The sequence below is a fragment of the Helianthus annuus genome, chromosome 8 (assembly GCF_002127325.2).
Source record: "Helianthus annuus cultivar XRQ/B chromosome 8, HanXRQr2.0-SUNRISE, whole genome shotgun sequence".
Taxonomy (NCBI): domain Eukaryota; kingdom Viridiplantae; phylum Streptophyta; class Magnoliopsida; order Asterales; family Asteraceae; genus Helianthus; species Helianthus annuus.
This window is the reverse complement of record NC_035440.2, coordinates 1,714,450-1,786,538: the sequence shown is the minus strand read 5'-3', so window position 1 is coordinate 1,786,538 and position 72,089 is coordinate 1,714,450. Positions and strand designations below refer to the sequence as shown.

Genomic DNA, 72,089 nt, shown 5'->3' with positions numbered 1-72,089 from the left:
TGAATTATTTTAAACATGTTACAGGTTGATGAGGAAGATGCTAAGAAAAGAAGTAGCGTTGATGCCTAGATACACATATAGACGTTAGGGTTTAATATTTTGTATCAATTTTGTTATGTTATCATGTTATTTTTGTTAAACTTGTTGTATTTGAATTTCTTGTATTGTTGACTATTTGAAGTTATGAAATGAAATTGGGATTTTCTAAATATTGTCACAAATAGCGTTATGATGTCTCTAGCAATCTTCACACTTCGTCTCATCCCGATGTTTCCGCCATTGGTTGGGGTGTGACAGATTGGTATCAGAGCCATAACTATAGGGAATTAGGAAAAGTAGGAATGCTTTAACCTAGTCTATAGTTCTAGAGCTTTATTCATATGTTTTACTTGAAATTACTAGCATGCTATCTTATTTGCTTTTATTTATTCTCTTTTGATCTTGTAAACATTTGTGTCACTTGTGTGTTAACACTTAACATGCTATACTTGTTTTTATTATGTGTTAATACTTGTTCCTTCATTTTATCCTTTATGTGTGTTCTTGACATACTTTTTATGCGTTAATATTCGTTTCATCATTTCACTTTTATTGTGATATTCTTGACATGTTATACTTGTTTGTTTAATCTTTAATATACACTTTTCCTCAAGCGTTTTACTCGATTATTCTAAATCCGACAACACACATATTACATAAACGAGACGAGTTCACCAAAATAGGCGTGAAACCCATAATTTGGTGAACAACTCTCAATCCATCCACTTTCCTTTTCTTTTTACACGAAATTCACCATCAAGTTAGGAGTGAAATCCTCACCTTGATGGAGAAATTCAATTTTCAAATTCTAGTGGACCCTCGTCATAGTGTTGAAATTAAATTTTGACCCGACGAGTACCAACCACACTTAGGATACGAAATCGTCAAGTTAGGGGTGAAACCCGCACCTTGTCGACTAGATCCACTCCTCGATTTTTTTTTTAAAAATAAATCCCGCCAAGTCTCGAGATTTCGATCGATTTGTGACATGTAGTAACCGTAAGGGGTAAATACCGTTAACCGACTTATCGGCGAGAGTATTTCACCTATTAGGCCAAAGCATGCTCCTCAAACTCGAAAGACTTTTCGACCACTTTGGTTAGTCAAAGTTCCGTTTTGGAACCATCCTAAATTTTAATCAAACATGTGTTTTACTATTTGTTTTATACGATGCAATCTTTCAAATTTGAGTTTACTTTCGATATTCTCTTTTTACACACACAACATATTGAATCTTTTCCATACATTTATATATATGCATGATTTCATATAATTTAAATTCATAATCCTTGTAACGACAAGTGGAGAAATAACATCGAGATAGGAGTGATTTCCTTACCTTGACGATTAACTCCACTCCCTTTTCCTTAAAACGACCTCACCAACGAGTTAGGGTGATTCCCTTACCTAGGTGATCGTTACCAAAACGTCTCTTCAAAATATCTTATTATGCAAACTCGATCATATTTTATACCCAAATTGTTTATCATTATTCAAAATACCCACTCATACCGATTTCAAAAATGCATTACTTTATTAAACGTACTTCTTATTCTACAATCTATTTTCACTCAACTCATATACGCGAAATTCATAATCATGTCTTAAAACGTTTTATTGCTCGAACTTCAAAACCTTACGAAATGCTACCTATCAATTTAATTGGCTTAATGAAACTCTTGCCCATGAACTTCATATTCGACTTAATCACTAAAACATGCTCACCTTCTACTTTTAATCAAAATCCAACCAACCTTTCTCAAATACTTATAAGATCTTATAAAAGTTATATGATTGTTTTACCAAATACCCTTTTCAACATCAACAAATCATTTGTTAATTTTTTTAATCACCAAGTCCTTTTGCTAAATTTCTCTTCTAAGGATCCTAGTTTTCACAAGAACCTCCTAAATTCACAATTTCTTATTTGATGAAACGAACTTACTTTTTAACGAAAACCTTTTTCCTACACCAATTTACAAAACACGTGGGCAAGAAGACTTCATAGGGACCGACCATTTTTCAGATTACGTAAACCCTTTTAAACAAAATTAGCATTTCTATTTGTTACAAAATACGTTATGCATAACCAACGGGTACTTTATGTTCGCTAAAATAGCTTTCTGTTGACTTTTTAACCGCACGTTTGACTCGACATTTGACATAGTTAGAGTGGTGATCAGGGGGAACCATTTTAGAGGTTTAATACCCACATAAATACCAACTCATAACCATTTTTGATTCGTCATAAGACTGAACCATTTGCAAGATATTGCAATGACAACCGTTAGTTACGACGGTTGCGTTTATAAGCTAAAACTATGGAAATGCAAGGCCAAATTGGTTATGAACGACTTACAGAAGTTAACTCTTGATTAGAGAACAGAAGAGAATACTTGGAAGCACTTATAATGATCAGAAAGGTGAGTTTGAGTTGTTGTGAATGTTATGCACACAAAGGTGCTATTTATAGCCAAAAACAAGCTCCTATGATCATTACAACTACCACAACAGGTCAGGGGTGATGGGTAGATGTCCCCTAAGTGTTATGGGTTAAATGTAGGGTGCCCATGCTCCATTAAGTGGTGTTTGATCGTTCAAAGGTTCCAAAAGCCAAGTAGTTACTACATTTCTGCATCTGGGCGTCGTACGCGACCCGCATGGACATTCCATGCAACTCGTACGCGGGTCGCCTGGGATCAGAAGATCAGACGCGAAATAGAGGAGGCTCGCGGCCCGCCTCGACTTATGTCTAAACCTTACGCGGGTCGCCTAAGGTTAAGATTTCAGGATTTTTAAATCTTTTTGTAATGATTACAGAATCTGGCCATTAATAACGAAATCTTTCGTAATGATTTACCTGACCTTTCGGTTTTGAAGGGGTAACTTTGCGGTTTGGCCCTCGGTTATTTACCGATAGGGGCCTCGTGTTAATTACCCGCATTATTAAGTCCCCGGTTTATTTATTAATTATTTTGGAAAGCCTTAACTTTCACTGTTGACGCTTTTAACCCTTCTTCTACGAATTCGATCGTAACTTTCTCGTTTCATACCGAAACTTCGCGAAGTGCATATATATTATTTTAGTGAGGGTATAATACCGTTACAAAGTCTTTGGGACGTTAAAGGGTCACTCAGAGGTATTATTAAACATGTTGACACAGTTAACCCCTGTAGTTTGTAATCTCTCACTTTCTTCCGCGTTTTATTTTTGTACGATCTATAATTTATTCGTTGGAAGGTTTAAGCATTATTTAGGGATACTATACAGTATATTTACCCTTGTTGACATTTATAACCCTCGAATTTATATACTTTCAAGGTTTGTCAAAATTAGTCCTTTATTTATTATAGATGCCACGTGTAAACAAATGACACGTGTTAACACATCATTGGACACAAAAATTCGAGGTGTTACATCCTCACCCCCTTAAAATAAATCTCGACCCGAGATTTACTCAAATAAATAGGGGTATTTTTCTTTCATTGTAGCTTCGACTTCCCACGTATATTCAGGACCTCTACGAGCATCCCATTTGACTTTTACAATCGGTACGTGCTTTCTGCGAAGCTTCTTCACCTGTCGATCTTCAATCGACAAAGGTTTTTCTATGAACTTTAAGCTCTCATCTATATGCACATCTGTGTGTGGAATCACCAACGATTCGTCGGCGAAGCACTTTTTGAGATTGCAGATGTGGAACACATTGTGAATTCCATTGAGCTCTTCAGGCAAGTTCAGTTTATAGGCAACTGATCCGACTCGTTCAATGACCTCAAAAGGCCCTATGTATCTTGGACTCAGCTTGCCCTTCTTGCCGAAACGCATCACCCCCTTCCAGGGTGACACCTTAAGTAATACCTTTTCACCCACTTCGAAGTGAAAATCCTTACGCTTTGGATCAGCGTAGCTCTTCTGCCTATCGCGGGCAGCCTTGAGACGTTCCCGGATCTGGACAATCTTGTCCGTAGTCTGGAAAACAATCTCTGGTCCCGATAATTGGACCTCTCCTACTTCCGCCCAACAAACAGGCGATCTACATTTCCTACCATATAATGCCTCAAAAGGCGCAGCCTTTATGCTGGTGTGGTAGCTATTATTGTAGGAGAATTCGATCAGGGGTAGATTTTTATCCCAGTTACCACCTAAATCGATCGCACATGCACGAAGCATGTCTTCTAGCGTTTGGATAGTACGTTCACTTTGTCCGTCCGTCTGTGGATGGTAAGCCGTACTAAAGTTTAAACGCGTGCCCAAAGATTGCTGGAAACTCTTCCAGAAGTGAGATGTGTATCTAGTATCCCTGTCGGAGATAATAGACACAGGTATGCCGTGTAAGGCTACAATCTTGTCAACATAAAGTTGGGCTAACATATCGGAGCTATACGTCTCCTTGATGGGTAGAAAATGAGCTGATTTAGTCAGCCTATCAACTATGACCCATATTGTATCGTTTCCTTTCCTGGTTTTGGGTAACTTGGTTATGAAATCCATAGTTACGCATTCCCACTTCCACTCGGGAAGTTCAGGCTGTTGTAGCAAGCCAGACGGCTTTTGGTGCTCGGCTTTGACTTGAGCACAAGTCAAGCACTTTGCTACATGGGCGGCAACAGTCTTTTTCAAGCCTATCCACCAATAATTTGCCTTTAAGTCTTGGTACATTTTATCAGCACCAGGATGGACTGAGTATTTGGAACTATGGGCTTCCTGGAGAACAACATTTCGTAGTCCCCCATAAATCGGAACCCATATACGTCCATTCAGCCTAAGAATTCCATCCTTGCTAAGAGTCAACTGCTCCTCAGTTACTCCCAGCTTTTCATTTGGATAATTAGCTTCCAACACAGCCTCACGCTGCGCAGCTAATATTCTTTCCATCAAATTATTTTTAACTTCAATGCTCTTGGCATTGATTCGAATGGGTTTTACCCTTTCTTTCCTGCTCAATGCATCGGCGACTACATTCGCCTTGCCGGGATGGTACCTGATTTCGCAGTCATAATCATTCAGGGTTTCCATCCAACGGCGTTGTCTCATGTTCAACTCCTTCTGGTTGAACAGGTGCTGGAGGCTTTTGTGATCAGAATAAATCACAAATTTAATGCCATAAAGGTAGTGCCTCCACAACTTAAGTGCAAATACAACGGCACCCAACTCCAAATCATGGGTGGTGTAATTCTTTTCATGCACCTTTAATTGCCTTGAAGCATAGGCAATCACCTTGCCCTTCTGCATAAGAACACACCCCATGCCTGTGTGTGATGCATCGCAGTAAACTACGAATTCATCTGTACCCTCAGGTAAGGTCAACACAGGTGCGTTGCTTAGCTTCTGCTTCAGTATTTCAAAGGACTCTTGCTGCTTCGGGCCCCAAATGTACTTTTCTTTCTTCTTGGTCAAGGAAGTCAAGGGCGCAGCAATCCTCGAAAAATTTTCGATAAATCTCCGGTAGTATCCTGCTAACCCCAGGAAACTACGAATCTCGGTAGGCGTCTTTGGCTCTTGCCAGTTCATGACTGCCTCTACCTTAGCGGGATCCACTTGGATACCACGCTCACTCACAACGTGTCCTAAAAACTGAACTTCTCGTAGCCAGAATTCACATTTCGTGAATTTGGCGTAGAGTTTCTCACGTTGTAGTAATTCGAGAATGCAACGGAGATGCTTCTCGTGGTCAGTTTGATTCTTGGAATAGATTAGGATATCGTCGATGAAAACTATGACGAATTTGTCCAAGTATGGCTTGCAAACGCGATTCATGAGATCTATGAATGCAGCCGGTGCATTTGTGAGCCCAAAAGGCATCACTAGGAACTCGTAATGACCATAGCGAGTCCTAAATGCAGTCTTGTGTACATCTTCATCTCTGACCCTTAGTTGATGATAACCCGACCTTAAGTCGATCTTTGAGAAGTAGCTTGCTCCTTGCAGCTGATCGAATAGATCATCGATCCTTGGTAAAGGATATCTGTTCTTTATGGTAACTTTATTCAGCTCTCTATAGTCGATGCACAACCGCATTGATCCGTCCTTCTTCTTTACAAATAGGACAGGAGCTCCCCAGGGAGATGAACTAGGTCTGATAAAACCTTTCGCCAGCAGTTCATCCAACTGGGTCCTCAGTTCTTTCATTTCCGTTGGCGCTAATCTGTAAGGTGCTCTGGCTATCGGAGCTGCTCCAGGAATGATGTCAATTCTGAACTCCACTTGTCTATCTGGTGGCAAACCAGGTAGTTCTTCAGGAAAAACCTCGGGGTATTCAGAAATGACTGGAAGATCCTCGATCTTCGGCTTTGGTTCTTCAATTATCACTTGAGCCATGTAAATTACACAGCCTCTGTTCAAACACCTTGAAGCTTTCAGCATAGATACGTCTTCGGGCAATCCGTAATGTGTATCACCTCGAATGGTAAGAGATTCACCACTCGGAGTCTTTAAAACTATTTGCCTTTTGCCGCAAATGATTTGGGCCTGATTACGGGATAACCAGTCCATGCCTAGCACGATGTCAAAACCCGCAAGTTTGAAAGGAAGTAGAGATAAAGGAAAAGAATGGTTCCTAATGGATATTTCACATCCCTCTAGAACAGTAGAGACGGTTTCTATCGTGCCGTCTGCTAACTCTACTTCGTATTTCACGTCAAGGGTTTTGATTGGCATATCTAGTAGTTGGCAAAATTTCTGGTCTACAAAGGACTTGTCAGCGCCATAATCGAATAGTACTCTTGCAAATATATTGTTTACGAGAAAAGTACCTGTAAGCACATTGTCGTCCTTGACCGCTTCCTTTGCATCCAAGCGAAAAACTCTCGCATTCGTCTTCTTAGTCTCTTCCGCCTTCTTGGCATACTTCGGGCAATTACTCTTTATGTGCCCCTTTTCATTGCAATTAAAGCAGGTTGCGTCCTTTATCTTTTTGCACTCCACTGTCTTATGCTCCTTGGACTTGCATAGCCCACAGGGTGGAGTCCTTTGTTGCGACTGTGAACCAGACGCAAACCTACACTTCCCGGAGTGAGGTTTCTTGCAGACCTTGCAGTGAGGTCTTCCATCTGCTTGCCCCTCCTTCTTTGCCTCCGACCCTCTTTTGCCCTCACCGTTTCCACGGTGCTTTTTACCGGACTTTCGTGAGGTATCATCCTCACGCTTTCGCTTTTCAGCCTCCTTGCTCCTTTGTGCCCTCAGACGGACAACATCAAGTGTAAGAGACAAGGAGAGGTCAGTAACTGACCTGAAGGTCGTTGGCCTAGAGGCCTTTACACTGGCCTTAATCGCCGGTTCTAAGCCCCAATGAATCGGGCAATTCTTCGTGGTTCTGGTGTCACAAGATATGGCACCAGGCGTGACATAGTGTTAAAGCTTGTCAGATAAGCTTGACAATCCAGGTTTGTCATCACTAGTGAGACAAAATCAGCCTCAATCTTCTCAACCTCGTGCTGAGGGCAGTAGTTTTCTTTTATGAGGGTAATAAACTCCCCCCATGACATTTTGTACAAGGCAGACTTACCTGAAGCCTGCACCAGAGCTCTCCACCACGCCAGGGCCTCGCCCTTGAATGACTGGGACACAAACTTAACCACGTCCCTCTCAGCGCACCCGCTGATGTCCACAATCGTGTCCATCTCGTCCAGCCAGGTGATACAATCAACCGCACCTTTCTCCCCTGTAAATTCACGGGGCTTACATGATACAAAGTATTTGTAGGTGCAACCCTTAGCACTAGACGCATCAGTATATTCTCTATCGCGGTGAACGCTGTGCTCAGTAGACGAATGCTTGTAGTCATCTTTCTTGGGTTCAGAGGGTGGTTTGGAGTGTGTCTTTGGTTTAGAGGGTGGTTTTGACACAGATCTGCCTTGAGACTCAGTATTTTGACGATCAATAGCTGCCTGGACAGCATTGTTGATCAGAGCCTTTAGCTGTGCGCCTGTCAAATGTACTGACGCATTGTCGTAGTCATCTTCATTTGTGTGGCTGTTCTCTCCATTGGGATCCGCCATTGTAACTTGAATCTGTTACAGAAGATAACAAAATTTTAATTTAGGAGATTATTATAGGATTGTCTTTTATGACAATTTGTCAACCATGGTACAGAGACCATATTTGGTTAACTTATTATTTCATTAAATATTAGGATTCGAATATATCCTATTTCAACTATATAACTAGTATTGGCGGCATAAAGCCTAATCATGAGGATGTTTTATAATATTAGCCGAGATTTCATAGAATCAAAGGCATAGAGATCTGAACCGTAGTTCTTTTTATCTCTTTCTGACAGAGAGTCATAGACTACCACTGCCTTTTGTCTTTATAAGACAATTATTATGGCCCATAGGCACTACACCTCTAATGGATGTCTTAATATGGTCGGCCCGTAGGCACTACATCTCAAATGGATGTTTTTAATATGGTTGGCCCGTAGGCACTACATCTCTAATGGATGTTTTTAATAATATTGGCCCGTAGGCAACGCATCACTAATGGATGTCTTTAATAATTCTGGCCCGTAGGCACTGCATCACTAATGGATGTTTTAATATGTTGGCCCGTAGGCAATGCATCACTAATGGATGTCCTTATAATACTGGCCCGTAGGCACTACATCACTAATGGATGTTTTAATAGTTCTGGCCCGTAGGCACTGCATCACTAATGGATGTTTTAATAGTTCTGGCCCGTAGGCACTGCATCACTCATGGATGTTTTAGTATTGATCACCTTCATTGGTGATTTAACCCACGATTTATAAATCATTTAGTTGGGTTTGAAATCCTTTAAAGGATTATTGTATAAGAATGACGTGCGTGATTTTAACGAATCACATCTGCCATGAATGTTAACATGCGTACAGAGGTTAACAGGGAATCAGAATCTTTTCAGCTAGGTTGTACCATCTTGACTGATCTTAAAAGACCCCAAGCTAGGTTTCACCCCCTTAAGATTCTTTATTTAGGCAGATCAATGTAAAAGGAATGGTTTTGATTTATTAAAACAAAACTCATAACATACATTCCAAAATCTCAAATACAATTACATATTGCCCTAAACGGGTCTTTCAAATAGTACATACCTCCAGAGAGGTTTTAAAATAAGTGGCAAGTCCACGTAGGGACTAATACAAGATAGGTGTCCATGCAAGGACGAAAGATAAGTCCACGTAGGGACTGTAATATGATAAGTTGTCCACACAGGGACTTATTTTAAAGTAGAAATTACAGTAGTACAACTATTAAGGGCTAGTGGTCACGTTTCTTCTTTTTGCCCTTTAGTAGGTTCGCCAAGCCCTTGAGAAATCCTCGGTGGCTTTTCTTCTCTTCCTCGAACTCTCTCTCCACACGATCTAGTCGATGGAGTATTTCTTCCTGTTCAGGAGGAGAAAAACGTGGTTGCGGCGCTTGATGCGGAACTGGAGGTCTGGGAGGTATTGGATACCCATGAGCTGAGTAGTCCGGTGGTCCCATGTTTCCATGTGCTCCGTCAGGGTAGCGCGCATTATATCTAGCCGACACCACATATGGGTCGCGCTCATAGCCGTAGTTGTATTGTGCTTGTGACGGTTCGAACGGGTTGTAAGCCGTCGGACCCGTATAAGCAGGTATGGGTTGGTCATACCCGAATGGTGGCGAATTTCGTGCAGTAGGTGCGGAGTTCGCCTCCTGTATAGGACTTGAAGGTCCTTCTTCATGTAGTGGCGGATAGTGGCTACTACTAGAATGTCGAGGAGTGCTGAAGTGGTTACCCCCTCCTCCTCGTGTAGACATACGAGCATTGGTCCTCCTACGCCTCGGCGGATCAGGTATTACTGGTTGTGCCGGTGGCGGAGGTGGTGGCGTAACTGCCTCAAAGCGTGAATCCCCAGAGGGATCCTGTGGATGTCTCGGTTGCGATGTCTGATGAGATGGTGTGTTGTACCACTCATGTCGGTCAAACAAGGCCATAAAGCTGTCTGGGCCTTGATACTGCGGACCATGGTATGAAGATCCATCAGATACTTCTATCGGATGCGTGGGCGTACCACGAGCTGGTTCAGTTGGATCCTCATCTTCCTCCATGGGATCTTCAGAAAAATGGTCTTGTGGCCCTAGTGGAACAAAACCTGAAGGTTCCTGTATGTAGTCAGCCGGATTAAACTGAGCTACGTAGTATGGAGTAGGGTCGTCATAATTCCGGTGCGAAGCCGAACGTTGTAGAGGTATGAAGGAAGGTTGTGGGTTGTTGGGATTATTTTCTGAATCTGGCCCAAAGGAGTGCCGGTAGGATGGCGTTGAGCTGTGCGAAGTGGAATGCCTCGCGGGTTCGTAAAGATCTCTTCGTCTCTGTGGCTCTTCGCTTCTTGTCATCGAAGGATGTCTTGTACCAGATGGTCCAGCTTCTTGATCGTGATGTGTCACGATTTCTCCTCGGCCTCTTCTTCCCCTTCCTCTTCCTCGGAATATAACAGGTGGCATTTTCCTGCTCCAAAACTTATTAAAAATCAAATCGAAAATAAAGACAAAAAGGAGTATCAATCCGAATTTGTCCTAAGTTCTTGTCTAGACTCAAGTATGTGCAATTGTGTCATTGAGATTAAACACAATAGGGTAGTGTTTAATTCACTCAACGTTGGCTCTGATACCAACCTGTCACACCCCGATTTCCACGTGTCTCACCGGTGGGCCCGGTGGGGGATTACCGTGACGATGTTGGCAACAATATAGTCAAACCACACAATTATATAATGCACAGCGGAAGCATAATTTAAATATATAATTTCAACCTCTGATTGTAATATCAAAATGTATTACAGAAGTTGAATATCCACAGTGGATCGTAAATACAGATAAAGTATTGTTCCATTAGATACTGCAATCAAGCTTGCGAGGCTTATCCCGACGCTAGGGAGCTAATACCAACCAATTACGTTTAGGTACCTGCACTTAATCTTTTTGGGGAAAATACGTCAGTTTACACTGGTAAATACATTCAACTGACACATTTGAAAATGTTTATTAAAATTGATTTGAATGCACAAGGCACAAACTCTTTTATAACTTGGGAAAATTCATAATGATCTTGTGAACGTTTTACATGTTCTTTTATGCGTTCAGTAGCCCGGGTCGTGCCGGGTTAAAGATTTATAGACACACCACGTTTGCGTAAAACCGTAGTATGAAAACCAACGGCTACGTCTTTTAGTTTTATTGTCGACACTTTATACCGGGTGTACGCCTACACCGGGATGTCGATGGTCGTGGCCATTTCGTAAAATGATGCCGAGGATATCCGGGACAACGGTCATTAAACCCCCCAAAGGCTTTTAAGCAACAAAACTGTTTAAATGAGCCGATCATATTATTTAATTATCCACCTAAGCGATGGATGAATATAATGCTCAATCAAGCGGTATTAATATACCGTAACCCAAGCCCATATAGGGGAAATAAGTCAAAAGTATTTACCTTTGCAAGTATTAATCCTTAATTTAGATCAAGTCACCGATAGCTTTTACTGGGGCTCCTAATCTGGAACGAAGGTTTTAATTAACCTCTTAGAATCCTAACGGTCCTTATAGTAGCCGTAGCTTAAACCGATTGATTCCGATATATAGATATGGTTAATTCGCACGAAAAGGCGAAAACCGAGAATGGAGTATGATTTGGACCCAACAAGTTCAGTGACTTGTTTTATATGGGTTTATAGTTCATACTCTGGATTTTGGGGGTTCAAATAACATAATTTGACCCGTATCGGCTAATGTATGAAAACTAGTTTCATAGGCCGAACCGTGCGCGCAATAGGCGAAACGGTTAACCATGAGAGTCGTACGCTTATTTCCTAAGTCAATATGCCTTAAATGGGTTGTGGTATCAGTAGGATACCTTCCGTGACGCCCGTAACGAGTTTAAGTTAGTATTATGCCCCGTAGGGGCTTTTCGGTCATTTTAAAGACTTTAAAAGGGATTTTCGAGTTCTACAGGGAATCTGAGTTTCCCGAACAGCTTATAAAGCTTAAAATACTTTATTTATTATTTAAAACCAGTGGCAATTGGAATCGGGTCAAAAGACCTTGTAGAACTCCCGTTTTGGCCAAAAAGGGCATATTCGGTATTTACCGAACCGTAGCCATAACCGCAGGTTATGAGCAAGGTAAAAATTATTAAAAATCTTTAAAATTCCCAAAATATTATTTTACCACAGTGGGTAAAAGTTTTGGTGACGAAAACTTGGGTTAGATGGGCGTTATGCTAATTGCGCCGTTAATTACAAAACTTTCTTAAAAGTGCGCCTTTTAGCATAACTCTCATTCTAGACCTTGGTTTGACGTGAAACTTTAGGGACATGCTTATAATTTAATAAGCAAGGTTTTGGTCCGTTCACGTGTCCGAAATACTCGTTTTTATTTTAAAAGGCCGTTACGGTCAACTTTTAGGCGAATGACGGAAATGCGCTAAAGACTCGGATAACTCATGAACCGACCACAGAGGCTTATACCAACATGTGACCTGGTCCTAAGAGAGTCCTAAGGTATATTTATACCTCACTAAAACGGGTCAGAACTGAAGTCAAAGCAAAAGTCAAACTTTTGCGACATTCGGCTCCGAACCGGTTCAATATAGCAAATGATCGATTCAAACGAGCGCAAACATGTTTATATACTTATTATCATGTTTTATGATTATCAAAACAGGTTCCATAACATATACATTACAGATTATGCATAATTCGCTAAAATAGCTTTCTGTTGACTTTTTAACCGCACGTTTGACTCGACATTTGACATAGTTAGAGTGGTGATCAGGGGGAACCATTTTAGAGGTTTAATACCCACATAAATACCAACTCATAACCATTTTTGATTCGTCATAAGACTGAACCATTTGCAAGATATTGCAATGACAACCGTTAGTTACGACGGTTGCGTTTATAAGCTAAAACTATGGAAATGCAAGGCCAAATTGGTTATGAACGACTTACAGAAGTTAACTCTTGATTAGAGAACAGAAGAGAATACTTGGAAGCACTTATAATGATCAGAAAGGTGAGTTTGAGTTGTTGTGAATGTTATGCACACAAAGGTGCTATTTATAGCAAAAAACAAGCTCCTATGATCATTACAACTACCACAACAGGTCAGGGGTGATGGGTAGATGTCCCCTAAGTGTTATGGGTTAAATGTAGGGTGCCCATGCTCCATTAAGTGGTGTTTGATCGTTCAAAGGTTCCAAAAGCCAAGTAGTTACTACATTTCTGCATCTGGGCGTCGTACGCGACCCGCATGGACATTCCATGCAACTCGTACGCGGGTCGCCTGGGATCAGAAGATCAGACGCGAAATAGAGGAGGCTCGCGGCCCGCCTCGACTTATGTCTAAACCTTACGCGGGTCGCCTAAGGTTAAGATTTCAGGATTTTTAAATCTTTTTGTAATGATTACAGAATCTGGCCATTAATAACGAAATCTTTCGTAATGATTTACCTGACCTTTCGGTTTTGAAGGGGTAACTTTGCGGTTTGGCCCTCGGTTATTTACCGATAGGGGCCTCGTGTTAATTACCCGCATTATTAAGTCCCCGGTTTATTTATTAATTATTTTGGAAAGCCTTAACTTTCACTGTTGACGCTTTTAACCCTTCTTCTACGAATTCGATCGTAACTTTCTCGTTTCATACCGAAACTTCGCGAAGTGCATATATATTATTTTAGTGAGGGTATAATACCGTTACAAAGTCTTTGGGACGTTAAAGGGTCACTCAGAGGTATTATTAAACATGTTGACACAGTTAACCCCTGTAGTTTGTAATCTCTCACTTTCTTCCGCGTTTTATTTTTGTACGATCTATAATTTATTCGTTGGAAGGTTTAAGCATTATTTAGGGATACTATACAGTATATTTACCCTTGTTGACATTTATAACCCTCGAATTTATATACTTTCAAGGTTTGTCAAAATTAGTCCTTTATTTATTATAGACGCCACGTGTAAACAAATGACACGTGTTAACACATCATTGGACACAAAAATTCGAGGTGTTACATCGCGTAGGACGTAGTCTCCTGGATTGAAAGTACAAACGCGGACACGCGTGTTGTAATACTTTTCAAGTTTGGATTTATATTTGGCCTCGTTGATGGCAGCGTTTTCGCGCCTTTCTTACAAGAGGTCCAAATCGATCCTGCGTTCCGTGCTGTTGTCTAGTTTTTCAATAGCCAACATTCTAGGAGAGGGGAGACCTACTTCTGCGGGGATCACCGCTTCTGAACCGTAGACTAGGCTGAAGGGTGTTTCCCCATTGCTTGTTTTTGGGCTTGTACGGTGAGCCCATAAGATACTTGGGAGTTCATCGACCCAGCCACGCCTGGCCGTTCCCAACCGTGCCTTGATCCCTTCGACTAGACTTTTATTGATACTCTCAACTTGGCTGTTCCCTTGCGAGTGTGTGACTGATGAGAATATGTGCTCAATACGTAGTTCTTCTAGCCATTTTTGGAATTCGTCGGCCGCAAAGTTGGTGCCGTTATCGGTGACAATGCACATTGGTAAACCGAAACGGCATATGATGTGCTCCCAAATGAACTTTCTTGTTATCATAGCAGTGGTTGAGGCGAGCGGTTTTGCTTCTACCCATTTTGTGAAGTAATAAACCGCTACTATGATGAATTTGACTGCACCCGGAGCGTCAGGGAAAGGTCCCACAACGTCAATTGCCCATTTCTGAAAGGGCCATGCGGTTGTGACGGGGACTAAGTTGTTCTTTGGCCACAAAGTTTTTGGAGCATGACGTTGACAGTCAATGCATTTGCGCAACTCTTTGACGGCGTCCAGGTGCATGCCGGGCAAGTAATACCCAGCATTCATGATTTTGGCCACTACCATGCGCGGTCCGGCATGTATGCCACATATGCCCTCGTGTATCTCTCGGATGAGGTATGTGGCATCCTGGGGGTTGACGCATCGCAGGAGTGGCCCCAGGTATGATTTTCGGTATAAGATCCCGTCTCCCATTTGATAGTAGCACGCTTTATGTTGTAACTTGCGTGCCTCGGACTTGCTTTCGGGAGTCACACCTGATTGCAGATATGCGATAATAGGTGTCATCCATGATGTTGTACCGTATTGAATGACGTTGACTTGGCGTAGGGGTACCGAAGGATTTTGCAGAACTTCGATGCGTATCTCCTTTGACAAGTGTTGGAAGCTGGTAGATGCAAGTTTTGATAGTGCATCTGCGGACTTGTTTTCACTTCGATTAATATGTCGGATATTAAACGAAGCGAATTTGGATGTTAGTTGCAGGGCTTGTTCAAGGTAGAGGATCATGATGTCCCCTTTTGCGGCATAGTCACTGCGTATTTGTCCCGCAACCAACAAAGAATCGACGTGCGCTTCCAGGTGTTGCACGCCGAGTTTGACTGCTAAACGTAGTCCCGCTAACAGGGCCTCATATTCTGCCTCGTTGTTTGTGCTTTTGAAATCGAGGCGGATTGCATATGTAAGCTCTTGGCCGTCAGGGCTGACGAGTCGCAGACCTGCGTCCGCACCTTTCTCGTTGGAGGCACCGTCGGTAAATAGTGCCCATGTTTCTGAGGAGGATGGCGTTGGTGCAGGAGTTTGTGCTTCTTCGCATTCTTGGATGCGATTCACCGGTACTTCGGCGGCGAAATCAGCTAAGATCTAGCCTTTAATCGCGGGGCGCGGTTTGTAGTGTATCGTGTGCGCGCCCAGCTCGATTGCCCATTTTGCTAATCTCTCAGAGATGTCAGGTTTGGATAGGATCGGGCCGATCCTGTAATTGGTTAGCACTGTGATGACGTGGTTTACGAAGTAGCGTCGCAACCGTCTTGAAGCGTGCACTAATGCTAGCACCAACTTCTCCATTATTGAGTATCTCGTCTCTGGGTCGTTGAGCATCTTGCTGATGTAATAGATGGGTGTTTGAACCCCCTCTCGCTCCACTATCAATACCGCACCCACCGCGTTGTCCGCGGCGGATAGGTATAATATGAGTGGCTCATCCTTGCGTGGTGCGGTTAGAGTTGGGAGTTGTATCAAACACTCCTTTATTTCCCGGAAGGCTTTTTCAGCCTCTGCGGTCCACTGTAATTGTTCTTTCTTTGAACAGCTCCGCAGGGTCTTGATGAAAGGATAAGACTTAGCTGCATGGTTGGCTAAGAATCTGTTGAGTGCCGCTAGCCTGCCGGCTAGCCGTTGCATATCTTTCATCGATGAAGGCGATGGCATGCGCTCGATCGCCTGAACTTTCTTCGGGTTTACCTTGAATCCATCTTTAGTCACGATGAACCCAAGCAATTTGCCTTCTTCCATTCCAAATGAGCATTTCCCTGGATTGAGCTTTATGTTAACGCTTCGCAGAGTTTGGAATGTTCTTTCAATATCTGTGAGCATGGTATCCTCTTCCATGCTCATAACGACCATGTCATCCATGTAGATTTCGACACTTTTGCTTATTTGCCCGCGGAAAGTGTCGTTCATCAACTTTTGATAGGTTGAGCCCGCGTTGCCGTTTTGTCTTTATCCTCGATTGCCATTTGTACTTGATGGTACCCTTTGTAGCAATCGAGGAAACACTTCCACCTGAATGGTGCGAGATTATCGACTTTTTCGTCGATTTATGGAAGCGCGTAACAATCCTTGTGGCAGGCTTTGTTAAGGTCTTTGTAATCGACGCACATGCGCCAGCCCTCGGACGGTTTTTCTACCATGACTGGGTTGGATAACCAAGTCTGGTATTTAACTTCCCGCAGGATGCCTGCGGAGAGCAGTTCTTCGATCTGCTCTTGCATCGCCTGATTTTTAGCGGACCCAAGGTGGCGTTGGCCTTGGATCACTGGCTTAATACCTGGCAAGGTATTCAAGTGATGTTGCGCGATATCACGTGGGACCCCGGTCATGTCCGTGGGTGTCCACGCGAAGATGTCTTGGTTCCTGAAGAGAAGCTGCTTCAGGTGCGCTTTGGTGGTCGGGGACAAGGCGTGACCCAATGTGACCTTTTGTTCTAGGTATCTCGCGTTGAGAACCCATTTTTCTGGTTGGTCGTTGAGAGTGGGCCTTGCGACCTTGGTCGGACGTACTTCGTCCGACATCATGACGTCCCTGCGGGCATAGATTATCGCGACCCGCGATTCAGTTGGGAAACCGACCGCAGAGTGGGGGACGGATGTGATCATATTGAAATCTCCTTGGGATTCTCTCCCGAGGAGTACGTCATATCTGGAGGTGTGAGGTAAAACCATGAAGTTTACCTCTTCTGTACTTGTGTGTCTTCCGTTGGAAAGACGCACGGGAAAAGTAATCTGGCCCAGGGGAAAGACAGTTTCCCCTGCGAACCCGGCCAACGGGTAATCTACTGCTTGCAACCGATCTTTATCCTCCTGGTCGAACTGGTTGAAGCATTGTTCGTAGATTATATCAGAAGTACTGCCCGGGTCGATGAATAGACGCTCGGTGCAGTAGTGTGCCAGTTGGCCTGAAATAACGACGGCGCGCCTATCGCGCGGTCCGCCTCAGACTTTTGGAAAGACGACTTGCTCGTCTTTCCAGTCATTGTCCGGCCTTTTCGCCGCTTTGCGCAGCCTACCTTTGCCTCCGTGGATCATGTGGGTGGAAGCCACGTACATGGTTCTCTTCACGGAGGAGGTACCTTCGCCATGAGGGGTGATGCGATTGGTGGGTTTTTGCCCACCTGGCAAAAGTTGTTGCAGTTTCCCCTCCTTTAAGGCCCGCTCAATCTCCAGCCGGAGACTGATGCAGTTGTTGGTGGTGTGGCCCGAGTCCTTGTGGTACTCACAGTAGAGTGTGAGGTCCTGATTTTTATTGAACTTCATTGGTTGGGCCGGTCGCAAGAACTGTGGGTCCGCAAGAAGGACCTCACTTGGCGACATGGTGATCTCGGTCCAGTTGCGATCCCGAGAATCTTTTTTTGACGCCCGATTGTCTCGGGCGGGGTTGTGGTTCCTTGGGTCGAACGTGTTGGTTCGCGGGAAATATGGTTTGGAAATGTTGTCACGATTTCCCGCGTCCCTGTTGCGTTTATTATTACGCTTGGACACTTGGTGGGAGGTTTCGGCTTGGGCTGTGCCTTCGCCAGATGCGGTTCAAGAGACCGCTGCGTCTGGGCGTATGTCTTGACCGCGGTCATGACATCTTCCCATTTTTTAGGCAAGCCTTCCTTGCCTGAGATGGTCATGACCATCTGCTTGTCCCTGACGGCCTTGATGAAGTGGTTCCGTGCCATTTGGTCTGCCACGTCACCTATCTCCAGGCACTCTTTGTTGTAACGGACGACGAATGCTTCGATAGATTCGTCGTCCCTTCGCCAGATATTCATGACGTCCATCGAATCGCGTTCGTGGCGTCGTTGTTGGCTGAAATGGGCGAGGAACTTGGTACGCAAGTCCTCGAATAATTCCAGTGATCCCACTGGCAAAGAATCGAACCATGCCCTGGCCAGGCCCGTGAAGGTCTGGGGGAAAAAATTACACCACGTGGGTTCATCCCACTGGCCGTTGCACCCTGCGCCCATGAAGACGTTCATGTGGTCGTCCGGGTCGGTCGAACCACTGTATTTCCCGATGCCGAATGGGAATTTTGTAGTTGTGACCCGGGCGTGGGCAATCCGCGGGGCGAACTTTGAATTTTCGGCCGCTGCCTTTGGCCTGTATGGTTCATTAGCAGGGCGCTTGGCCGCCCTGAGGTATGTGTTGCGGGGGTGACTGGGAGGAACATAGTTGCGCCCTCCCGGTCTGCTGCTGGTGTCGTGCGAATCCCCGCGGTAGGTATAGTCGTCAGGGTTGGTATGACCGTACCCTTCGGTGTATGGTAGTGGGCCCAATCGGCTCTGAATACCTGGGCCGTGTCGGGAGGTAGACCGCCGCCTGTTCTCGCCATAAGGACCAAGGCGGGTATGCACTGGTCCTCTGGTGTGGGACCCATACGAGGAATCGTCCTCGTGGAGTGTGCGGTCCGAACAATAAGACGATCCGCGGTCTTCACGTCGGCTTCTTGAAGCCGGACGTGAATGTACCCTGCCGTCGTATTGTAAAATACGGTCAGCAGGGGTGTGCGGTGCTGGGGTAGGCCCAGCTTGTATATGCGCTTCCGCACAAGCGCGGTTGTATGTTGCTGTCAGCAGGGCTGCCTGCTGATCATACCAGGTATGAACGTCCATGCCTGGTGGGATCACAGATGTGAACTGTGATAAGTCATGTTCAAACGTAAAGGAGGGACCCCTTTGTTTGGACGTGCCAATGTGTCCGGGTTGGGAGGTTGAGGGATTGACCCCTACCGGAGGTGGGATTGGGGGATTTTGGTTATCCGCAGTGTTGTTTTGGTGATCAGTCATGATCTTGAGAGAGGGAAAAGGATAGATGAAAAAATGCTAAGAGTAGCGGTGGGCGCCAATGATGAAACAATGGTTAACCGGGCAGGGTTAACACACTGGTCTCGTCAAGAAGGGTTAATCCCTTCCTCTCGAGGATCGCTGGCTGGATCACCGGTGGTTGATCTCCTGCACAAGGAAACAAGCCGTGACTCGTAACAAGGAGGATGGGGTGGGGGTGCTCCTTGTTACCACTCTCCGGCGTGAGAATCAGTAGTTTGCTTTGGAAGCAAAGTAAGATAGTAGTAGTAGTAGTAGTAGTGAGAGAGTTGTGAAGAGATACCTCAAACCTGGTTTGGGGTTGGTATTTATAGCCGAGGAGTGAAGGAGGAGGATGATGGATGGACTGACGACGTGCTGCACCTTTGCAGGTGTGTCAGGCTTGTCGGTTGTGGAGGTTACGCCACGTCAGTCCATTGCTTACGTAGCTCTGACAGGTAACTGCCATTGGTGCCACTTGCACTGTGGTGTCAGTCCCACTTGTTAGGATGCGGTGCAAGCCGCATCGCTGCATGCGGTAACGTCTGAGGTTACCGCGTCTCCTGCTTGTGATCAAGAAATACGCGAGATGCGGTGCTAGCCGCATCGTCGTCCGCGGAGACTGTTTGCCTGCATCCCTTGTCGTGACGAAAATGCCCATATGATGCGGTGCCAGCCGCATCGTTATGTTCATCTTCTTCTACGCCTAAGGTAAGGCTTCTCATCCTCTGACCGATTGGATTCGAAGGATGTGACCGCATGGGTACGGTTCATTACTGGCGGGGGTTTGTTTGATACGGGTGATGGTCGATTTGGGACCATACCCCTTCAAATACATATACAAAAAAGCTAAGGAAATTCTTGAGACTAATACATATCCAAAATACCAAAACCATTCTTAGTTTAAAATACCAAAACCTTAGTTTAATCCTAAACCAATATATATTCAAGAACATGTCTATCCTTATTCCTCCAATTTATTCTTTTGCTTTCACGAAAAAAAAAAAAAACATGTCCAACCAAAAGACTGAGCATATAATAAATTATACAACAAATATAAATAAAAAACAAATTTATATCGGGTAAACGAGCACGTTAATTGGGTAATTGGAGCAGGTAAACGGGTATATATAATTGGATAATCAGGGCAGGTAAACGGGTGCAACATCAAATCCCATACCCGTCCCATAGGTTTTAGGTATCGGGTTCGGGTTTCGTTGCCATCTCTAAATGTGACACCTTATTCCCTCTAATTCCATCACACCATCACTAAAACACTTGTAACACCTATTACTAAATCACATACAAAAAACCAACCAATCATCACGTACCACCTCACCCCCCTACCCCAATCAAATAACCAACAAACCAAACCTCTCCACCACGCTCGTGAACATAACCACGCCCGCCATGGAAATTACTATGATTACACGGCTTGCGCCGGTGTGATCACACCATCACGACGATCTCTGTTAAGTTCAATACAAACTAAGCTCGAGCTCTATTAAAATAAGCGAGTCAAACAAACTTTAGCTTATACAAGCTCGAACGCAGTCTCGTTTTAACACGCCTGGTCCTTCTAACACACTAAAACGGCAACGTTCCAAAGGAGTTCTCACTTAGCGGGTAACTATCACGTGTAACGCACACTACGCAAAAACGTTACAAAAAAGTACAAACCAAATTCGACCGTCTTCTTCTACGCCAGATCAACACGAAACCCCCAAATCTCCACCATTTTTGAGATCGTATATGCTTCAAATCCATTTCCACTATACTCGCATCCTTTCTCCAATCTAACGTAACCTCTAAACCTAATTGTTTCTTAAATCAAATCAAAATTTCAATGCGTTAGTTTCAAATTTTGCAGATCTGACCGTTTTATCATTTGATCTACAGATATGGAAGATGATAATGATTTGGAGCAGGTTACGGGGAGTCCTTCGTCCGGAGAGAACGAATTTGTTCATGTTGAGTCAGTTGATTCTGCTCAAATGGATGTTAATTCGATTGATCAGGTGATGATTTCAGATTCTGTTGTGAAAACCTAGATCACACAATTTAGGTTTAGTTGTAGTGATTGTGTATATGTTTATGAATTATGAGTTATGAGTTATGATTACTGTTATCTGTTTTCAAGTAGTTATATATGTTGCACCTTTTGTTTGCTTATTGAATTTGGAATGCACTTTTGTTGTATGTGTTGCTCAGTTCAAATTAGGTTTATTTGTAGTGATTGTGTATAACGTTTATGAATTATGAGTTATGACTTCTGTTATCTGTTTTCGAGTAGCTATTTGTGTTGAATTTGGAATACACTTTGATTGTTTGTGTTGAGAAGTTCAAATTAGGTTTATTTGTAGTGGTTTTATCTAATGTTTTTGAATTATGACTACTGTTATCTGTTTTTAAGTAGTTATTTATGTTGCACCTTTTGTTCACTTATTAAATCTGTAATACACTTTGATTGTTTGTGTTCATAAGCTTAAATTAGCTCTCTAGATAACACTTTTTAGGTTTATATGTGGTGATTGCATAGTTGTTAAAAGCCATCGCCTCTTGCGCCTAGGCCCAATTTCCTAGCGAGGCGAGGCAATTGCGCCTTAAGTCAAGGCAATTGCGCTTTAATTCTCCAAGTGATGGTTCATGCACAGGTTCCGGCAAGATTCCTAGATTCCTGAGAGTTTTCGGCCAAATTCTCTAAATCCTTGCAAGATTCAAGCTAGATTTCTACTTTTATCTAACGAAACTACTTTTCTACACTAATAAACTAGCATTTTATAAATTTTGGTACTAAATAGACGATATTAAATGTTATATAATAGCTTTAATTTATTTTATTTGAAGAATAGTATTAATTTTTCTATTATATAAAAATATTTTATGTTTTTTTTTTGTTGGACGCTTTTTTTTTTCTCAGGCCCGCGCTTTTTTTGCGCCTTGCGCCTAGGCCCTAGGCGAGGCCTATGCGCCTTGAGTGCGCTTAACGCTTTTAATAACTATGGGTGATTGTATGTAATGTTTATGAATTATGGCTACTGTAAACTGTTTTCATGTAATTATTTGTGTTGCACCTATTCTTCACTTATTGAATCTGAAATACACATTTATTGTTTGTGTTGATAAGTTCAAGTTAGGTTAATTTGTAGTCATTGTATATAATGTTTATGAATCATGACGACTGTTATCTGTTTCCAAGTAGTTTTTGTGTTCCACTGTTTGTTCACTTGTTAAATTTGGAGTACACTTTTGTTGTTTGTGTTGATAAGTTAAAATTAATAAAAGCTATTTTTAGGTTGAACACCTTGAGCAGGATGATGGTGTAGTGGTAACAGGAGTTGATGCTGTACAAGATGAGCTGCATGCGGTAAGAACACATGAAGATGGGGGACATGATGAGTTTGTAGATTGTCCAGATGATTTACTTTCTAGTGGAGGAAGGTCCCCTGCTTCTGAAAGTAGGCCCCGCCAACTGCCGTTTCGGGATGATACAGAACATAGTCGGAATCAGGCATCTGAAATTGAAAAACAAATCATTCCACAGGACTATGAGGTTATCTGTCACCTTTTACTTTCCATCTTTGTGTCATATGTATGTTGCAGCTATACTAACTATACTTCTTTTGCAGGAAGAAAGAAGGATGCTGATAAAAGAAGTTACTAATCTTCATCGCCAACTCAAGGCTCTAAGCAAGCAACAACCATTGATTGATGCAAGTTATGCTGGCGAGTCTAGCGATCTTACATCAGGAACAGAAGAGGGTGATGAAAAGTCCGTTATACCCTTGCGTGAGATGGTAAACGAGTGCTCCGGGTTTATAGAGCTTTCTTTAAACGAGCGGTTACAGTCTGAAGGCACAATTAAAGAGCTCTATGCCACCTTGCATGCGAAGGATAAAGAGATTGAAGATCTTATGACGAGGGTCAATGAACAGTCAATATCACACGATGTTCAGTCTTTCGAGGCTGTTGCGGATAGGGTTTTATCTTCTCTTGCAGTTGCTTTTGGTGACGCAGAATTGTCCGATACATCTGTTAGTGGGAAACTTTCTCATATTGAAAAAAGCACAATGTTTTTACTTGAGAATTACCATAACGTCCTTTCGGAAATGCAAATGCTTGCCCATTGTTTGGCAGAGGTTAATTCAGATTTCCAAATGGAAAACGGTATGGTAAATGTTTTTCCTTCTGTACGGGATGAGTTGGTTAGGCTAAAAAGGAAAGAATTTGAGTTAAATGAAAAAAATACCCTCTTAGAATATCAGCACGGACAACTGATGGAACAACTTGACAAAAACAGAGAAACAATCGAGGTGCTTAATGCAGAAATTGGGAAACTTAAAGCGGAAGTCGAACAGGAGAAAACGAGATATACTAATACAAAAGAAAAGCTTAGTATGGCTGTAACGAAAGGTAAGGCACTGGTCCAACAACGTGACTCATTAAAACAGTCAGTTGCTGAGAAAACTAGTGAACTAGAAAGATGTTTGTCCGAATTGCAAGAAAAGTCAACTTCCTTAGAAGCTGCCGAGTTGAGAAATAGTGAGTTGACTCAGACTGAAACTTTTGCTAACTCGCTGCAAGAAGCTCTTATGCAACGGGACATGGTCCTTGCAAAGTGTGCAGAAATTCTTTCTTTAAGTTTACCAGAAGTTGCACAGTTTCCTAACTTGGAATCGCAAGTTAGTTGGTTGTTAGAATCGTTTAGTCTTGTGAAAGATCAATTAATTAAGCTACAAGATGAATTTAACGCAACGAAAGAGGCCGCCAGTGCACAAATTGATCATTTAACTGCAACATTGCTAACCGAATCACAGGAGAAACACCGTCTTAAAGAGGAGTTTGAAGAAATGACAAGCAAGTATGAAGAAGTTGTTGAGGAAAAGAATCAGATGATTGCTACCACTAAATCATCACTCAAGGACATTGAAGTACTTGAAAAGATTCAAACTTTGTTGTATGTAAATGATTTGGATTCTAACATCCATGAGCAAATTCTTAAGTTAGAACTAGTGAAGGTTTCTGAAGAACTTCGTGCTTCAAAAGATGAGGTGAACTCTTTGCAGGTAAATCTTCAACGATCTGAGGAGAAAGCGTCTTTATTGAGGGAGAAATTGTCTATGGCAGTTAAGAAAGGAAAGGGTCTTGTTCAAGAACGTGAGAACATGAAACAACAAATGGCTGAAAAGAACACTCAGATTGAGGCGCTGATGGTTGACTTTCAGAAACAAGAGTCAACATTTAGTGACTACAGGGATCAAATCGCAAAACTGGAATCTGAAAGGGATCAAACTGGGCAGTTGTTAGCTCAAAGCAATATGATGCTACAGGAAATAGTTGAGATAATTGATGGTATTAATATTCTTTTTTCGGTAGATTTGAAAGAACCAGTTGAGAAGGTGAAGTGGTTTACAACGTGTTTAAGTGAATGGCAAATTGCCAAGGCTCAAGCAGAACTGGAGCTAGGATATGTTAAAGGTGAAGCCAATGAACTTGCAAGCAAGTTGACTGAAGCTTTGACCAACATGAAATCTCTTGAAGATGCATTATTAGTTTCAGAGAAAAACGTGTCTCAATTATCTGAAGAAAAGAGGGAACTAGAAGTTTCAAAGATTCAGGCAGAACAAGAAATGGAAATCTTAAAAGATGAAAGTGGTAGATTGAATATTAAATTGATGGAAACCCTAAAAACCTTGAAATTACTGGAAGATAAAGTCGCAGATTCAGAGAAAACCATCAGTTTACTAACCGAAGAGAAGAGTGAATTAGAGGTGGCCAAGTGTCGCGTGGAAGAGGAATTACATAAAGCAAGGGAGGAAGTTACTTCTCAAACAAGCAAGTTTCAGGAGGCATTGGCACTTGCAGAGAACAACATGTCTATGATCATGAGTGAAAAAGAAGAGGCTCAGATGGAGGTACACAAAGTTAAAGAGGAAGTTTCTTCTCATGCTAGTAATCTTGATGAAGCTAAAAAGACTATAAAGTCCCTTGAAGATGCAATTTTACAGTTAAATACAAATGTTTCTCGGTTTTCTCAAGAAAACGAGAAGGCAGAAGACAGTAGAACTGTATTAGTGAGTGAGATAAAGAAGCTTAAAGAAGAAGCTGAACAGGAGATTTCAACCCTGAAAACTGAGCTCGCTACATGTAGGCAAGAGTTGGCATCTAAGAATGGTAAAATGGCCCCACAGCTCGAGGGTTTCTTTGGCAATCTTCAAGTGTTCTTGAAAGATGAATCTTTGTTGTTTTCGTTCAAGCAAAGTTTTGAGAGAAAAGTCGAAAGTTTGAGAGAAATAGACCGTCTTCTAAAAGATATGAAGGATAATATTGATTCAGAACAGCTGCAAGACCATCATGATATTGAGGTAACATAAACAATATTCTTTTTTTTCTTTGTTAGAATGTTAGTTTGTTATGGCTAGAGGGGGCAGTTTTGACCCATTTACCTAGTAATGGATTGAGTTGGGTTATGTTGCACACCTAACAGGTCACATGAGATAAGCTAGAAGATTTTATTTGAAAAGGAAACGGGTCAAACAGTTATTCAAAGCGTATTCAAATGCATAAAAACCTCCTATATGCTTTATTAAAAAAGTGATATCATTTTTGTAGTGTCATAGTTTCTATAATCATATTTTTGCAAGACCAATAAATTTATTTTTTTAATGGAGAAAAGGAGTTTGCGGGTTGCCTAAAAGTTTCTAGAGTCCACCTGACCCGCCTATTTCCACTTCTAGTTATATAAATTCTGTACTATAAATCCCAACGGTTGTTAATTCCCTCTGTTTTCTTATCATCTACGGTCGATGTTTTTTCTCTTGTGTTTGTGTTTAACATATTAATTTAATTGCCCACATGCATTAACGTGATTACAGAACCAACCAGATCTGATTACCAGCAAAATTATTTCAAATTCGTATAATAAGAATGTATTAGTTATGTTTTCACTCTTTATCTCAATTATGATTTACAGGAACTTCAATCGCCACCTTTCCTCCCTGCTGGTTTTGAAAACGATTGGAACACTGGATTAATTTATGATGAGTTCAATGCAGAAGATACTGAGGGTATTGGTTTATATGTTGGGAGAACTTTGGATAACCTAAATACAAAAAACCAAATTCTCGCTAATCAGTTTGGCAATTTCTCGACCCTCATTGATGACATAATTGGATCTTTGCTGAAACAGTTAGAAGCAATAAGGAATAATATCCCATTTATGGTTCAACAAACAATATCCTTGCAACAAAATATGAAAAGCATGCAGATGGACAAACAAATGCAGGATAATAAAATGGTAATGCTGGAAAACAGCATTAAAGTTCTTGTATCTGTGTGTGCTGATGTCACCAAAGATTTGAAATTTCATCTTGAAAATCATATGCTGCAAACGGACCCCACCATTGGGGTTGATGATGTGGCAGTAACAGATGTCAAGGCTGCTGCTGATGAGCTGTTATCTGCTGCTAGAAACATTCAAAGTGTAATTAAACAACATGTTAGCGATAAAGAGAACATGTCCACCACACTTGAGCGTTTAAAAGTTGAATTAGAGAAAAACAGTTCAATGTATGACAACTCAAAAGAAGTAATTAAAGAATTAGAGAGTGAATTGGAGAAAAGTAGATCAATGTATGACAAATCAAAGGAAGTAATTGAAGAATTACATGGTGAATTAGAGAAAACGAGGTCAGTGTACGAAGAAGTCAAAGAAGAAAATGATGCACTCCAAAGAAAAGTTATGAAATTCGAGACTGAACTGGAAGCTTCTCGAAATACGTGCAAGGAAATGAGCCCCAAATTAGAAGATTATCGGGCCAAAGAGGAAAAGTGGAATGCAAGAGAAAAGGAGTTGTCTGCTCAAAGTATTCCGCTTGTTAAAGATCATGGTAAACTTTTGCTTTTATTGATGATTATATTCGATTATAATGTGTAGTGATTGAGGCTATGCAGCTAATGTATCGGTCCCTGGTGAGATATCGGTACCTATATTATCGGCGATATTTGACCGATATATTGCCGATTTTCTCGATATCAGTACCTTTTTCTTAGTTCTTCAATCCGTCTTTGTTCTTATTGCTGCTATTAGTGTTTTAAGTCTTAATTGTTAATTGTTAGTGTTAAATGTTAGTGTTTTAAGTCTTAATCAATTCCTACTTGCTATAATTGTTAGTGTTTTGCAAGTTGCAACATATACAAATTTAGCATGATATTAATATTACCAATATCCCACCGCGATAACTGATATCCGATTTTTTACCGCATTAACTGCATAGGATTGAGGTCATACATTCATGCCATTGATTAGAGGTGGCAAATTCGATCCATTTACAAAAAAATATTTATATTATCCCTTTACCCAGACCACCCGTTTTCCACTTATATCATTTGATTATGATCTATTGTATAGCTCTTTAATTTTAATATTTTTTGTTTTTGTTTTTTTTTTCAGAGGGTGATTCTGAAAATGCGCTTTTATCCGCTTCACAAATAAAAACCTTATTTGATAAGATAGACGGGATCACAGTCCCTTTCCCAAACCTTATAGTTGGAGAGACACAGCCTCTAGATTCAAACCCTGTTAAAAAACTCTTCTATATAATTGATAGTGTAAATGAATTGCTAGACCAGTTGACCTTGTTGACTCATGCGAAAGAAGACCTGCGGTCAACCCTTTCAAAACAAGCCTTTGAAGTTGACCTTTTGAAGGGGGAATATAAAGATGGGTTGCAAAATATTATTCAAAAGTTTGGAGGTGATGAATCGATCGGAGTCAAGAAACCTGCTGATGTGGCAGGACTGCTTTTAGTACTGGAGAGGCTTGTTCAGGGCATAGTTTTGGATGGTAAAAATTCAAGATCCAAAGCTCAAGAATTATCAAGCAGAGTTAAATTTCTTGAAGATTTTATTCAAAATAGAACTGGTGCATCTGACACTATACAGAAAGCACCTTCCTTGCCAGCTGGATCAGAGATATCAGAAATTGATGATCAGGCATGTGTTATTTTTATTGCTTGTTTATGTCCATATTTATTGTTTTCCTGCTCGTCTAATGGGACAAATGGTAAATTAAAAAATGGTAGCTAAATAGGAAACAAGTCAAAATGGGTTAAAAAGTCATCCAGCATTCCAATGTTCATTTTTGAGTCATAAAACCTTCTATATTTTGATAAGAACTTTGTGGAAATAACATAAACTTTGTAATCATATTGAGGCACAAATTAATTATAGGAATAATGGAATTTAATAATCCCAACTTTCACCAGTTGGCCGGCAACGGACCCAACTTCAAAAATAGCCATTGGCGGTCCCAACTTTTGACATTTTGTAAAACATTGGACCCTTGCTAACACCGTCCAAGGGATGTTAGTGGTGACCGCCAGTGGTCCAATGTTTGAAGTTGGGACCACCTTCTCCTACTCTCCCAGCAAGGGTCCAATGTTTTACAAAATGTTAAAAGTTGGGTCCGCCAGTGGTTATTTTTGAAGTTGGGTCCGTTGTCGGCCAACTGGTAAAAGTTGGGATTATTAAATTCCATTATTCCTTAATTATAAAATGTATAATATGTTGGACAAAAAGTGGCTTGGATCAACATAAGCCTTCATCTATGAGTGTATTTAACCGGTCAGATACGCAAAACCAAAGAGTTAGCTAGAAAGGAAGCATCTCAATTCTTAAATGGGTCATACAGGTCCAAAGTCACTTGAAACTGTATTTTTGAGGCATAAAACCTACCAAGTCATGTTATTCAAAAAGTTTAATCCATATTGAAATGACGTAAATATCGTAACCATATTTGAAACAAAAATTGTTCCTGAAACATACAATATTTTGGACAAAAAATGATACGTTTTGACCCAAAACTTTCTCTGACTTGACCAACTTGCCCTTTTTTTTATCACCTAGCCTAGCTTTTTTTCATATCCTTGTCTGATCCTTTTAGGTGGAATGAAAATAACATAACAGACATTTATGCTGAGTTTTTATTTATGATATTAATTTTCTTTAATGTTTCTCTTACAGGTTGCAGTTGGGAAGGCGGGGTTGCCTTTGGTCCCATCTGCGGCCCAAATGAGATCTTTAAGAAAGGGATCAAACGAGCAGCTTGCAATTACCATCGACTCAGATTCTGAGCGTTTGCTTGATAGATCAGCAACCGTTGAAGATAAAGGTTTGGTTCTATAATATATTCTACTATCTATTGTTCAGTTGCATTATATTTATCTGGGTAAGTATTATTGATTTTATATGTTTTCAGGTCATATATTCAAGTCACTTCATACATCGGGTCTTGTCCCAGTCCAAGGGAAAATGATTGCAGATCGACTCGATGGAATATGGTAAATGCTTTAACTGATTATACTTTATAAAGTAAAATGCCAAAGCGGTTCCTAAGTTTAGGTCACTTTTGCCACTTCAGTCCAAAAAATTTAACTTTTTGTATCTAAGTCCCTGAGGTTTCAGTTTTATTGCCATTTCCATCCAATTGGCAAACTGGGTTAGAAATTTCTGCCCTTTTTATCATTTTCCTCATTTAAATGATGGATTTCCTGATGGAGTTCAGACATAAAATGGCGATTATACCCTCCATTAAATGAGGAAAACGACAAAAAGGGCAGAAACTTCTAACCCACTTTGCCAATTGGATGGAAATGACAACAAAAATGAAACCTCAGGGACCCATATACAAAAAGTTTCATTTTTGGACTGAAGTGACAAAAGTGACCTAAACTCAAGGACCATTTTGGCATTTTACTCTACTTTATATTCATGTTTAGATAATTAGATTAACATATTTGTTTTGAAGTAAAATGCCATTTTCGTCCCTGAGGTTTGGCCAGTTTTGCGACTTGCGTCCAAAGGTTTGTTTTTCCGCATTTGGATCCAAAAAGTTTGAAATCTTGCCATTTTCATCCAGCTCGTTAACTCCATCCATTTTTCTCCGTTAAGTAAGAGGTATTTCCATATTTTTTTGCTAACTTAGAGGTCAATTCGGTCTTTTTCACTTTATGTAAAAAGACTGAATACCCCTGAAAAGGACCAAATTGCTCTTTAAGTTAACAAAAAAGACGGAATACCCCTGACTTAACCGAGAAAAATGGATGGAGTTAACGAGCCGGAATGAAAATGGCAAGATTTCAAACCCTTTGGATCCTGATGCGAAAAAACAAACCTTTGGGCGAAAGTCGCAAAACTGGCCAAACCTCATGGACGAAAATGGCATTTTACTCTTTGTTTTGATTATGTGGCCGTTTAAGATTTTAAGGGTAATATAATCTGCTTTATACTAAATGATATCAAAATTGATTGTCTAAGGGTACGATAAGGACCGTTTTTTTCAACCTACTTTGAGACTTTTACCCCCATTTCATAAAGCGTCTCTCATTTGTCTCACAAGTATGTGATTTTTGGTCATTTATCAATCAATTCCACAAGAAATCACCGTTTTCCAAACATCATAAGCACATCCAAACATTATCTCGTACAAGCTATTTTGTTACAGTTCAAAATCTCGAAACGTTATCTCGAAAATCTAGGAATTGCTGTTCAAAAAATAAGTTAAGAGGCTCTATGCAATTAATAGACTTCGGGTGACCTTCAACCGTCCCCTTTTTAGATAATTTTTATTTGACCCATTTAGATAAAATGCACCCAAAATTGCCACATTCATAACTCATAAGTAAAAGGACTGGGTCGGGTTTGACTGCTGACCCACATACATTTCTGCTAATTTATTTAGTTATCAACAAGTAATAGTCATTGTGTTTGTGTAGGGTATCTGGCGGTCAAGCTTTGATGCGTAGACCACGTGCACGGTTAGGGCTCATAGCTTATTGGCTTGTGTTACACTTATGGCTTCTTGGCACTATTTTGTGACCATGAAAAAGGTTCTTTGAAGAAAGGTAATCAAACCAGCCATAAAGTCAATCTCATCATGTACCATAGGTAAGTAGCTCCAATGGTTTTCGTTTTTTTCTTTTTTTTCTTTTTTCTGATTTATATTTTTATCTCATTTTATTTTATTTTTGAAGAATGTATGTACAAATTAATAGTTTATTGTTCTTTTGATTCTCTGCAATCTGATTTTAGGGATTCAGAGAATCCATAACCATAAGCCTCCATGTTTAAGGAGGATGTTTTATACTTGTTTCTCATTTATATTGTTATAGTGATGGTGATAATTCCTTGACATTTTTACTAGTTGTGTGGTTTATTATTCTCTCCAATGTTTAGTTTGATGGTTTATATTTCTAAGATCGTGAGAATCCGTTATTATGATTAGTTTGATAGTGTATATTTATAAGATCGTTAGAATCCGTTAGGCTACAGGGTGTGATATAAAGCCCCTACGGGCTTTATCACGCCACCTCAGCGCCAGGTCACATAGGGGGCTTTAAAGCCACTCCCTTTAACTTGCGTGTAATAGTTTAAAGCCCCCTATTAAACAAAATTAAGAAAAATGAAGAGAAGAGATTTGATTGGTTGAAAAGACTTTAACCGGCGTTAGTGCAATGGAGCCCTCCCCATAGCGCCCCCCCCCCCCCCCCCGGCGCCCCGGGAGTTGCTATGGGGCGCTATAGGGCGTTAACGGCGCTTATGTGGCCTTATTACTAATAAAATTACAAGGACCTCACCAATATTATGCTAACCTATCGAACCTTGCCCCGTCCACTTGAAGGTGTCTAATGGTATTTTCCTTCTAGTTACTGGTTACAATTTTTTGATTCTAGAGTTGAATCAAGTCATCTGAATGATATTTAATTGCCTGATAGGTTAAATGAGTGATGTTATACAATTTTTTTAAAGTGAAATATGGTGAATGAGTGATTTTATAGTTATTGGTTACAATTTTGATACTTAAAATTAAACCACAAACTTGCTGCACAAAGCCATGTACAACTCAATAAACAGAAAGAACAAAACAAACTTGCATGGAACACCAAGAAAGCCTGAAGTACAACCTTCAATGCCTACGAATAGGCAAATCTTGTAGATTAACATTATATAAATTTTAAGACGTCTTTGAAAATCTATTATGTATTTGGTACAGTCTTGATGCATAAAGAACCCGAACTGCCATGCAGTAAATGTTGATTATATTTGGGTAGTATAAATAAGATTATTATTAGTATTGTTATTATAACTATGCAAGTATTTTTTAATTATAAACTTAATACTTAATTTAAATAGTATTTAGTATAAAATTATAAATAATAAATGTAAATTTAAATATTATTATAAACTCAAAGGGTTATGCATAATAATGTTACGACTCCAAGATCTATGGAGGTAGTTTTTAAAAAACTTAGACCATCCGTAGTGGTAATGGATTTTTCAAATTTTGCCACCAATCACGCCCAATAACGCCGGTTCCCCATCCTTCGGGGCGTGTTTGGGCGTTATTTTTGAAAAAAACCTCTCCAAGGTGATTTAAAACACGCCTTGTCCCCCATTTCTTTGTCCAATCACCTTCCATCTTCCTATTTTTTATCCAATAACGTTTTTTGATGTTTTTTGTTTTATTTAATTATATTACATCTCATTTAACATAATGCCCCACATCCCCACTATACCCCTTTTGTAAAAACGCCAAATAAGGCCCCATTGTTGACTGGGCTGCCACATGGCGCAAAACGCCCTAGGGTGGGGCATTATTCACCCCAACGACTACGCATGATCTTAGTATTGCCATTCAAAAAGGGGTAGATACACAGTTTGTTGCCCGTTTACCTTCTGTTTCGATGTAATTTCCATTTGGAACCCATTGTCGTAGTGAATTAAATAATCCCATGTGTATTACATCTCTAAAAAGATGTTTTATACAGTAATATAGAGGGGTAACTTTATAGAATACTAACCAAGTTTAACATGTGTTCTACTATTGTGTGAAATTTTCCCTAATATAGACAAATACTTTTGAGTTTACCTTGTTTTTCGCTTACAACTTTTAAGATAAAATGTTTTATATAATTTTGAACATGTTGTTGCATCATGCTTATTTTTATCATATAAATTTTACTCACAACCTAATTGTGAATAATAATGTACAAATAATTAAAGCACAAACTTATACGTCATCAAAGCTGCCTTGCGGTTTAGTTTTGGTTTTTATTCTTATATAAAGTGACACCATTTACCTTTTTCTGTTTCGGAATATACTGCTACGACGTGCATATTCTTATGTACGATTTGATAAAAGTTTTATCCAAAATGGTCAAATACAATTGATTTTTTTTCTTTACCGAGAATAACCACACCGCTACAATCTAAACAACATCGATACATGTATCGTATTCATTTTTTATGGTCTCTCGACGTGCAGGTATAAAAAATCGTAATAAATTATTTTTTAGTATGGTAGGCTATGGCGACTACGGTTAACAGTATTTTGTTTTGTGAAGAAAATTCAATGCACTTGTTTGAATACGGAACGGTAGCATATATATATTGGTCAAAGTTCAAAGTTAGCAATGAATTACAACAACAGTTGTACTTGTAAACAATTAATTGAATTCAAACTTGTGAATTTTCAATTAACACCGGCGCCCGTACGAACAAGAAGATTTATTGACATCATCTCGCCGGCGGTAATCAATAAAATGGCCGGTTGTGATGTCACCGGCGGTTGTCCTAGCGACTACGTTGCTCTTTCAGTCGCTATCATCTCCTTTATACTGTACGTACGTCTTTTTTATTCCAGTTTGCTAATAATAGTAAACATGTTATTCTGTTTGGTTATTTATTTGGATGAATTATATTGTTAGGAAATTGAGTTTTGAACTGTGATTAGAGCTTGATTATCTTCAGGATTTTAATAATTTTACACAATTTCGAGTTCGAACCCAGTTTGTGATTCTATGGTTATTTTATTTTAGAGTAAACTGTCATTTTGGTCCCTGTGGTTTGGTCACTTTTGCCATTTTAGTCCAAAACTCAAACCTTTTGCATCTTGGTCCCTGTGGTTTTAGTTTTATTGCCATTTTGGTCCAAAAATGAAATCAGGTCATATTTTTCTTATAAAATCCTGCAATTTTGTCCTTTTCCGCAGGGGCAAAATGGTCATTTATTTTTTATAAATAAATACCAGATTTTATAAGACAAATATGACCTGATTTGCCCCTGAGGAAAAGGACAAAATTGCAGGATTTTATAAGATAAATATGACCTGATTTTATTTTTGGACCAAAATGGCAATAAAACTGAAACCACAGGGACCCAGATGCAAAAGGTTTGAGTTTTGGACTAAAGTGACAAAAATGACCAAACCTCAGGGACCAAAATGGCAGTTTACTCTTTATTTTATCAAGCTAAATTTATCCAATAATATTTCTAGAGTAAACTGCCAAAATGGTCCGGAGGTTTGGTTACGTTTGCTACTTTAGTCCAAAATTTAAACCTTTTAAATCTGGGTCACTGTGGTTTCAATTTTGTTGCCATTTTCATCCAAGATAAATTTTGGTCAGATTTTTCAGTTAACATCCAACTTTTTTTGTCTTTTTCCTCGCTTTTAAGAAAGGGAAAAATGGTTAGATTTTTTTAATTTGTTATAATAAAACGTTAAAAGACCATTTTGCCCTTCATTAAAAGTGAGAAAAAAAAACTGGATGTTAACTGAAAAATCCGACCAGATTTTGATTTTGGATTAAAATGGCAACAAAAGTGAAACCACAGGGACCCAGATTGAAAAGGTTTGAGTTTTGGACTAAAGTTGCAAAAGTGACCAAACCTCAGGGACAATTTTGGCAGTTTATTCTATTTTCTAAGAAATTATTAATTAATGGTGATTTTGTGCTAGAAAGTAGAAATGATGGCTAATGATAAAATACTGAATTCATAAACACAACTGACACACTATTCAAACACTGTTGAACATTCAAACACGTGTCACACCGGCTGTATGGTCCATATGGGCGGTATGAGATGGAGAAAATGGTGATATGGGCTGTATGACACGGTGAAAAATGGTCATATGGGTCGTATGAGGGCTAAAGCATATGGCCCAATTGATGTTTTTGACTGATAAAGAAATGAACGATGTGACCACCATGACACTCATATGGCTTGTATGACTTTTTTCGCCTTGCCATATGGTCCACATTGTCAAGGATTCGGGTATTGCGACACACACACAAACACGAACAATCCGCAAGAGAAAAAATAAAACGAAGATGACACGCGAGATTTACGTGGTTTGGTCGGCTGACCTACGTCCACGTGCTGCAATCGGGATACTTTTATTATTGCTTTCTGCCTCACTCGTGATGAGGATATTACAAGTACAAGACATAATATATAGAAACAGATCTAGGGTTACAATCTTAATGAACAAGAAAACTAAATGGGCTATAATAAAGAGATTGGGCCGGCCCAAAGCCTCCCATGTCTTCAATCTTCATTAAACCAAATAACCAGTCTTCTAAGTCTTCAGCTAATAACCCGAGCCCAAATCAAGACTCTAAAACCCAACACACATGACCCATACGGCCTATATGATGTGACAGGTGAGTTGTTGTACACATGGGCGAAGCTTTTAAGGGGCGGGAGGGGGTGGCCTACCCTCCGAACTTTTCGCTCAGTAGTGGAGAGTATGTAGTTTTTGTATAGAAATTTTTTGGTATATACGTTTTCGACCCCCTGGTTTTATAGAAATTTTTAGGTCCGGTGACTTCCGCCCCCCCCCCCTCCCCCAACTATGCACGAATATAATGAACATAGTTCTTTTCTTGCAGCCTTTTACTGAGATCAACGTTACCGTTTATAATTCACAAGGTTCCTAGACCTAAAGGAAGTAGTTTTTGGCTCCCAACAATTCAGATACTGGCTAGCTTCAATCTTTTGTTGTCACTTGTGGTAAAACTATTGTCGATATCGTTTTTCCGAACAACATTTTTGCTATTCAAAAAGGGGTAGCGGCGCAGCTTGTAGCCCGTTTACCAATTATCTCGATGTAAATTATCTTATGAGTATAAATGTGAAATCGTTCTGAAATAAAAAAAAATAAAAAAAAAAGTTTTCACATTACCATTGTTATTGCCTTTTCATTTGTTTTCACCTTCATGCAGATGTCTCTTCATGTTGTGAGGTTTCACAGGAGGCATTGGTGGTGAAGAAGCAGGTCCCGAGCGGGTCGGTACTTCTACGATGATGAACGGCCACACCTCGTCTTCTCCACTTCATCCTAGACCTGTAAACAAGAAGAGAGAAACGTAGGCAATGTAGAGACGGCCGGTAGGGGAAGAATCCCCTATTTCCAGCTACAAAAGTGTTGCCCTATATCTCATGCCCTAATAAGGAGGTGGAAACCTTCTTATATAGGAGATATGGGAAAACCCTAACCTCAATGGGCCAGGCCCAGTTAGGGGTTGTCTCTACGAGCCCACAGCCTAGTGTAGTATACAAACTACAGCGCGCTGGGCTTCGCGGGTTAGTACGCAATAATAACATATAATTACTATAAAAGTGATAAATAACAAGAGGGTCCGACCACTCGGGTCGGGTCTAGTACCATACCTCGTCATGTCCCCCAGTCTAGTGTTGCTTCCGCGTGCAAGCGTGGGAGGAGCGCTTAGACTTATTAGGAGCTCGGGAGTGAAGATCACTAATTTCAGGCTTTTATGTCGTCCGTGTGCGAGAAAGTTGTTGGCCGCGTTTGTTGTGGTTATCGTTGGCTGTGAGTAGAGATAATGGAGCAATGAATAGTATACGATTGCTCATTGTGGAAATTGGTTGGGTAAACCTGACGCACGCTGATTGGTTATAGACAATTGTCATTTGAATTACCATGATCTTCTTAAGGTTGTGCGTATGTGGTTAGGTCCCGCGTATGAACCTTGGAACAGGCTGAGTTTGGTAACTTAGTGTCTCGTCCTTGGATGACTTTTGCGGTGCGTACGGTCGTGTGGGCTACTATAAAATATTCATCCTTTGATGTAACTTCTGTTGGTTAGCATATAGTGCGCTAACGGCGTTCAACCCATTGAAATAGTTGATGTTGATGTGACAACGATCCTTACCACGCGTCCGTGTCATCAGGATCTCTGTTGTCGTAGTGTGCAGCCATTAGTGGCCATAGATGCACATGTAGATGCTTTGCCACCTAAGGCAAATGTAGAACTGCTGGCGGTTGTACCAGCTGTCGTTATTGATGATCCGGTTATAGCAATTATCGTTGCAATCGAAAAGAATGTCATGCAATGCACCCCTGCAGAAGTGCTTGCTATGCTCAGTGACCTCGGAAGGGTGCTTAGAGCGTTATTTATGTTCCCCCACAATGTTTGTATAATTGTGGGACAAGTACTTGGTTTTTCATCAGTGGTTGTGTATCTATTACCAAGATGCCCACTCTTAGCGCTGTATAATTTGATCATCTGACTTTGTTATGAAAAATATTTCGTGTCAGGGTTGTTTTTTACCGTGATATGCAGTTCAAATGCGGTGGTATGTTGTGTTTACAAATGTTTATATGAACACTTGTAGATATCAGAAAGTGCTTTATAACCCGCGCGGCGTTAATGAACACTTGAACAACAAAGTGCTTTCTACGCGCTTGGCGTGAGTGAACACTCGTTGAGATAATAAATTGCTTTATACGCGTTAGGCGTGAATGAGCACTTTATGTAAGTTACTACATGCCTTTCCTAAACGCGCACTGGCGTGTGGAATGCTTATAGTAGGCGGCATGTCTGTTTACCTCGCCGACTGTGGCGTGAGGGTTTTCTTTTATCCATGTCGCATACTGGTGTGGAGAATACATATCCGAATAAGTATTTTTCCTGTCGCATAGCGTGTGGAACACTTATTCGAATAGTCAAGTATACTAGTTTTGTCGTGCGTTTGTCTTGACTACCAAATTGCATATGCGTGTCAAGTGGTATAGTCGTAGGCCAAATGATGTGAGAAGTATAAATATTGTCTGACGTATTGAAACATCCAAATTATATAAGGGTCGATGCGGGTTAATGTGCAGTGGATATCACCTTAATGTGCTGCCTATGAGAAAATGATCACTTTTAAGGCGTACTAGTGCTATACCCTGCTAGCCCCCCAGTTCAGTGCTACTAAAGTATGTTAGTAGCTTTGAACTTGATAAGTACTAAAAAGAAATCGACAAGCAAGTATAATATGCGAAGAAGACTCTGACATGCTTATTAATCGATTTAAACGTATTGTAAATAAGTGTGCGTACAATAGGGGTGAAACCTTTATCGACACTTTTTGTTTAGCGGGCCATTCTAATAGGCACCCTTTTAATATATGCAAGAATTATCAGGTCATTTTGAAAAGCAAATATATAACTTATGGAGTATTCCGTCAAGCTATCAGGTTATGAATGAGTACCATATTTAAGGATGAGATTAAGAACCTGTCACTTGTGAGTCTTGTGTGTAGATGTCTGACATAATGCTTGTGCCAAGTTCGAGATTGTCTATCAAATATAATAATCCAACGATTGAGGGGGCATGGAGAGAAATTACCTAGCTGGGTCCGCGTGCTTGCATAAGAATTATTCGACGTATAGTATAGCACGTGTAAATATTGTGACTATGTCCGCTCATAGTCATGTTGCCCCAAGCAGATTACCCGGTTCAATGATGTTTAGCATGTTAGGAATTAAGTGATGATATAGGCGCATACGACATGCCAGATATCCGATCGAGCGTTTCCTAATGCTTGTGTGGGCAATGAAATTTTCCATTCACGCGTTTAGAATTTTGTATTTTTAAGGTGGTATCACCATGTCAGGTTATATATGAGCATTATATAGATATATATATGTGTATATATATATAGCCAAGTGAACCAAAGGCGTGCAATAAGATGCCAAACGCGTTTGAACAAATAAAAGTTTACCGCGTAACTAAATAAAGCAATAAAATAAGATTGTACCTGGAATTGCATTCCGAAATATGTAGCTTCACATAATGAATTCTAGCTTAGGTCTATCCTTACCAAAGTTTTACCTTTGGCTTTGGTGACTACGTTCTGTAGCGTTTGTAGTGTTACACTGTCCCCTTTCCTTGTTTCAATGTTGCTAGATAATGTTAGCAGGAGAATCATGTGGTGTCATGTTGGAGACGGCGGGAACATATCAAGAAGACTGTCTAGATTGAGGATGTCAAATCCTACCGATGTGCCGCTCGGTTTTACAAAGTGTCAGCTTTTAAGACTTAATTGTAGCTGGGGAGTGATTTATTAGCCCGTTGTGCTAGTCTCCCGGTCTATTGCTGCTTAAATAAACATTAGTAGCATTGAAATAAAAAGGGAGAAAATTGCATTATTTGTATGTATACATAAGGTTTGCCAAAACACGTCCTTCTTAGACAAGGACTATTTTATGTACAAGTCGAAATGATCGAGCTTGGTTGCTTTTCAACACATCTTGTCCATGGCGATATTATGCTGCAACGATAATATTTATGTAGTTTCAATCATTTTGAGGAAAATGATTTTCGTATGCTCTTTTTAGTGGTAGACATGATCTATGTCGCCAAATTTCAGGTACCGGCTTTATGGTTGTAAAGGATCTCATGTTGGTTAAAATGCATGTCCACGATGTGGAAGATGATGTGGATGTTGGGGCGGTTACATGACACCCCGTGGTCCTGGTTAAATGGATATACGCTCGTATATGTTTAAAAGTAGTGCAACGACGATAGTACGATCCCGTGCTATTAAGGCATCGACACATGTAAAATGTGATGTAGTGTATAGAGAAAAGCATTGAACCATTGTAAGTGACATGGTTCCGTTAAAGGCTTTAGTAACACAAATTAAAGCGACATGCCGGTGTATGTGCGACATACACGGGTGGAGCAGTGGCGATGTAGGCGCTACAGCGGTGGCGTGACTAAATGCGTCACAACCCTATCTATAATAATAGGCCAGAAGGTTGGAAAATACATCTCTCTGCGTGACAGCTGAGAATTTCCAATAGCTACCCTCGTATTTTGTTGTATGGTAAAGTAAATTTATAAGCGTGACCAAAGGCGTGACTTAGGACAGTGCTCACCGAAGATGGCGCGAGCAAGGAAGGTATACGCCAGAGACAGTGGCACGACCGCAAAATAAAAATCCGCCGAAGTGGGGGTAGAATGAAAGCTCCCGCTAGAGGCGCGGGTAGGCCGATAGTATCCGCCGGAGGTGGCGGAGTATGTAAAAATGTTTGCCAGGGGCAATGTAGTGAACCGAAGCATCCGCCATAAGCGGCGTAGGTGAAAAAACGTCGGTTTGAAATGTTTTGGGGTGAATAAAAGCTTCCGCCGGTGGCGGCGGGTTGTATAAAATCTTCCACCGATAGTGGCGGGTTGGGACGATCTCGTAGCCCAATCGGTAAGGTGTCCAACAGTGTATAAAATCTTCCACCGATAGTGGCGAGCGGAAGAATCCCCTATTTCCAGCTACAAAAGTGTTGCCCTATATCTCATGCCCTAATAAGGAGGTGGAAACCTTCTTATATAGGAGATATGGGAAAACCCTAACCTCAATGGGCCAGGCCCAGTTAGGGGTTGTCTCTACGAGCCCACAGCCTAGTGTAGTATACAAACTACAGCGCGCTGGGCTTCGCGGGTTAGTACGCAATAATAACATATAATTACTATAAAAGTGATAAATAACAAGAGGGTCCGACCACTCGGGTCGGGTCTAGTACCATACCTCGTCAGGTGGCAATCCTGTTATCTTTGGGCAGGTTTATTGGCTTTTTTACTTATTTATTACTCAAATCACACTATTATTTAGGGCTGCAAACAAACCAAACATTCAGCGAACAGCTCGTGAACCGTTCGGCGGGAAGTTCGTTTGTGTTCATTTGTTTATTACACAAACGACCACGAACAAGAAATTCCGTTAGTTTAGTTAAATGAACGAACACGAACAGAGGCTGTGTTCATTCGTTTATGTCCATGAACGTGCGGTAAGGCGTTCGTTTATGTTCGACTGTGTTCAATAGTTCATCAGTGTTTTTTATTTTTATATGTTATTTAAGTACGTAAAAATGACAAATAAAATAAGTTTTACCGTATTATATATTCTGTTGATGAACGCTTCTTTGTGTTTGTGTTTTTTCATTTGTGCTCATGAACGTCCGTTCGTGCCTAAAATTAACAAACGGACACGAACAACTTCATTTCTTTAACAAACGAACACGAGCATAAAATCCCGTTCGGTAAGTGTTGATAAACAGTTCGTGGATATATACATTTCTTAACAAACAAACATGAACAAGGTCTTGTTTGTGTTCGTTCGGTTCGCTTGCAGCCCTACTATTATTCAATTTTCCTATGTAAATTTATGTTTACCAATAAAAATATTTTCTTTCCAGTTTGGGTTAATGGTCCACTAGGATTTGGATTGTTATTGAGCTGTCGCCTTATTCAAGCAGTCCATCTGTACTGTGTATTTATCAAGTAAGAATTTTATTTATTTTTCATATCTGATTTATACTACTACTACATGTTCTTTTTTGCTGATTTGTTTAATGAAAACTTGGTTTTTAATAAACCAATCTTTGTCCCGTTGGTAAATAATAATCTTACCTACGTAATTGGTATAAAATAATCCTACCTATCAACATGTTGGTACTCAATGAACTTCCGTTAATTTTTTTTAACTGAAGTTAGTTTTTAAGTTTTATTTATTACACAAACAGTCCCTGTAGTTGTAATTTACTAGTTTTAACGTTTTAACTATTTTAAAACTAGTAAATTACAGTCCCTTAAGGTTTTTTTGTTTTATAAAATAGTTAAAACTAATAAATTACAACTACATGGACTTTTTGTATAATAAATAAAACTTAAAAATTAACTTCAGTTAAAAAAAAATAACGGAAGTTCATTGAGTACCAACATGTTGATAGGTAGGATTATTGTATACCAATTACGAAGGTAAGATTATTATTTACCAACGGGACAAATGTTGGTTTATTAAAAACCAATTTTCCTTGTTTAGGGGAAGGTTCAAATAAAAACCACTAGTTATTGTGAAAACTAGAAAACTAACTAAAACCCACTAAAAAGGAGGGAGGGAAGACTTTTAATGAAGGAGGGGTAAAATTGGAACAAAAAATATATAACTTTTCAAACATTTCTCATTGGAAAATTGGTATTTAATAAACCAACATTTAACCAGTTGGTAAATAATAATCCAACCTTCAAAATTGGTAAATAATAATCCCACCTATCAACATGTTGGTACTCAATGAACTTTCGTTAATTTTTTTTAACTGAAGTTAGTTTTTATGTTTTATTTATTACACAAACAGTCCCTTTAGTTGTAATTTACTAGTTTTAACTATTTTATGAAACAAAAAAACCACTCGAAAATCCTCCTTTTCCTCGATTTGAGGTTTATAAAATAGTTAAAACTAGTAAATTACAACTACAGGGACTGTTTGTGTAATAAATAAAACTTAAAAACTAACTTCAGTTAAAAAAAATTAACGGAAGTTCATTGAGTACCAACATGTTGATAGGCAGGATTATTATATACCAATTCTGTAGGTTGGATTATTATTTACCAACTGGTTAAAGGTTGGTTTATTAAATACCAATTTTCCTTTCTCATTTCTCCATACGTTATCATTTTAAAACAAAAATGGCACCATAAGATCACAAATTTTCTTATCTTTCATTAAGTATATTCGAGCATATTTTTTATGATATAAAAAAAGATTTATGGTGTCGTCTTGTTTTCAATACTATTATTATAGTAGTGCACATGTGCAATATAACATGTACTACAATGTGCATTACATGCTTAAAATTAGTTTTTTGATTCTAGTTTAGCTTTTAGGGTTAGTTTTTTTGGAGGTTTAGGATTAGGATTAGGTTTTTGGGTGTGGGGGGAGGGGGGTTTAGGTTTTTGGGGGGTGGGGGTGGGGGGTTAGGTTTTTTTCGGGTTTATGTTTAGGGTTTAGTTTTAGGTTTTCGAGAGGGTGGGGGGTGGGGGGGTTTAGGTTTTTTTTTTGGGGGGGGGGGGTTAGGCTTTTGGTGGGAGGGTGAATTTAGGTTTTTTTTGGGGGGGGGGGGGGTGGGGGGTTTAGGTTTTTGGGGGGTGTCTGTGGGGGGGGTGGGTTAAGTGGTTTAGGCTTTCCGTATTAGTGCACATGTGCAGTACAACCAAATTTTTTTTTTTTTTTTTTTTTTGAAATTTTTTTTCCATATATAAAAAGTAGCGATTTTTCTAAAAAAATTGTAAAAAAAAAAAAAAAAAATTTTGTATGTTTTTTAGGTTTTTTTAGGCTTTTTTAGTTAGTTTTCGAGTTTTCACAATAAAAGTGGTTTTCATTTGAACCATCCCCTCCTTGTTTAATTGATAAACACGATTTAAGTGACATTTACGTCTCAAGTGGTTTGTTCATTTTTGCCATTTCAGACCATATTTTAAAGGGGAATTAGCCTGTAATAATCTTACCTAGACCTTATTGGCCATTAATAATCTCATCTTAGAATATTCTCCCCACCAGTCCCACCTTTCACCTACTTTTCCCCACCTTTCACCTATTTTTCCTACAATGGTCCCCCGTTAAAAAAAACTTAACGGAGTTAAGCTTTTTTCCAAATTACAAACATATTTTTTAGGGCTTTTGATTAGAACGACGATACGAGTCCACTGATGTAAAACTTGCTCGAAACGGTGCTCCAAACGATGAAAACGACGCTTCAATTCGGGTGTTTAAATTTCCAATTAACCAAAATCAAGTCACTTGGAGCACCATTTCGAAGTGAGTTTTACATCGATGGACTTGTATCATCGTTCTGATCAAAAGCCCTAAAAAATCCGTTTGTAATTTGGAAAAAAGCTTAACTCCGTTAAGTTTTTTTTTAACGGGGGACCATTTTAGGAAAAATAGGTGAAAGGTGGGACTGGTGGGGGGGAATATTCTGAGGTGGGATTATTAATGGCCAATAAGGTCTAGGTGAGATTATTACAGGCCAATTTCCCTATTTTAAAATTGTACCATTTTCCTCCTTGACATTCTCGAAACATGCCATTTCAGTAAAAAAAACTAACCCAGTTAAAAAAAAACTCGGTTAGCTCAGGGACGAAAATAACATTTTATTCTAGATTTTTTTGACCGAAATGGCACATTTCGAGAATGTCAGGGAGGAATATGGTACAATTTCGAAATTTGGCCTGAAATGGCAAAAGTGGACAAACCACAAGGACGTAAATGACAGTTAACTCGATAAACAATGTAACATTATTGGGTGCTATGGAATTTTATGTATGTTGATTCAACTCTGTTTTGTTGTGATTTTCAGGAGGCGTTTATTTCCTGTAAGATCGTATATTAGTCTTCCACTTGCTCTTCTGCCCTGGGTTGCCTGGGCCGCAAGTAAGATAATTGATATTTTTCTGCTTTTTTCGACTGTTTTTAGCCTTCACAATTTTTTTGTTGCATGTTTTCATCGGCACAACGTTATTTCAGTCGATATGGGTTAACTTTTATCTCTAACGGGTCAAACAGATAAAATAAAGTGTAACACTGTAACCCCTCCCAATCTAAGCAAGGGCGAAAACGGTAGAATAGAAAGTTATGTGGTGATTGATATAAAATACTATTTATACATGGAAGTTTACGTTCACTAAATACTTATTAAAATATACCCTTTATAAAGGAGTAAATTACGTTTTTGGCCCATGTGGTTATATCACTTTTACTATATTAGCCCAAAATAAGAATTTTTAACATATCTGCCCCCATGGTCTCTATAACTAACCATTTTGGCCCTTATGGTCTCTATAACTAACCATTTTGGCCCTCATGATCTCTAGACTTAGGGGCCAAAATGGTTAGTTATAGAGACCATGGGGGCAGATATATTAGACCAAAATTATATATTAGTTTGTTATTTTTTGATTTGGTTTCCATAGTTATCTTTTCCTTATTTATCTAGGTCTAATAGTCTATATATTGTCCTGTATAATTCTCTTCTTCAATCAATAACAATTACAATTTCCCTTTAGTGAGTTTGATTTGGTATCAGAGCAAATCAACTCCTAATCTTTCTCTAACCCTAATCGGCGCCCTACTGCCGATCTTCAACCTCCAGCCGACGCAACTTCCGGTCAATAACCCCTTGCTTCAATGGCGGCTATTATCAATTTCTCTCATCAAGAAAAGACAACCCACAATTCCCACAAATTCCCCTTCACTCTCAAACCCACCAATTATGGCTACTGGCGTTCCATGCTTGAATCGTTCCTAACATCCCATAACCTATTTGGTTACGTTGATGGTACGATCCCCTGTCCAGAACAGAAGGTACAAGTCGGCGATGCTACAACAGACAATCCCAGCTACACTCGGATTTCGAATGATGCTCACATTCGAACATTACTCATCTCAACAGTCTCAGAAGAATCTTACCAGCACGTTCAAGGTAAAACCTCCAGTGCAGTTTGGCAGTCCCTGGAACGGGCCTATGCGCCCAACACTGCCTCACACGAGGGTGATGAAAAACCAATTGACTACCTCTGCAGGGTCCAAGATTACGCTACCGCTCTCGCCAACATCGGACAACCGGTAAAAGATAGCGATCTCGTTATGCACACCCTTGCAGGGCTTCGTGAAGAATACACCGGTCTAAAAGGCAGCGTGCTCGGGAGAAAACCTCCTATCTCATTCAATGAAATCTATTCGTTGCTGTCCGATCATGATTATGCAGTCAACAAAACATTCAGCCCCAACCCACAGGCCCTTCTTGCCACGGCTCAGCCCCCAAATCAACAGCCATCGGCTGTCCCAACTTCCCCCAGCCTTGAACAACTTCAACAGCAGCTTCAACACATTCAATTAGCTGCTTCTCAACTGGGGTATCAACTGCATCCGAACCCGCCACAGCCTCAAGCCTATTTTGGATCTAGAACATTCAGCAACAACCGAAGTGGTAGAAACAATCGTGGCCGGGGAAACTCGCGTGGATCTTTTACTCCACGCTCTAGAGACAATGGTGGCACCAGGCAGTTCTCTTGGGCTTCAACTCAGAACACCGTTTTTGGCCACTGCAATCGGTGTGGAATAGGCCACTTACCCTCTCAGTGTCCCAATCAGCAATCCCAGCACACTCAGCAGTCACGGCCTCCTCCTCAGGCTAACTTTACAGCTTTTTCGGATCCTGCTTCATCCTCTGGAACTGCTTGGAAGCCCGACACTGGTGCCACACATCATGCCACCCCAGACTTATCCAGCTTGGACAATTCTGATGCATATTATGGTAACGATTCCTTACTTATTGGCAACGGTTCTTCTATACCAATTTTTCATATTGGCTCCTCAAAAATCTACTCTTCCAATAAAACCTTTAATCTTTCTGATATACTTCATGTTCCTACACTTAAACAAAATCTTTTATCAGTTCAAAAGTTTTGCCTTGATAATAATGTCTTTTTTGAGTTTCATTCTTCTTATTTTCTTGTGAAGGACGAGTCTACACACACTACCCTCCTCACGGGCCCCAGTGAACAGGGTTTGTACTCTATCCGCCTTCCTCAACTCAAGACTTTACCCAAGGTTGCATTCACTGCTGTCAAGGCTTCCTCAGATGTTTGGCACCAACGCTTAGGACATCCACATGCTCAAGTTTTTAATTCTATTGTTTCTTATTGTTCTTTACCAGTTTCGAATAAATTATCAAAACATTTATGTTCTTCTTGTCAAATGGGAAAATCATCTAAATTGCATTTACCTGATTCTACTTTTCGTAGTCATCATATTTTGGATCTTATTTATTGTGATGTTTGGGGCCCTACTCCGTCACCATCTCTTGACGGTCACCGTTATTTCTTGTTATGTGTTGACCATTACACCCGCTACATGTGGCTTTATCCCCTATCTCAAAAATCTGACGTTTACGCCATTTTAACCAACTTCGTCACCATGGTTGAACGCCAGTTCAACACCAAACTAAAATGCATCCAATCGGATTGGGGTGGCGAATTTCGACCTCTAGCTTCATTTTGCCGTAACCTTGGTATTATTCATCGCCGTTCTTGCCCACACACAAGCGAGCAAAACGGTTTTGTGGAGCGTCGCCATAGACATGTTGTTGAAACGGGCCTTTCACTTATGGCTCATTCTCACCTTCCTCGGCGGTTTTGGCATTTTGCCTTTGAAACAGCCGTTTACCTCATAAACCGCCTTCCCTCCCGAGTTTCTTCAAACAAATCCCTATTTGAACACACCTATGGCAGAAAACCAGATTATTCGTTTTTACGGGTCTTTGGTTCTCAATGTTTTCCCTATCTTCGTCCCTACAACCACAACAAAATCGACTTCCGTTCCACGCCTTGTGTGTTTCTTGGCTATAGCCTCTCACATCACGGCTACAGATGCTTCGATCCTCTAACCGAGCGTATTTACATTGCTCGTCATGTTCGCTTTAATGAACACATCTTTCCCTACGCTCCATCACCAAAACCAAACCCACCACCACCCTCTTCCCCTTATGTCTCTATCTTTCCTAACCCACCGCCCGGCTTTCCGGCCGAACCTCCATCTTCATCACCACCTACAGCTGACAGCCCCTCCCCTATCCCTTCGGTTCGATCAGCTCCTACGGCTGACACCAACACACCTTCTCACACCTCGTCACCCACAGCTGAATCCACCTCCATATCATCTTTTTCGGGTCCATCATCTTCGTCTCATTCTTCCGTTGCCCCCACCGTTAATCAACCAGCAGCTACCCGATCCAGGCCTGCCAATCTTCGGCAACATCCTAAACAGCCGGATCGGTACAATCCAGCTGCTTACACCGCCACCGCCCCTTCTTCTCTACCTGTTGAACCCACTTCCTTTACCATTGCCAACAAGTACCCTGAATGGCGCCATGCTATGTCCGAGGAATTGGACGCGCTCTATAAGAATGGTACGTGGACTCTTGTTCCACCTGTTCCTAATACTAACGTGGTTGATTGCAAATGGGTTTACAGGTTGAAAACTGATGAAAACGGGAAAATTAGCAGGTACAAAGCACGCTTGGTTGCAAAGGGTTTTCATCAACAGCATGGTGTTGACTATCATGAGACATTCAGCCCTGTTATAAAACCGACTACCATTCGGACTATTCTGTCCCTGGCTGTTACAAATCGGTGGTCCTTGAGACAATTGGATATTCAGACAGCATTTTTACATGGTGATCTTGCAGAAACGGTCTATATGCGCCAACCACCAGGCTTCGTTGATCCCAATAAACCGGATCATGTCTGTCTACTTAACAAGTCTCTTTATGGTCTTAAACAGGCACCTCGTGCCTGGTTCAACAAACTGTCTACCACTCTTATTCAGTTGGGATTTCATGGGTCCAAAACGGATCCTTCATTGTTCATTCTCAACTCCTCGGGCTTACTTATTTATCTTCTGGTTTATGTTGATGATATTATCATCACCAGGAATGATTCCAACACTATTACCAACATTATTAGGCGTCTCAATTCTCTTTTTGCCCTTAAAGACTTGGGTCTGCTTCATTATTTTCTTGGAGTGGAAGTTATTCACAAGAATTCTGATCTTGTCTTATCGCAACGAAAGTACATTGCTGATATACTGTACCGGGCTGGTTTGGCAGATTGCAAGCCCATCTCTACTCCCATGAGCACCTCTCATGTGCTCCTTCCCGATGACAGCCCTTTACTTGATGATCCCTCTCGTTACCGGCAAACCGTTGGAGCTCTTCAATATGCTACTCTTTCTCGACCAGACATTGCCTTTGCCGTTAATCGGGTTTGTCAATTCATGCATGCTCCTACCAAGAATCACTGGTCCACTGTCAAACGTATACTGCGCTACTTGAAAGGCACGACCAACATGGGTCTTTGGATTCATCATAACACAGGCTATCGTTTGCAGGCCTTCTCTGATTCTCATTGGCTCACTGATCTTCGGGCCTTTTCCGATTCTGATTGGGCTGGTTGCCCTGTCGACCGTCGCTCTACGGGGGGATTTGCCATCTACTTAGGCTCTAATCTTATTTCTTGGTCGGCTAAGAAGCAGAAAACGGTTTCTCGCTCTTCAACAGAATCAGAATACAAAGCCATTGCAGATACCGTTGCTGAATTACTTTGGCTCAAATCACTTCTTCATGAACTCGGGTTGGACAGTGGAGCTCCTACTCTTTGGTGCGACAATCTTGGCGCTACCTATCTCACTGCTAATCCAGTCTTTCACGCCCGCACCAAACATGTTGAAGTCGATTACCACTTTGTTCGCGAACAAGTCTCACAGGGCAAACTCAATGTAAAGTTCATCTCAACAGGGGATCAAATTGCTGATATTTTTACGAAGCCGCTGCCTTCAGAGAAGTTTAATTTTCTGCGATCCAAGTTACAGATTGCTGACCGCCCTGAACTTGCGGGGGTGTATTAGACCAAAATTATATATTAGTTTGTTATTTTTTGATTTGGTTTCCATAGTTATCTTTTCCTTATTTATCTAGGTCTAATAGTCTATATATTGTCCTGTATAATTCTCTTCTTCAATCAATAACAATTACAATTTCCCTTTAGTGAGTTTGATTAGATATGTTAAAAATTCTTATTTTGGGCTAATATAGTAAAAGTGATATAACCGCAGGGGCCAAAAACGTAATTTACTCCTTTATAAAAAGTTATTGTTTTCTATATATGCATAAAGTTATGTATGTATTCATGCCTTTATTTTCAATAACAATTATGCATTTAGTTTCAATACTGTAATCCTTTATTTTCAGTTGCAATTGTTGATATTAGTGTTTGTTGGATGTAGTTCTTCACATAAAACAGCCACTAAATAACCGATGTCACATGGGGACTGAATGGGCTGTTCCTTATATGGGATTTCCTGTTTTATACACTGCTGCTTTGGTTTGTGTTACTAAAGCCATTCATCATATTGAGTTCAAATTTCATGAGCTTAAAGACCTTTGGCGGGGCATACTCGTAACTGTGTTTTCAATTGGTACGTATTGAATTTAGAGTAAATTACAAAAATCGTCCTTTATGTATGTCACTTATTGCAAACTGTGTCCTTTGTCTTCAATAATTACAGAAAACGTACTCGATGTTTGCAAACCCTTGCAAGTTATGTCCTTTAGCCCTAACTCAGTTAATTTTTGTGGTTAAAATGACCAAATGGACCCCACATGAGGGTATTTTTGTGGCTAAATCTGACCAAATGTACCCCACATGAGAGTAAAATGACCAAAATACCCTCATGTGAGGTCCATTTGGTCAGATTTAACCACAAAAAAATTAACTAAATTAGGGCTAAAGGACATAACTTGCAAGGGTTTGCAAACATCGAGTACGTTTTCTGTAATTATTGAAGACAAAGGACACAGTTTGCAATAAGTGACATACATAAAGGACGATTTTTGTAATTTACTGTATTGCACATAGTTCTTCAAGATGCTCTCATCAATTGCAATATGCATCTATGTAACTTGGATTGTATGTTAGTTGAGAAATATTGGATTTAAATAACCCGAACTATCACCAACTGGCCGATAGCACTCCCAACTTTCGATTTGAACCATACAATTCTCAACTTTCAACTTATTTTCCTCTGGCACTCTCGAACTAAACTAATTGAACCCTTACCCAGTTAGTTTTTTTTGCTGACGTGGTACTTTGTTGAGTGATGTGGCATCTGACGTGGCACTTATTTAGTGACGTGGCAGATGATGTGGCGGCTGGCGTGGCATTTTTTATTAGTGGCATCTGATGGGGCACTCGTCCAGTGACGTGGCACCTGACTTCAGCTAACTGGGTTAGGGTTCAATTAGTTTGGGAGTGTTAGAGGAAAATAAGTTGAAAGTTGGAAGTGGTGTGGTCCAAATCGAAAGCTGAGAATTCTATCGGCCAATTGGTGAAAGTTGGGTTATTTAAATCCAATATCTTGTTAATTAATAGTCTAAAATCACCCAATCAGGAATTTCATATATTTAGTTCTTATTGGTAGTAATAATTTATAGGAAAATTGGAAATAAATAATCCCACCAAACTCAATTTGGCCGATAATAATCCCACGTCAGTTATTGGCCGATAATAATCCGAACTTGTCAATTTTTTTGTAAAATAGTCCGCCGTTAAAATAGCTTAACGGGGTTAGGTTTTTTTTTCCGAATTACAAACCGATGTGTTAGGGATTTTGATCAGAACGAGGATACGAGTCGATTGATACAAAACTTACCTCGAAATACTGCCCCAACCCACGAAAATGGTGCTTCAAATCGGGTGTTTAAACTTCAAATTAACAAAAATCAAGCCATTTCGAGCACAATTTCGAGGTAAGTTTTACATAATTCGACTCGTATCCTCGTTCTGATCAAAAGCCCTAAAACATCTGTTTGTAGCTCGGAAAAAAACTTAACTCCGTTAAGCTATTTTAACGGCGGACTATTTTACAAAAAAAAAAAAAAAAAAAAAAAAATTGAACAGTTTGGATTATTATCAGCCAATAACTGACTTGGGATTATTATCGGCCAAATTGAGTTAGGTGAGATTATTTATTTCCAATTCGCCTAATTTATATTAATTTTTTATTTTAGGTGCATGGGTGGTTTCTTATGTTTTGCATGAGACCCATGAGGAGATCATGTGGCTGCAAGTCACCACCAGATGTGTGCTTTTAGTTGTGGTATGTTCTATACATTCTAGTCTAGGTGGAATTTCAACCTATTTACTTATAAAAGGGTCAATTCGGGTTATGTTTTATCTTTAACGGGTGAAATAGGTAAGACACAATTTAGCTTTAAAGGAACCGTCAAAAGTTACCGAAATTGTGTTTTCGATGCTTAAAACCTCCTAAATTTCTTTTACTCATTATTTGAAAAAAATATAATTTTTGTAATTATTTTTACATACGAATTATAGTTTTATAGGAAAATGTCAATAAACCCCTTTGGTCCTATGGACTTTTGCTTGGGTCATACATAAATCCTTGGACTTTGTTTTTGCATGGTTTATGTCCCTAAAGGTATAAAAGTTTAACAAAAAGATCCTTTACATAAAAAGAGTAAAATGACATTTTCGTCCCTGAGGTTTGACTAGTTTTGCGACTTTCGTCCAAAGGTTTGTTTTTCCGCATCTGGATCCAAAAGGTTTAAATCTTGCCATTTTTATTCCGCTCATTAACTCCATCCATTTATCTCCGTTAAGTCGGGTATTTTCGTCTTTTTTGTTAACTTAAAGGGCAAATTCGGTCTTTTTCACTTTATGTGCAAGCATTTAGCTTAATAAAAAAGACTGAATTGCCCTTTAAGTTAACAAAAAGACAAAAATACCCCTGATTTAACGGAGATAAATGGATGGTGTTAACGAGCCAGATGAAAATGATAAGATTTCAAACCTTTTGGATCCAGATGCGGAAAAACAAACCTTTGGACGAAAGTCGTAAAACTGGCCAAACCTCAGGGACGAGAGTCTACCCAAAGTTAAACATTTTGGCCCGTTACATAACCCGCATGACCCACTCACTTTGAAAGTTTAAACTTTATTTGGATACCTTAACCGAGAGATTTATCGACCGTTATTCCATAGGCAAGTTTTCTTGTGGTGGCTTTCTTCTCTATTTCATTCTCTCAACCTCTGGTGTCCCTTATAAACATAAACAAGAAGGAAAGCTTCAGTATAAAGACAATGGGGGAAGCTCTTGGCATACATGATAGTGGTATTTTGTCACAAGATGATCCGACTCTAGATATCGATCCAAATGAACCTTTGGATAAACTTCTATTAAACAAAAGATTCCGTTTATCCTTCATGGAATTTGCAGACAGGTTTTTATCTTCATCTAATCAGTGGCGAAGCTGGGGGGGGGGGTCGAAAACGTATATACCCAAAAATTTCTATAGAACCGGGGGTCGAAAACGTATATATACGAAAACTACATATTTAACACTACTGAGCGAAATGTTGGGGGGGGGGGTCGGGCGCCCCTCCCGGCCCCACTTAAGCTACGCCCTTGCATCTATTCCAGATCAAGTTGCAAAATGGGCAGGCCTTGTAACAGGTTAAACTGGATTTGGGTCAAATTTGGTATTGAGTAAATTGTCATTTTCGTCTGTGAGGTTTGACCACTTTTGCGACTTTCATCCAAAGGTTTGTTTTTTCGCATCTGGGTCCTCGTGGTTTCAAAATGTTGCCATTTTCATCCCTAAGGTTTGGCAATTTATTGTGGCTTTTGTTCCTCGAGGTTTAGCCCTTAGGGATGAAAATTACAAGATTTTGAAAACAAAAACAAACCTTTGGATGAAAGTCGTAAAAGTGGCCGAACCTCAGGGACAAAAATGACAATTTACTCTTTGGTATTTTTTTTTATTTTTTTGAGTTAATTGCCCGGATGGTCCCTGTGGTTTCACGTTTTTTCACGTTTAGTCCCCATCTTTTGGAAATAGCAGGTATGCTCCCTATGTTTTGTCATTTTGTTACTCGGATAGTCCCTTGACATTTACTCAGGGGACTATCCAAGTAACAAAACGACAAACCATAGGGAGCATACCTGCTATTTCAAAACTAACTGACGTCTACTCAGGGGACTATCCGAGTAACAAAATAATAAACCTGAGGGAGCATACCTGCTATTTTCAAAAGATGGGGACTAAACGTGAAAAAACTTGAAACCACAGGGACCATCCGGGCAATTAACTCTAATTTTTTTATACGGGTTGGGTCAAGTTGACCCATAAAACTTGGCCCATTTTTTTTCGATAATTAGTGTGCCAAATATGATTACAAATTTATATTTTTTCAATAATAATCCATTTTTTTATAAATTTACTTAGATGTATTTTTGCACTAAAAATACACTTTCGGCTACTCTGGCTTTTTCCTTTTCAGCTGGTTTATATCATCTGTTTGACCTGTTAGATAACATATTATCTGAATCGACCCATTCATAAATAAATGAATCGACAAGTATTTAAGCATATTTCTTTCTGATTTCAGCTGTTTGGCTGGAGAAAGTGTGCATTTCTACGATGAAGTACAACAGCTTGAAAAAATATCCGTAAATGATCCTGTTAAAAGAATTTACATGGTACGACACATTATCGAGAAGTACATAAGCATAGGTATAACACTGAAGTCTCCTATCGAGTCTAATATAAGTTAAAGAACTTAAACGGGTCGTTCAATACAGAACCACTTTCAAGTAGAGAACTGCGAGAACCGCACTTGTCCATGTTGCTTTAGATGTGATACACAAAAAGTTTATATAACCATCTCTTTATCTCTTCTGCTGCTTTTGATTATATTTCATGCACTGTGAATCAGTGGCGGATCTTGCCCGTTGAACGTGACAGGGCCGAAAGACACGGTCACTAAAAACAGTCCGGACAAGCCCGGGCCAAACATAGTGTATATAAAAAATTTCGATCGAAATGCGGAAAATTAGCACTACGGCCGAAAAACTTGCCCGGGCCGTGGCCCTGCCAGTGGCCTTCTAAGAACCGCCCCTGCTATGAATACGTGCGTTATGCAGTTCTCGTAGTTCTCTACTTTAAAAATTGGTTAACGCGCCCCTACAAGTTAAATGAAAAAGCTATGAAGATGTGAAAGCTGCATTTTGTGTGGTTTTCATATGTTAATTACTCATGAATTTTTTTGTTTTGAGTTAATTACTGTTTTCGTCCCTGTGGTTTGTCAAAAATCACTATTTCAGTCCATTAGTTTAAAAATTGCGATTTCAGTCCTTGTGGTTTCACTTTCGTAACCATTTCAGTCTCTGTACTAACAAAATAAATGGATTGAAATGGTTACGAAAGTGAAACCACAGAGACTGAAATGGTTACGAAAGTGAAACCACAGGGACTAAAATCGCAATTTTTAAACTAATGGACTGAAATAGTGATTTTTGACAAACCACAGGGACTAAAAGCGCAATTTTTAAACTAATGGACTGAAATAGTGATTTTTGACAAACCACAGGGACGAAAACAGTAATCAACTCTTTTGTTTTTTATACAGGTGCGCCTATGGAGGTAAATATATCTCACAAAACCCGACAAGAAATTCTCACAACCGTTGATCTTGCACATCCAGATCTATTCAGAAACGCTGTCAATGAGTTGCTGCAGTTGATAAACATGGTTAGTTCTTTACCTTATTATATAGAGATAGAGCCTTCACTTTGCAGATTATTAGAGATGCAAGATGAACGGGTCGGATCGGTTTGGGTAGCAGGCCATGGGTCATCCAGCAGCTGTTTTTTTAAATGAATAATTTATGTGCTTCATGATTATAAAAACTATGTTTTTCCAATAATAATCTAATTTTTAAATAAAATAATTTAATAAGTTTTAATGGGGTGTAAACGAGACGGGCCGCTTATGAGCTGCTCGAGATTGGCTCACTAACAGCTTGAACAAAGCCACGCTTAAACGAACCTGGACACGAGCTTATATTGAAGCTCATTTAACAAGCCTGAGCTTGAGCTTTATATTCTGAGCTTGCCTAGGCTCGCAAGCCGAAACAAGGCTATTATTAAAATAAATTCAATAAGTTTTTATTTAATATAACAATATATATAACCAAACTAAAAAGTTATTATATGTAAGTTTATGATAAAAAGCCAACTAGTATGCATTATCTTATATAGAGGAAAATACAAGTATAAATATATATAAAAATAATTATGTGTGCATATAAATAAAAGAGTTAATTCCTGTTTTCGTCCCTGTGGTTTGTCAAAAATCACTATTTCAGTCCATTAGTTTAAAATTTGCGATTTCAGTCCCTGTGGTTTCACTTTCGTAACCATTTCAGTCCCTGTGGATTCACTTTCGTAACCATTTCAATCCATTTATTCTGTAAGGACAGGGACTGAAATGGTTATGAGGTGGACTGAAATGGTTACGAAAGTAAAATCACAGGGACTGAAATCGCAATTTTTAAACTAATGGACTGAAATAGTGATTTTTGACAAACCACAGGGACGAAAACAGTAATTAACTCTAAATAAAATAATTAGTCAATAATAAACGAACTGAGCCAAACTGAGCCGAGCTCAAGCTTGAAAAGTTACTCACGAGCCGAACTCGAGCTTTGAATATAGACAGTGGCGAAGCTTGACGTTTTCGACGGCGGGGTCGAAAAGGTATATACCAAAAATTTTCTACAGAACCGGGGGGTCGAAAACGTATATACCCAAAAAATTCTATACGAAAACTACATATATAACACTACTGAGCAAAAAGTTCGGGGGGTCGGGCGCCCCTCCCGGCCCCTTCAAAGCTGCACCAATGAATATAGAGTTCGAGCTCAAGCTCAGGCTCAGCTCGGCTTGTTTACATACCTACGGTTTTTATGCATAAAAATACACTTTGGGTGATTCCAACCCACTTGACCCGTTCCCTTTGTACGATACACGTATAACCTTTGTGAATGAATCTAAGATTTGAACTCAAAACCTCTTAAATCATTTCTTTTTTGTTCTCCCAATCATAGAACTTGGCAAAAGATTATTGGTCATCCATGTTCTTTCTAAAGTTCAAAGAAGATTCCGCAATGAGAAGTGTTGATCATGAACTTGAACAAGTAAACGGTTGGAAACATTCTTTAAGACCGAGCTCGATTCATTGTCCTGGTGATCCTTTCTACCAAGACCACATTCCAAGGGACCCACCTAGCCACGATGGTCAAGGTTCGTACCTGCAGTGAGTGCGTTAAATTACATAACCGTCGTTGTATCTATCTACGATAGCCGCATTCTGGCTAGACATAACCTGGTAGCTGATTCGTTAACCATGGCCCATGGGACCATGGTGTCGGGTGGTTAACCCTTAATATGGTTACGGTTGGGTCCATTGGGTTTGATAATCTTGTGGGGGTAGAAGCATATATGGTGAGGGTACAGGCAATCAACCTTGACACCATCTAGAGTTGATAATTCTACACTTTTACCTTAATAAGCTTCTTACACTTTGTATAGTTCGTTAAGTTAGTTAGATGAATACTATAGAAGCTTCTTACTCTTTGCATATATACTATCTTACACTATAGAGTGCAAGTGGGCCACCAAAGCAATTTATATTATCTTCATTCTGAATACATGACTAAAGAGTTAAAAAGATAACAACAACAACAACCGTACCCAGTAAGTCCCACAAATAGCAAAGCTATTGGTGGGGTCTGGGAAGGCTGGGATGTAGGCAAACCGTTCTATCCATATGGATAAAGAGGCTGCTTCCAAAAAGACCCCCGGCTCGAAACCAAACATCAAGCAAACAATGCGAACTACAAATATAACAATAGGACTCCACCAATTACAGAATAAGTGGTAACCGACTAACATAATAGAATAGACACAACTATAGCCCCTACAACAATACACACACACACACACAAAAGATGATAGAGTTAAAAAGATATCATCTAAAAAATATTTGCGTGAGTGAAAAGTTAAAAATGATCTCATCTATGTGTTTACATCATAGCACGACCAATAAGGTGGTTTTACATGCCCGTGTGGCCGTTTTTGTCGGTTTTCCCCATTGTGGGTGACGGTTTTGGAGCCCATTTTTGAGCCATCTTTTTTCTGCAAGAACTAGAAAACCAACTGGATGGTGGGTGGGCCGAGGGGTTGGGTAATAATAAAAAAAAAAAAGAGTTAAAAAGATCTCATCTAAATAAAATTATGCGTGAGTAAAGAGTTAAAAAGATCTCATCTATGCGTTTACATCATAGCACCACCAATAAGGTGGTTTTACTTGTTTTTACATGCCTATGTGGCCGTTTTTGTTGGTTTTCCCCGTTGTGGGTGTCGGTTTTGGAGCCCATTTTTGAGCCATCTTTTTTCTGCAAGAAGTAGAAAAATCGACTGGATGGTGGGTGGGACCGAGGGGTTGGGTAATAATTAAAAAAAAATAGTTAAAAAGATCTCATCTATGTGTTTATTTATATCATCTATGGGTAATAAATTATTGCCATTTGGAGTGATCTAAAAACTCACCATTGGCACTGTCCTCTAGAGTCTTGAGGGATCAAATGACTCACCACCCCACTGCCCTCTAGTGATCTGACGACTCATTATCGTCATTGCCTTCCAAATTCGCCGCTTTCTTCTTCATTCATTATGAAAAGTCGTTATATAATAACATCTTTATTTTGAAGTTTATCTCGCATTATTTTTCTTCTACATATATTAGTATATAACATGTACCTTAGAAAGTGCATTATGTATAAAAGTATTATGAATTGGTTTAAAAATCAAATTATAAGTATCTTTGGATTCATTAGAGAAACTAAAAATAATCTAATGTGTTCCTTAAAAAAATTGATTGCATGGTTGCAAGTTTTGAAAAAGAAAATAATGAGAAGTATGATGAATATTTGAAAATCAGACTCATTTGATAAATAATTTTAACAAGCTTCTGTTTCGATAAGTAACTAGTTTTATGCCTTGCTCGTGTTGCAGCGCGGTAAATCAAAGATTTTTGAGTTTGATAACACGTACGCTTGTGTTTCGGTTAGTTGTACATATTACTCATAACACGATCTAAATAAAAATTACATCAACACGTAGATTAAAATACGCTTATCCCCTCAAAAAATATTAAAGTATAGAATTGTAACTTCATTAAAGCCCCCCAAAAAAAGAAGAGAAAAAAACTTGCTATGTACTAGTTTCAAACCCGGGTACTTTCCTTCCCCTTGGTCATATAGCCAACATCAAGACCACTTAACCACATGTGCTTTTAATACCAAACTTAGATTTCAACTCTGTGTATATTAATGTAAAAATGAAACAACCAAAACAAACCTAGTGGATGTCATGTGACATCCACTAGTTGGCTAGCCGCCACTCTACACCAATGGAAAGCAAGAACTATTCCCGCCTATGTTAATAGAAGAGAAAAGAAACTTGCTCTCTACTAGTTTCAAACCCGGGTACTTTCCTTCCCCTTGGTCATATAGCCAACATCAAGACCACTTAACCACATGTGCTTTTAATACCAAACTCTGATTTCAACTCTGTGTATATTAATGTAAAAATGAAACATACCAAAAAATATTAAACAAACCTAATGGATGTCATGTGACATCCACTAGTTAGCTAGCCGCCACTCTACACCAATGGTAAGCAAGAACTATTCCCGCCTATGTTAAATGTACATATAGGACATGACATCCACTAGTTGGCTAGCCGCCACTCTACACCAATAGAAAGCAAGGACTATTCCGCCTATGTTAAATGTACATATAGGTAATTATTAACACATCTATTTAATAAATAATTTAATAGGACAACTATTTTGTAAATATTTTTCTCTACAACAACACCCATTTTGAAAAGAAAGAGAAAACCTCCATAACAAATGCAATATTGTTTCTAATGTAATAGCAACTTGGGTTACGGTTGCTGACTACCGTTGCAGTGACCGAAAACCTTGGTACCATCTTCGTTGCCGTTGGTGGCTTACCCGTTGTTCTCTGGTCTCTCTCTCATCTCTAAAAGATTGATACCAGAAATCAAAGATCATTAAGGAAGAAGTTTACAACAATAAGTAACGTGACAACATGAGAAAAAAATGAGATGGTGAATCAACATAAAACAAATGTTCATTCCTATGGCTTAGTAGTGATTACAATTTGAGGAAAAATAGAGAAATGTATAATCTATGAAAGTCATAAATGTTTCTCATCTAAGGTAGTATTTATACTACAATAATGTAACTATTTGGTACACATGTTTTTTTTTTAAATTAAATGCAATACATTTATCTATAAGTTTGACAAAGAGTTCATTTCACTTTTAGGTCATAATGTTTAATAATAACTCAAAACATCTATATTCTTAGTTATCTACTTAAAATTGATTATCTACTGTTTTTTTATAAGTATGTTATTAACAATCTATATTATAATAAAATAAATCAATATGTTACACGTGTCATTCATTAAAGTTATCTACATTATGATTTTCCCATCATCGTTTTTTACTTATCTTATATTAATTAAATCTAACTTATAATAAAAGACTCCAAATAATGCCACATGTCATTCTCTTCTTTAATATCATAAATTTTATTTATAATTATTTAAGAAATTTAATAAATTTCTTTTAATATTAATATATTAATAACTAATATATAGATATCATTTATTTTTATCCTCACCTTCATCTAAGATTATTCAATTTTGCAATTTAGATCCTTTGTTTTTTTACTTTTAACCCAAAGTTTTTCATCTTTTACAATTTAATCCCAACTCTTTTTTATTTTCAGTTTTAGTCCACCATACTTATCATCTTTCCCAGGTTTTTCGTTTCGTTCTAAATTTTGTGAGTTAATGCACCGCAACGTGCATGTGGGGGTTCAACATTTTTTTCGTATAGTTTTTCCCGTTTGACTGACCCGTCGCAGCACAACTATTTTTCTCCGTTTAACAAGTTCGACTAACGCGCGAGTTCTGGATTGACTTAGTTATTTTTTCTATGTTTTACGTTTTGGGTTTAATTTCTTTGCAACGAGCGTTCGTGATTCAAAGATTTTACGTCTGTTTTTCGCTCGACGTTATTTTTTCGTTTTTATTTAATTTGTTTTTATGAGTTTTTCCGGTGTTGATGGTCGTTGACAGTGGTATAGCATTGGTACTACTTGACACAGTTTTACAACCGCTGCAACGCAGGGGCTTAATACTAGTAAATAATAAATCAATATTAAATCTAATCCTAACTCGAATATCAAATAGAATCCTATTATTTTTTTAATAAAATATTATCCACAAATTAAAATTGCTAATTTAAGATAAGTTTCAATAAAATTATATTTTTTCAACATGTGTAATACGTATAGTTTTTAAAGATAAACTTTTTTTATTATTTTGTTATATAAAATTACATTTAGACATATAATTTTTTATTATTTAATATATAAAATTACCTGTTTTTAAAGATATGTTGTGTTATTTAGCAAACCCCTTAAACCCTACAACAAGAAGTGTGCAGTCGTGCAGACAGTCGGTCTGAATTATGACTCCGGCCGCCGGAAACAATGACGGAGAAGCCTTTCAGACGACGGTTTTCATCGCCACCAGCCTCGATACTCATCTGGTTACCATGGTTTCCGGCTCCGATACCGTATCCGATTTCAAAAGTACTATTCTTTTCCCTCCTCCTGTAATATGTTTATTGCCACATTAGGTTTTTCAGTTTATTCTATGGTAGATAACTAGATAATCACTGTTTTTCTTAGGGTTTTGTATAATGTGTGTGTATCATCAGTGTATGTATAGGTTCCATTAATAGAGCTACTTCAACTTCAGTTTTTAAGTAATGAACTAATGACATATTGGTTAAATGTAGGGCTGCAAACGAACCAAACGTTCGGCGGGAAGTTCGTTTGTGTTCGTTCGTTTATTAAACAAACGAACACGAACAAGAAATTTCGTTCGTTTAGTTAAATGAATAAACATGAACAAAGGTCGTGTTTGTTCGTTTATGTTCGTGAACGTTCGGTAACGTGTCCGTTTATGTTTGATAGTTCATTAGTGTTTTTAGTTTTTATATCTATTTAAATACTTCAAAATTCCGACAAATTAAATATCTAATAAGTGTCTGTGTATTATATATTCTGTTCATGAAACGATTGTTTGTGTTCGTTCGTTTATTAAACAAACGAACACGAACAAGAAATTTCGTTCATTTAGTTAAATGAATAAACATGAACAAAGGTCGTGTTTGTTTGTTTATGTTCGTGAACGTTCGGTAACGTGTCCGTTTATGTTTGATAGTTCATTAGTGTTTTTAGTTTTTATATCTATTTAAATACTTCAAAATTCCGACAAATTAAATATCTAATAAGTGTCAGTGTATTATATATTCTGTTCATGAAACGATTGTTTGTGTTCGTTCGTTTATTAAACAAACGAACACGAACAAGAAATTTCGTTCGTTTAGTTAAATGAATAAACATGAACGAAGGTCGTGTTTGTTCGTTTATGTTCGTGAACGTTCTGTAACGTGTCCGTTTATGTTTGATAGTTCATTAGTGTTTTTAGTTTTTATATCTATTTAAATACTTCAAAATTCCGACAAATTAAATATCTAATAAGTGTCAGTGTATTATATATTCTGTTCATGAAACGATTGTTTGTGTTCGTTTGTTTCCATTTGTGTTCATGAACATTAGTTTGTGCTCATTTGTGTTCGTCAACGTTCGTTTTTGTTCGTTGCCTAAAATTAACAAACAAACACAAACGAACACGAACAAGTTCATTTCCTTAACAAACGAACACGAACATAAAATCTCGTTCGATAAGTGTTCGTGAACGGTTTGCGAACACATATATTTCTTAACAAACGAACACGAACAAGTTCTTGTTCGTGTTCGTTCGGTTCGTTTACAGCCCTAGTTAAATGTGAAATTTATGTGGATTATATATTTTTTAAGAAGTGATTGGTGTTTGTTGAAATTATATAGCTGCTATGATCAGAGTTTCTGGTGTTGTGCAACAAATCGGACGTCGATTCTGCTATAAATCTATATAGATTTCATGTTTTTAGCAATGTTGTAAACATCAGGATTAATCGCCGATTAATTGGTAATCAGTAGTTTACCAACTAAATTTCACCTTGTCTGACCTAAAATCGGTATTTGGTCAAATTCTCTTAAGGCCAGGGGGTGTGGTATCAAGCCCCCCGCAACATCACCAACGTTAACGCCCTATAGCGCCCCATAGCCACCCCCTGGGTGGCGGGGGGGGGGGGGGGGGGGGGGGGGGCTATGGGGAGGGCTCCATTGCAATAGTGCTTGTTAAAAGGGAAAGCAGGTGGGGCCCATTCTTTTCAACCAATCAAATCTCTTCTTTTCATTTTTTTATTTTTTGTATTTTGTTTAATAGGGGGCTTTAAAGGGGCTTTAAATGATTGCATGCAAGTTAAAGGTAGGGGCTTTAAAGCCCCCTATGTGACATGGCACTGATGTGGCGTGATAAAACCCCTACCACACCCTCCAGCCTAAGTATTTGAAAAATTATACTTATTATTCCTATCCGAGTAATAAGTTTGAAAAAAAATTATTCAAAATTTTGAATTCTTATTTTTTTTTGTGCGTGTGTGTATATGGTTTGAAAAATTACGTATAAAATTCAAATCCAATTAATCTCTGTTAGTCCCGATTAATTCGTTAGTAGGTACCCCACCGTCTGACTAGTGCCTAGCGATTACCATGTTTTTTAGATACAGTTAGTGACTGCTGACTAGGTCAAATTCATCCAATTGTTAACTGTTTTGTAATGCTTACCTTTCACCTCAAATATCAAGCTATAGCCTTTTTTTCTTATTCTTTCAGCGAAATTTACATGTCAATAAATGTTTTACTTCATATAGTAATAGTTTGAGTGTGTGTTATACGCGATACACGTTTTAAGATTATTGAGTTAATGTGTTGAGTTGAAGTAAGCATCCACATGTACATTTTCCTAAAATATTATCACGGTTTCTTTATGCAGAGAAAATAATGTCAGAGCATCGTCACTGTTTTCCTGCTATTGGAAATATAAAAATCCATAGCTTGAAGGTATTTTCATTCTATAGTCTTGGCTGAACATATCTCTTTTTCCTTTTTGTATACTTTTGACCTATGCAGTTAATGTTGTAAAATATTGGATGTCGGTCAAGGACCGATATTTGAGATATAGGTTATCTCGGTGAAATATAGGTGGGATATCGGTAATATCATACAGAATTTATATATATATATATATATATATATATATATATATATATATATATATATATATATATATATAAGACAAAGATCCGTTAGGAACCACCCTTTATTGCGAGAACCAATGTGAACACAACCAAAAATGCCTAAAAATAGCTAAAAAACACACAATTTTTTTTTAATATTTTTTATAAAAAAATCGCTACTTTTAGTAGCCAAAAAAAAAAAAAAAATTTTGGCTACTAAAAGTAGCGATTTTAACATAAAAAATATTAAAAAAAATTAGATTTTTTTAGGTTTTTTGGGGGTTTAGTTTTTAGCATTTTAGCTTTGGGGGGGGGGGGGGGGGGGGGGTAGGCTGAGGGGGGTTTAGGTTTTTTTTTGGGGGGGGGGGGGTGTTAGGGTTTTTTAGCTATTTTAGGTTGTGTTCACATTGGTTCTCGCATGAACCTTACCCTATATATATATATATAGCAATTTAACACTAACAATTCAGTGATATATCTGTTATATAGGTGATATGTCGGTTATACTGGTAAAAAATCGGTGATATATCGGTCACTATCGCCGATAATATTGGTACTGATATTCTGATTGAGATTTGACACTGATATTGTACATGGGGACTGTTAACCGATATATCGCCGATATTAACTGCGTAGCTTTTGACTAAATTAACGTGGCAGGTTAAACGAAGAGAAGTCTTCTATCACTTATCGGAATCTATGCTTGTTAAGAATGCATTTGGGAATACAAAAGGAAATTGGTATATGTCAGTAGATGCTTCTAGTTTAGAGCAAGATATCGATATTCAACATATCGATAAACGCAAGGCCGACAATCGATTAGCCTTACCTTGGGTAACACATAATGGTTTAAATAATAAAAACGTCGATGGTGGTTCCTGTAAAGATGTTTCAAAAAATCTAAAGGAAGATAGGTCATCTGATGATAAGCAGTTGGTTATAAATAAGGAAATAAATTCAAAAAAAAGAGCGCGTGATGTGAGTAACGATAATTTACTAAACGACCCTTCAGAGTGTGGACTTTCTGTGAAGAAGAAAAGGAAGACTCGAAGGGTAAAAAGCCATGTTAAAGGTTTAGAAGAAACTTTGGTTTTAACGTATGATAACGATAAGGTGAAAGACAGTGGAGTTAGCATTAACAACGAGAATACCTTTGAACGTAAATTAAAAGATAAAGATTTGATTGAACCTGTTGCTGATGTGGCAATTGTAGCGGAAAAGAATAATCAGCATGAAATGTCTGAGAAAGAGAAAGAAAGTGAACCGGTCCGAAAGGCAGTTATGGAGAATGAAATACCTTCTTCACCAACGAGTAAGTACATAAAAATATAAAATACCTTTTTTAACTTCTATTGTATCTCTCTTTATGTATACCACACTAAATCAAATGTGTTATGTATGTAATCGACATGTATATGGTTAGAATAACATATCGTCAAGAAAAGTAGTTAATTTTCTAACTACCCGTGAAAATATTAATAGCTATATACAATCTAAGTTGTCTTTTAATGTTAGTCTATCCAAAAATCAGTGTGATTACATGATGAATACTAGGGGTGTAAACAAGCCCAAAGGTTCGAGAGCTACTCGTGATCGGCTCGGTTAAAAGCTCGAACGAGCCGAGCCTTAACGAGCCCGAGCTCGAGCCTGAAATACAAAGCTTGTTTAGGCTCGCGAGCCTAAACGAGCCCATACAAAATTTTATTTTTTTATATATAATATATTAATAATGATGATAACATTGATGAGCCGAGCTCGAGCCGAGCTTTGGCTCGTTTAAGCGATGTTGAAGTGAGCTTGAGCCGAGCTTTTAGCTCGTTTAAGGTTGTTCTTAAAATAGTTCGAGCCGAGTCGAGCCAAGTTCGAGCTTTGGGTTTTACTTGCGAGCCGAGCTCGAGCTTCATAAAAACCTAACGAGCCGAGCTCGAGCCTGGTCGAGCTCGGGCTCGGTCCGGCTCGTCTACACCCCTAAATTGAATACTACCATTCGATAATACTTTTATGCTTTTTTGTAGGGGTGCAAACGGGCTGGGCCGAGCTCTGGTCGAGCTCGATTAACTTATGAGAGCTCGAGCTCGGCTTGTTAGTAGTTTCTCAAGCTCGAGCTCGGTTCGGGCTCGGCCTGTTTATTATCTATTAGTTAATATATTAATAAAAAATAAGATAAATAATAGACTCGTTAGGCTCGCTTGTTCGATAAGTGAAGCTTGTGCTCGGGCTCGTTTCCTAAACAAGCTTATTTTTAGGTTCGTGCTTGGCTCGTAAACAAGTTTAAATAAGCTCGGCTCGTCTCAGCTCGTTTACTAGACAACTTTAAATAAGGGGTAAATGTTATTAAATATTAGAGTAAAATGCACGGATAGTCCCCGTGGTTTGGTGAAATTTCACCTTTAGTCCCCAACTTTTCAGAATTACACTCTTAGTCCCTGTGGTTTGACAAGTTGTTACTCAGATAGTCCCTAAAGTGGATGAAGGTTACTCGGATAGTCCCTGTGGTTTGACAAGTTGTTACTCAGATAGTCCCTGTGGTTTGACAAGTTGTTACTCGGATAGTCCTTGTCATTTCACACCCACTTAACCAGAAAAACTAACCTCCATCTGCTTTGGGGACTATCCGAGTAACAACTTGTTAAACCACAGGGACTAAGAGTGTAATATTGAAAAGTTGAGGACTAAAGGTGAAATTTCATCAAACCACAGGGACTATCCGTGCATTTTACTCTAAATATTAATAAAAACTAATAAGGGTTGATAAGGCCTCAACGAGCCTGACGAGCTTCACATGCTAGGCTCGAGCTCGATAAATAAACGAGCTTTATTTTAGGCTCAAGCTCGGCTCGGGCTCGATAAGGCTCGCCTCATTTCGAGCCTTTTCTCGAGCCTATATCGAGCAGCTCGCGAGCCGCTCGGCTCGTTTGCACTCCTACTTTTTTGACTTTAATCTGAAATTCATTTAGGAACTTCTGAGTGTGAACGTGATGCTGCTGGATTAACCGTTGTGGGTCCTCTGAAAGGCGGTTCCAAACGTTCTACCAAACATAAAGCAGCTGAAGAGGAAGTTGCTTCTACATCTTTCATTAAAAAACTTCAAAACATAACCAAAGATGCTATCGATTCATCACAACAAGCCGTAGGATCCAACGGTCAGGATTCTAGAGGTGTTTTGATTTATAAACACATGGAAGACATAGAATTCCCACTGAAACGAGGACCTGAAGTGAAGCTTACCGAGAGGAGAAAAAAGGTCAAGAAGTCAGCCGCAAAAATCAAAAAAGAAACACTAGTGATGCATGCCGATGATGCTGCAACGTCAATAGATGCCTTGCATGTTGATTGTGTTAGAAACGACGGTATTTTGTCGAACAACGATGTTGAATTATTAGGAACTGAGAAAAGGTTAGGTGAAGTACAAGTAGAAAACGTTGATGATATATCCGAAGTGAAGCTTCCCGATAGGAGAAAAAAGGTCAAGAAGTCTACCGTAAAAGTCAACAAAGAAACAACATCAGTTAATGCTCTAGTTTTAGATGAGAAAGTTATCGGTGAAAAACGCGAAGTTTTAGAAACAACATCAGTAGATGGTATAAAGAAAAACACAAGAAAAAAGAAAACCAAAAAATCTGCATCGAGAAACGAGGATGAGATAATAACGAAGCACGTTAACGGTGAGATTTGTGATAATGTTACGAAAGGTGGTAGTAATTTGCTTGATGGTGGTGGAGAAGATGAACAACAGTTATATGACGGATTAACGGGAAAGGCGAAGAGGAAGAAGAATAAATCTTCACTGGCGGGCCCACGGGATCGGTTAAGTAAGCTTCAATCTACTGAATTTGAGTTAGAATCAAAGAAAAGTCAAAGTGTTGACCACCGTCAGCTTCCGGAAGATACCTCCAAGAATGTGACTGGATCTGAAGTTTCTAAGGTTAATAACGAAGTTTGTATCACTAATGACGGATCTAGCGAAATTAACTTCATGGACCATTTTGCCCCTGGTCACAAATCGAAAAAAACAAATTATAAAACGAAAGATGATTCCAGGAACAGTGGTGCCATTCGGTCGCGGAAAATAATTTCTAAAAATGAAAACAACAAAGCCGTAACAGATCCAAATATTGATGATGAATCGAGTTCAAGCTCAAAAAGTTTCGGCAGATCTTATCACCGTCAAAAGAGCAACAAACAGCAATCAGTTGCAGGCCCCGTGAAGAAAAATTTACCAGCAGTGAACGGTTTGTTGAATACGCCTGGAAATGTATTCGGGGATGAGGAGAGCGACAGGAGTTCTGCTGATGATAATGCAGCTGTAAATTCAGATTCTAGCACACGAACACCATCGAGAAAGTTAACGTCATCGTCAGGAGAAAGTGATTCAAGCATAGACTCGAGAAGAAACAGTAATTATAGTCCTTTTTTTTTCTTTTCGGTTTTAATGTAATGATTTTATTATACGCTTCTAATGCTAATTTTAATCTCTCAGGGTCTTTTGCCGTAAAAAGAAAAGGTGGTGGAAAAGTTAGTCGGGCCTCAGAGTAAGTTTGGTGATATACAAGCTTTTATATATACACATATAGAGGCCGGTTAACGTACAAGACCACCTTATCGTGCTTACGCGAGCATCTCAACCGCACATCTTATTTAATCTAGGCCTTCAATTGAACGCGGTGGCACAATAGTTATTAACTTTGCATGATTACGCACGTGTTAATACATAATTACCCACGTTATTTGCATAATTAAGCATGGGTTGGGTTAACCCTAAGTACGCACGTTAATTGCATAATTACGCACATTATATTGGGGTGTGTGTGTGTGTGTGTATAGTGAAAGTTTTGATTACAAAAGGCTCTTAACGTGCGACGGTGAGCGAGGGAGAATAACGTGCGCATAAGTATGCAAATAACGTGCGTAATTAGGGTTAACCCAACCCATGTGCAATTATGCAAATAACGTGCGTATTTTAAAAACGAACATGCGTAATTCACTCGCGCACCGTCACACGTTAAAGGCTATTGTACGTTAACCTTCCCATATATATTTGCTTCTTGTAGATTATTTGGAGGTGACAGGATGAAAGGGTTGGTAACGGGTCAAATTGGGTTCAGGTTAAGTCGTGTACTGGGCTGAGTTATTTTTAATACGGGTCGGGTTGAGGTTGACCCGCAAAACAATATATTTTGTTCTGTCTTGTTTTTTTTTTTTACAATTGGTTAATGATTTAATGTGTTATTTATGATTTTCTTTAAATTTATATTTGTTTATTTACTGCGAAACTGTTAACAGGAACAAGTCTAAGAAGGTGTCAATGGCTGACCTTTTAAGAAGTTCAAGTAGATTCAAGAAAGCTAAATTCACTGCATCACAACAGGTTGATGATACTGAAAGTCAACCCGTTGACGTTGTTCCCGATAGTCAACCCCTTGGCTAAGTCGTAAGCGCGGCTATAATTTTGTCTGAGATTTTGGCTCCCCTTATTTTTGCTAATATTGCAGTCTGTTTTGGAAGGCTTCTTTACAATTGAAATATTATGTTTATTTAGTTAGGGGGTAATTTTGGCAGTTTTGTTGTCTTTCCCCCCCCCCCCCCCCCCCCCCCCCTCCCCCCCAAAACACACATTTTTGAAGTGTTATTATAAAGCATGTCTTGCTATTTTGTTTTGTTGTCTTAACAATATATATACACACACTCACATCTAAATGAATATAACTAAAAGAAACTAATCAAAATAATAGTCCCATAAGTGTAAAATTTATAAAAGAAAAAAAACCTTAAGTTCTAATAGAGAAAGAGAGATTTATAGAATAAATTGGAAGGAAAGTGTGAGTTTAGTCGAAATTGAAATATGAAGAAAATCACATGAGTGCTTTCAATTGGCAATAGTTGGTGGTTAAACCATACAAGTCAACATTATGTTCGACCTTAGGTGAAAGTTAAGAGTGTTATTGATCATATATAGCAAACTCTTTTCGGTCAATGGATCATTCGTCATAGTTCGGATTTATAAAATCCAATTTGCCGAACAATAAAGTATGATGCTTTGATGTGTTACCAACATATTTATCAGTTGAAATGGTCTATAGGCAGGTTGATTATAAAAATCATAGTTTCCCTTTATGCAATGTTAAAAACTAAAATCTTACCTTATCTAGCCTTTTAGCGTCATCCAGGGGCGTAGCTTTGTGGGGGCCGGGAGGGGCGCTCGACCCCCCGAACTTTTTGCCTAGTAGTGCCCGATGTGTTGTTTTCGTATAGAATTTTTTAGATATATACGTTTTCGACCCCCGGTTTTATAATTTTTTTAGGTATATATTTTTTCGACCCCCGATCGGAAATCTCAAGCTTTGTCACTGGCATCATCCCAAGTTTTATATTTCATGAACTATTTAATATAACTTATTTATTTAATCTTTATAATACACACCATTTTCATTAAGGGCATGTTTGGCTTAACTTATATCCAACTTCTCCAGAAGTCCTTTTGTAAAAAGAAATCACAAAAACATGACTTTTGCCTGAGAAAAAGGACTTTTGTCCTAAAAATGGAAAGCCAAACACTCAAAATAAGGTTTTACCCAAAAAAAACACTCAAAATAAGGACTTTTGAGGCAAAATAAGGACTTTTAAGGCAAAATAAGGAAAGCCAAACATGCACTAAATATAGTTCTTCGGTTCCATAACACACTTAGTCACCGAAGGTTTTAAGAAAGAAAAAAACACAATAGTATTATAGGATTTGCTCCCATCATTCATAATTTTTAATACTTCTTTTCCAAAGTGATTAGGCTTCTTTCGGTTAGATTGGTGTTGATCTTAAAATACATTTAATCAAAAAGCACAAACAATTTAGAAATGTAACTTTTGGAATTTAATATAAATTTTAAAATAAAATATCATACATAATCAAGGGTTTTATCACAATAAACCTTCGAAGATATTGAGACTGTATTTTTATTGATAAGTGAATGGTATTATTTGATTACAATGATCTTTGTATAACGAGATAAATGTTACACTTAGATACCCTCTAGTATAGAACATATATAAATACGTAATCTAACAGGTGATGAGACTCTCCTAGAATTAGTGATAGGTCGAGCCACCAACGCTATCTGCGATCGTCAACGAGACTAGTCTTTTGCCTATGGATATATCCAGATGACTGAACTTTGTTGGACGATCTAAATAAATTATAAAAAAATTCAAAATTAGAATATTTAAAACAACGTACACTTAATTAACAGGAAACAGAAATGAATATTTAAACCTTTCACATGAACATTTTTCACGATTCCTTCAACCCTACCCCCTAACCATCTTCCTAATATGGGCCAAGTCACCAGCGTAAGTGGCGAACCCAGAAATTATTTGCTGGGGGTGTGGATGAGGTGTTCAATCATATTTTCAAGGGGTGCGGTCGGTTTTTTTTGCCTAAAATATACACTAACTTTTTTTCAAGGGGTGCGGCCGCCCACCTTGGCCAAAGGGTGGGTCCTCCCCTGACCAACGCTTTCTGCAATTGTGAGTAAGGGTCTGTTTGTCTAGCTCTTAATGGTTCAGACCTTATACTGGTTCAACACTTAATGGTTCAGACTGTTAGTTTCGAGAGCAGATGGCTGCCTTTGAATGATTAAGCATTATACTGAGTCTGAATAGTTATCTGAATTAGTCAGATATTTGTCTCTGAACGGTTAAGTATTATACTAGTTCTTAATGATTCAGACTTTTTACTAGTTTAACACTTAATATATATATATATATATATATATATATATAGTAGGGTTCCTACGGAAAGTGTGTTTTTCCTAGAAAGTCTAGGAAGCGATCTTGTCCATCCGATTGGTGTTATTAAGGGTTGAGATTAAATCAATGGCAATCTTGTAATAATTAACTATATTTAATAGATTGTTTTAAATGAGTAGGGGCAATTTCGTCCTTATGTGTGTTTTAAACCAATCAAAAATAACCGCCAGAGATCACATCTCCTTAATTCACGCCAATTTCCCTCTCTCTCTTTCTCT

At 39.1% G+C, this 72,089-nt stretch overlaps 3 protein-coding genes across 3 annotated transcripts; all 3 read left to right on the top strand.

Annotated features, from left to right (window-relative positions):
• The first annotated feature begins 21,039 nt into the window (after positions 1-21,039).
• On the top strand, positions 21,040-31,615 carry LOC110873912 (cytadherence high molecular weight protein 2). The gene is made up of 9 exons (XM_035976309.1): positions 21,040-21,198; positions 21,297-21,415; positions 22,693-22,950; positions 23,027-25,762; positions 26,371-27,286; positions 27,850-28,391; positions 29,421-29,568; positions 29,656-29,737; positions 31,172-31,615. The coding sequence occupies exons 2-9, from the start codon at positions 21,299-21,301 to the stop codon at positions 31,272-31,274; spliced, it is 4,902 nt and encodes a 1,633-aa protein (XP_035832202.1). The 5' UTR covers positions 21,040-21,198; positions 21,297-21,298; the 3' UTR covers positions 31,275-31,615.
• A 2,261-nt stretch (positions 31,616-33,876) lies between these two features.
• On the top strand, positions 33,877-57,410 carry LOC110871630 (regulator of G-protein signaling 1). Its single transcript, XM_022120341.2, has 12 exons — positions 33,877-34,074; positions 36,128-36,248; positions 36,461-36,498; positions 41,060-41,085; positions 41,719-41,803; positions 44,660-44,733; positions 50,143-50,334; positions 51,926-52,014; positions 52,917-53,155; positions 54,324-54,448; positions 55,344-55,465; positions 56,823-57,410. Exons 1-12 carry the CDS (start codon positions 33,998-34,000, stop codon positions 57,033-57,035), a joined length of 1,401 nt encoding a protein of 466 aa, XP_021976033.2. The 5' UTR covers positions 33,877-33,997; the 3' UTR covers positions 57,036-57,410.
• A 3,887-nt stretch (positions 57,411-61,297) lies between these two features.
• Positions 61,298-69,651, top strand: LOC110871631. The gene is made up of 6 exons (XM_022120342.2): positions 61,298-61,471; positions 63,828-63,895; positions 64,732-65,383; positions 67,029-68,468; positions 68,552-68,603; positions 69,355-69,651. The coding sequence occupies exons 1-6, from the start codon at positions 61,348-61,350 to the stop codon at positions 69,497-69,499; spliced, it is 2,481 nt and encodes an 826-aa protein (XP_021976034.1). The 5' UTR covers positions 61,298-61,347; the 3' UTR covers positions 69,500-69,651.
• The last annotated feature ends 2,438 nt before the right edge of the window (positions 69,652-72,089 follow it).

Coding starts and splice junctions, on each gene's coding strand:
- LOC110873912 (XM_035976309.1), top strand. CDS start 21,299: ATGGAAGATGATAATGATTTGGAGCAGGTTACGGGGAGTCCTTCGTCC. Junction 22,951..23,026: donor TCATTCCACAGGACTATGAG/GTTATCTGTCAC, acceptor CTTCTTTTGCAG/GAAGAAAGAAGGATGCTGAT. Junction 29,569..29,655: donor AGCAACCGTTGAAGATAAAG/GTTTGGTTCTAT, acceptor ATATGTTTTCAG/GTCATATATTCAAGTCACTT.
- LOC110871630 (XM_022120341.2), top strand. CDS start 33,998: ATGGCCGGTTGTGATGTCACCGGCGGTTGTCCTAGCGACTACGTTGCT. Junction 34,075..36,127: donor GCTATCATCTCCTTTATACT/GTACGTACGTCT, acceptor CTTTTCTTGCAG/CCTTTTACTGAGATCAACGT. Junction 36,499..41,059: donor AGGTTTCACAGGAGGCATTG/GTGGTGAAGAAG, acceptor ATACCTCGTCAG/GTGGCAATCCTGTTATCTTT.
- LOC110871631 (XM_022120342.2), top strand. CDS start 61,348: ATGACTCCGGCCGCCGGAAACAATGACGGAGAAGCCTTTCAGACGACG. Junction 63,896..64,731: donor TAAAAATCCATAGCTTGAAG/GTATTTTCATTC, acceptor TTAACGTGGCAG/GTTAAACGAAGAGAAGTCTT. Junction 68,604..69,354: donor AAAGTTAGTCGGGCCTCAGA/GTAAGTTTGGTG, acceptor AACTGTTAACAG/GAACAAGTCTAAGAAGGTGT.